The sequence below is a fragment of the Lactuca serriola genome, chromosome 5 (genome assembly GCF_051521515.1).
Source record: "Lactuca serriola cultivar US96UC23 chromosome 5, Lser_US96UC23_V15, whole genome shotgun sequence".
NCBI lineage: Eukaryota > Viridiplantae > Streptophyta > Magnoliopsida > Asterales > Asteraceae > Lactuca > Lactuca serriola.
In genome coordinates, this window is record NC_136412.1 from 277,955,270 (window position 1) to 278,027,358 (window position 72,089).

A 72,089-nucleotide genomic window follows, 5' to 3' on the forward strand; every position below is an offset into this window, starting at 1 on the left:
CTGTCACAGGATATAATGAACTAGGCTATAAGTCATGGGAATCATAGTTACAAAATTTATTATAATTTGATAGTTAAAAATTATAATAATTAATCAACTATTTTCGCCAAATTATTAATTTATAGAGTTATATTATTTTGACATATTTATGTGTAAATAAAGAAATAAATGATGATATTATATATAATGAAATATAAAACTGAACAAAAAAAGTAAAAAATAAAAAACTACCACAATCAATGATGTAAATGAAAATTGGTATATGGAAAATCAGTATACATAAACAGTCATGTTTTTTAAAGGTTATAGAAATTATACATAACAGTTATAGAGATTAAACATAACGGTTAATAAAACAATAAACTTCAAACACACAATATTAAAGAAGTACAATGAACCAAAAAAGTAAGTAGAATACTATGAATTAATCGTATTGAGAAGGTGTCAACAGAGGAGAACATAAACAATATGAATATATATATCCATACTAAATTATGGAGAAAGGATGAGAATTTGAACATAACAGTATCGAGAATTATTGGATTAAATAGGATGCAACTTAATTTTGGACTCATTTAAACACGAACATACAATTATTACAACATATGAATAAATAAGGAAAATTCCAACACTTAATTCAGCATAAAAAAGGGATCATAATTTAACAAAGTACGTGATAAATAATCACAAAAGTTTGTTCTTAATATCGTTTAAATTAATTATCTTGTATAGACGATAGAAAGCAAAACATAACATATAACACCATTTTTCATACTAACTTTAGCATAAGAGCATCTAAAAACTGGCATATGTGTAAGAAATTGTACTTAGAAGTTCATAAGCAACATGAACCACGTAAACAACCACTTTACTAAAGAACCAGATATTTGTACTTAACTTAGTAGACAACAAAGATTTGTAATAATAACCTTTGATCAGAAAGCAACTTAACTAAGGAAACGATAGAAATAAATGAACTAAACAGTTATTCTTAATCAAAAGTATTGGTGTATGAATGCAGAAAACACACAAACTCTTACATACATCCTTTTATGAATGCATAAAACACACAAACAGTTACACACATCATTAACTTAAGCTCCATTGGATTTGTAAACACCCACACAGTTTACAAAATCAAAAAATGAAAAGAGAGTTATCATATTTACATCAGTTTAGAAAAAAAACTTATGAATGTAGAAAATACACAAATCGTTTAATGAAAAACCATTGAATTACCTAATGTATTGAAGTTATCTGGAGAAGAACGAAGATATCCTACAACCCCAACTTAAAGAAAACGATATAATGATGGTTGAAAGGGTAAAATTTAAAACGTTGGTAAATACTTTAAATATATAGCTAATTTATTCTAAAATATTGTAAATTAACTTGCCAAACAAAATCCTGACTTTAGGGGATAAAGTTAGAAAATATTTGAAGTTATCAAATTTATCCAAATTAAATTTGCACAAAGATATAGGTTTTCTTATTATAAGGGATTAGAAATTTAAATTTCAAAAAGTTACCCATTTAAGAGAAGAATTAAATAGGATGGAGAGTATAGTCAACCAAGTTTAAAATTGAAAATGTTTGACCTCATATAATAACTAAGGCCCCATTTGATAGTTGTTGACTGAGAAAGTGCTGATTGAGAAAGGTCTGTCTGAGTAAGAAATATTGACTGAGTAACAAACCATGTTGTTTGATTGTACATCTAACTGCATGTGCTGACTGATGAAAAATGACCATTTTACCCAGCTGTTGTATATAATGATGGATGAAGTTGCTGAATAATTATAAAAACATACAGATTGTCATACAAAATGTGAATTAAACAAAAATCATTTAATATCCAAATAATAAATAATGAAATTTAAAATAACATAATAATTTAATGTAAAGTAGATAAAAGTAGTTGATTTGCAATCTGATCACGAAAAATACGCATATATTATATGACTTCTAGACCACATTCTATGCCTTGCAGTAATATTTATCTGCAAATAAGTGTGACACATATTATATAAAGAAGATAGATAATAAAATTTATATGAAGCTTAAAAACATTGTGGAGGAAATGGAAATTCAAAAGTCGAAATGAATGCAACTTCTTTCAAAGCTCTTAAATCATGTGTTATACCCTCTCATCCAACCTAAACAAAACAAAGGTGAAATCATATCAAAATCATAAATTCATATTACATTTTGAAAGCATTCTCCTTTTCTTCTTCCCCTATAACGAGTTTGTTGATCAACGGGTACAACCGCATGTACAAGAGTTCCATCTAATGCACCTATTGCTCTGGAAAAAAATCTTTTTTAACCGTCTATGTCATTTCGCGTTATGTCATGTTGGTATTATAATTTCTTTTGCAAAACACATCATTGCAGTTAGGATCTCGTGAAAACATTGGTGAATCGTTTGTGCGGAGTAATGAAATCTTCCCTTAACCATGCGGTAACGTTCATTATGTCCTATAACATGTAAGAACATAGCCATCTTCTCTTCAATCCTTATTGTCCTACTAGCTTGCAACCAATTTTTTTTGGGGTAAAATGGTTGTATAATGCAAATGCCTCTTGTGTAAGACGTATCATATCGTAACATTGTGTAGGGTCTCCGTACATCAAATCTTGCATATATGCATACCCGCTTGAATCGTTATCTCTAATTCTGTGAATTCTGATTATCCTGCACTGGTTTGAACTCAACCAATAAAACACAAGTAAAGAAAAGCTACAAATTCACCATCTATAACATCCCCCTCTGGCACGTATCACAATATTGTCCGCTTTGGGTCACTCTGCACGAGGACTTCCCAGGGGGTTAGCCATCCTGATACTACTCCCACCCGAGCACGCTTAACTGCAGAGTTCTTATGGGATCTGCTGCCCTCACGAATTTAAAGCGCGTTGTGATAGGGAAGGTATCCACACCCCTTATAAGGAATGTTTAGTTCTCATTCCCAGCCGATGTGGGATCAGATCTAACCCACTTTCACCCCCCCATTATAGGGTTTGACGTCCCCGTCGAACACATCGACCCGTGCCCTGGCTCTGATACAATTTGTAACATCCCCCTCTGGCACGTATCACAATATTGTCCGCTTTGGGCCACTCGGCACGAGAACTTCCCAGGGGGTCACCCATCCTGGTACTACTCCCGCCTGAGCACGCTTAACTGCAGAGTTCTTATGGAATCTGCTGCCCTCCCGACTTTAAAACGCGTTGTGATAGGGAAGGTATCCACACCCCTTATAAGGAATGCTTAGTTCTCCTTCCCGGCCGATGTGGGATCAGATCTAACCCACTTTTAACTGTGACATCCCCAGTTTCACGGCCAGAAAAGACCGATTTGTTTATGCTTTGTTTTAAAATCAGAGTTATCTTTTAAAGAAAACAGTTGCGGAATTTGTCCCAAAAACAAAATATGATAACCATTTATCAAAATATTTCTCAAAAAGAAGGTATTTTTATGAAATAATAAAACCTTGGGATGTCATGTTCCGATACAGATCAAAAGCATAAACAATATAAAATAGACCTTACAACAGTCATTTATAACCACTGATCTACAATCCAAAATCTCTCGTCAAGTTCACCAACTTATACTCTTGTGCCATTACCTGTAATGCAAAGAAAACTGAGTGGGTCAGGCTTGGGAGCCTGGTGAGCATATAGGGTTTTCAAACCACAATAATACATTTATTATATTCAATTATCAAACAATCAACCCAAATACCCATCCCCATTATCTTCTTTATTTCTTAAGGTTTTACCCTAAGAATCGATTATACTTTCTTCATTCATTCCTAAGGATTTACCTAAGGAACTGGCACACAGTCCATTTGCTACCACGGTTTATACAACAGGCACTACGTCGCATAGTCACTAGGGTTCATACAATTGGCACTACGTCTCATAGTCACAAATGTTTACATAATAGGCACTACGTCTCATAGTCACCTGGGTTTACACAAAAGGTACGAAGTCACATCGTCACCAAGGTTTATCAAATAGGCACGAAGTCACATCGTCACCAAGGTTTATCAAATAGGCACGAAGTCGCATTGTCACCATCTATTCCATCTACCCATGTTCTACCCAACATTTTTGTAGATATAAATACAAAAATAATTTAAATCATTTAACACCTGTATCAAAACATCAAATCCAAGTCCATCTCAAATAGACAATTAATATATAACACATATCACGTATTTCATAGCTAACTTTATATTAATGTGTTAGAAGAAAGTAACTATGCACTCATGCATATAAACAACAATATATATATATATATATATATATGTATATATATATATATATATATATATATATATATATATATATATATATGTATATACACATAACATGTATTTTATAAAATACTTCATATCTATGTGTAAGATGAAAGTGACTATACACTCACTTGATCAGAAGATGATCGGGCAGCACTACGACTTGCAGAAGTAGTGTTTCTCCGTAGATCTGGAAGATCTTCACAAAAACCGGGCTCCTTGCGGGCAAGGCTTCGGCTCGGAAATCTCACTTCTCAGGATCCTCGGGGCTTCGGATCTTCCTTTGGGGCTCGGGAATGATACCGGGGCTTCGGGATATGATTAGCACGCAAATCGAGCCAAAAACTAGAGAGAAGAAAGAGTTTGAACAAGAGAAAATGGCTGATCTCGGTTTCTATTTATAGGCTGTCGGGTCTGGGCTCGGCGTACTCAGTACGTTGGGAGTAAAATAATATTTACCAAAGCATTTCATCAAGAAATGTATTTTCATTATATAATCAAAACTCGGGATGTCATGTTCCGATACAGACCATAAAGCATAAACGATAACATTACAAGTCATTCAAAAAATATATACATATACAAACTTGTAAACAAAACAACTTGATGATTCATCCATCTTATGCGCTTGCGCCACTTCCTATAATACAATAAACTGAGTGGGTCAGGCTTGGGAGCCTAGTGAGCATATAGGGTTTTCAACCCACAATAAGTACTTAACTTTATATTCATCAACCAACAATAACCCAATTACCCATTCCCGTTATTCTCACTTTATGTCCCTAAAACAACTAACACAAGGGACCTAGTCTAAGAATATTTCATCGGGGCGACAACACATGCTTCGGGGGTTCCTCAGCAATATAAGTCAAATAAGGCAAGCATGAGGGGGATGGAGTATAGCGAATGAACACCCAAGTTCATTAACACCTACAGGTGGCGAGCCTACTAGTGTTCCACAAGACTGTCTAGAAAATTCTGTGGTCTTCATCTAAACACCGCTAGATGACTAAATCAAAACAACATCGAGGTATCTCATCTGTTTATACACACCAACTATCTACCCATGTTCCACCCAGCATATTAGTAGATAAAAATATACATTTTTATACATTGTTTAAAACATGTATAGCATTCTTTAATCAATACATATTCCACATAACAGATGAGACACACACACATAACACATATTTCATAGAGAATAAATCAGATCTATGAGATAAAAGAGAGTGGATATACATTCACACATATAACAACAAAATATATACACATAGCACGTATTTTATATAAAATACTTCAGAATAATGTGTTGGAAGAAAGTAACTACACACTCACTTGATCAAAAGATGATCGGACAGCACTACGACTTGCAGAAGTAGGGTTTCTCCGTAGTTTTGGAAGATCTTCACAAGAATCGAACTGCTCGCGGGCAGGGCTTCGGCTCAGAAACAACGCTCTTCGAGATCCTCGGGACTTCAAATCTTGCTTCGGGGCTCGGGAATGATACCGGGGCTTCAGGATATGATTGGCACGCAAATCGAGGCAAAAACTAGAGAGAAGAAAGAGTTTGAACAAGAGAAAATAGTTGATCTCGGTTTCTATTTATAAGCTGGGGGTCTGGGATTACACTGGGCGTAATTTCAATTTACGTTGGGCATACTCAGTACGCTGGGCGTAACTTGGTTACACTGGGCGTACTTTGACGTCACTGCATGCGTCAATCGGTGACACTCGAGTATTGGTCAGGCAACTTTCACCCTTCTGAGTACGCTGGGCATACTCAAATTACGCTCGGCGTAGTTTGACTCGTCAAACTTCTAAATTGCGTAACTTTCGCGTACGAGCTCCGTTTTCGACGTTCTTTATATCCACGCGTAGGTGAGACTACGGTCTGCAACTTTCGTTTAGACTCCGTCGGCTAATTTTGAATTTATTTTTATTATTTATTTTTAGTAGGCCCGGACAGGAAAACTTCGTTATAAATTCATAACTTCTTCGTCCGACGTCCGTTCTCGCCTAACTTTTCATCGTTTCGCTACTAACAACGAGATCTTCGATTATCGTTTAGATTGTTTCGGCTAAAAACCGCTCGATCTCAAATCGAGTATTCGGGCTGCACACCGCTAAGTCGAAACTTCAGAAAATCATAACTTCCTCATACGAAGTCAGATTTGGGCGTTCTATATATATTCGGAAACCTCGTTTCGGCCGCTACAACTTTATGCAAAGATATTGAATTTATTTTACACTTAAATTTTGACGCTTATTTTATTCTTAGTTTAAAATAACATAATTAAGAAATTAAGCACAAAACACATAATACACAAATAATATGCTCTTATTATTTCAAAACAGGTTACAAAGGTTAACCTAAACTATTACATCAACGAAGATGCCTTGCCTGGAAATGCGGACGTTACAATTCTCTCCCCCCTTAGGATCCTTCCGTCCCCGGAATCACACATCAACAAACAAATGCGGATAGCGACTCAACATGTCACTCTCCGTTTCCCAGGTGAGATTTGGCACATTCAAATGTTTCCAATGAACAAGCGCTAATTCGACCATCTTGCGTCGAAGCTTCTTAGTCTTTCGGTCAACAATTGTCTCTGGTTCTTCAACTAACCTCTTGTTTTCATCAATTCTCAATTCATAAATTGGAATTATATTGGGAACTTCTCCCGTGAACTTCCTCAAATAACACACATGAAAAGTGTTGTGAATTCCATTCAGTTCTTCGGGTAGTTCTAGCTTGTAAGCTTGGTTCCCAATCATATGAAGAACTTTAAACGGTCCAATAAACCTCGGAGTTAACTTTCCCCTTTTACCAAACCTTATAAGTCCCTTCCATGGCGAGATTTTAAGTAAAACCGAATCTCCAACTTCGAAGGTCATCGGCCTTCGCTTCTTGACAACATAGCTCTTTTGACGATCCTGAGCTGCTAACATTCTTTCTATAATTATTTTTAATTTTTTAACGGTTTGATGGACCATCTCGGGACCCATAAACTGCTTTTCCTCAGCCTCAAGCCAACAAGACGGCGTACGACACTTCTGTCCGTACAAAGCTTGATAAGGTGCCATCTTTATGCTCGAGTGGAAACTATTATTGTAGGAAAATTCTACCAAAGGTAAATGTTCATCCCAGTTACCTAGGAATTCTAGGGTACATGCTCTCAGCATATCTTCAAGTGTTTGTATCGTTCTTTCACTCTGACCATCAGTCTGTGGATGGTAGGTTGTACTTAAACACAACTTGGTACCCATTTCCTCTTGTAGACTTTTCTTGAGGTGAAACGGCTGTCACAATCTGACATAATCGTTAATGGGACACCGTGAAGCCTCACAATTTCTTTCACATAAGAATTCACAAGCTTATGCATAAACCATTTCTCCTTGGCTGCTAGGAAATGCGCACTCTTAGAGAATCGATCAACGACCACCCAAATCATGTCGTGACCACTTTTCGTTCTGGGTAGTTTAGTGACAAAATCCATAGCAATGTCTTCCCATTCACCTATAGGCACAGGTAAAGGCTCTAAACTCCCATATGGTTTCTGATGTTGTGTCTTGACTCTCGCACAAGTCATACACTCGGCCACATACTTTGTAACATCAAGCTTCATCGTTGGCCACCAGTAGTAGGGTTTCAGGTCCCTATACATTTTAGTGCTACCATGATGAATCGAGTACATGGTTTTGTGAGCTTCTTCGATCAGAAGATCTCTTATTCCTCCTGACTTAGGTACCCAAATACGATCTTGGAATACCTTCAGTCCATGACCGTTTGTACCAAACACGAACGTTTTGCCCAAACGTTCCTCCTTCCGGTCATTCTTTTTAGAAGCTTCTTCTTGAACTTTCTTTATACTCTCCACAATTGTCGAGACAACTTCTATTCTCAACGCTCTTGGCCTTTTTCTCTCAACATTGTCTTTCCGACTGAGAGCATAAGCAACAACATTAGCTTTACCGGGGTGGTAAAGTATCTCACAATCGTAGTCCTTGAGTAACTCTAGCCAGCGTCGTTGCCTCATATTTAACTCTTTCTGATTAAAGAGATATTGAAGACTCTTATGATCAGTGAAAAGTTTGCACTTTGTGCCATAGAGGTAATGCCTCCATATTTTCAGAGCAAAAACTACCGCTGCCAACTCCAAATCATGAGTTGGGTAATTCTTTTCATGCTCCTTCATCTGTCGAGATGCATATGCAGTCACCTTTTCTCTTTGGTTCAAAACACAACCCAATACAACACCAGACGCATCGCTATAAGCAGCGAAGTCTTTGACTCCGTCGGGTAAAGAAAGAATCGGTGCTTCATATAGCTTCTTCTTTAGCTTCTCGAATGCTTCCTTATGCTTCTCACTCCAAGTATAAGTAGCTCCTTTATGGGTCAAAGTTGTTAATGGAGTAGGAATCGAATAAAAGCCTTGGATAAACCTTCGGTAATATCCGGCAAATCCTAAAAAGCTTCGGATCTCCTTGGGACTTTTCGGTTGTTCCTACTTCATCACAGCTTCGATTTTTGCAGGATTAACCATTATCCCTTCTTGGTTGACCACGTGACCCAAGAATTGGACTTTCATTCGTAACCTTCAAGTTACAAAATAAATCCTTGTTGAGGACTCCTTCTTCTTCTTCTTAGGATACGTACTTTCACTTATCTATTGTAACAGATCAATGGGTCATGTTCTAATGACCTATCATCGTGTGATGCAACGTTTAGACTTAGGTCTCTTAGTGTCAAATTCCAGAATGGAATATACCTTCCTTCATATTCTAATGTGAAATAATCACACATTTTTTTGCATGTAGCATTTCTAGCTACAAGCTTCCTTAACAACAAGCGTGATGCTATCGATCGCATTGATTTCAATCTTCTGACTTAGGTCAGATGTTACATCGAACTTGGTTCTCTGAACCACTTAACAAACTCATCGTAGTCGTACTCAATTTGACATGACCACTAGGGTCGGAATAACAATAATCTCCTTAGTCATCACCGAAACAATGGTAACGACATACTTGAATAAAACGAGACCAATTACTAGCTTCTTGGTAACCTTGTGACTTTCCCTGATCCAAGCGTGTGTCCTGTTCTTCCAATAGTATAGATCTCTACTACCATTCACACCTACTCATACTCGTCCCAAGTATTGTCTCACAGTCCCCAAGTCCTAAAATCACAAAAAAAAAATTAACACATACTAATGTGTCCACTTAATCATAAAAATTCTCCCAGACTCTACTAGGATTTCTTCCATGCATATCTTCATTCATCAATTCTACTTCAACTCGGTTGGTGATGGAAATTCCAAACGATGGGACAACTTCAAGAGTTACACCCATCGTTCCATCATCCTGCCAATCGCAGGTGTACTTCAGACGTATCGTACTCCTCTAAACTTTCCGTTATTTTATCAGACATATTCTAAAGGCAAGATACCACTCTTACGTTATCCTTTGATAGGTTTCATTCAACACATCAGATAACAAAACCAGGGTTTATATTAATTCTTGAAACTATTACACAAAAGTTCAAGTTCACCCTATACTATGCCTTTAATAGGCTACACTTCCTGATACTAGCTATACCTTGATACGAAGTCTTTATTCTTGATTCCTCGCTTTGTCATCTGCTTCGTTAAGGATCATTTAAAATGCTTCTGCCTTTGGCTATGACAGTGCATTTGGTTTTGCTCCCTCATTCTTCTTCGGGCAATCCCTAGATAAATGCCCTTCTCCCCGACATTCATAGCACACCCTCTTTTTCGATACACACTTGTTGGCGTAATGCCATGTCTTTCCACATTTGTAACAAGTCACATCTTCGTCACATCTCTCATAGTTCTTTAGCGGTACACTTGGCTTTGTAACTCTCATAGGGCATTCTTTCTTGTAGCGTCCCTCTTTACTACACTTAAAGCAAACTTCTTCCTTGGTTGGGCATTCGTGGGCATAGTGACCAATCTTCCCGCATTTAAAGCAGGTCACTTCCTTAGGGCATCGTGCTTTCTTCCATACTTATCGCACCGTGTCGCTTCACCTACTCCTCCATACCTTGAGCACATGTTGTTATTGTCAGAACTTGAAGACCCCTCAAATTTCCTCTTCTTGCCAACTTCAACCTTGTTGGCGATACTACCGTTGATCACTTCTTTGACTGACTTAGCAACCCCGATAGTTATCTCAGGAGTAGGTGTCTGGCGTACTGGCATAGTAAGTCCGTCCATACTTTGTTGAAGTAAACACCTTGTTTCTTCCATATGATGATCCAACATCATTCGCACCATTGCATATACTCCCGCCATCGTGATTGGCTCATGTGCAGCTGTTAGTTCTAGTGCACTCCTAATCATTTGTGGCTCAGACTGTGGGTTGTCGTTTCCCAATCCACTTTTTGTGTTTTCCATTTCGATCTATACACAAAATTAGGTGAATTTAGATCTCTATTTCGATAGACGTTCAAATCATCCTTTTCACTCTGAAACGTTTACATGATAGTTCTAAATTCATAGACGTACGCTTAGAATCCTACACACATAAGGTTTCCAGATCCGGTCGGCAACAGACCATAGATCCGAACAAACAATATCATATATGGCAAACATATAACATTTAGCACATAAAAGCATTTTAGGCAATTTTCCTAAAATAAACTAATGCTCGTGTCTAAAATATAACAGACACACATCTCAAAATTTCACTTAGCGTTTTAGTTTTAAGTTTAAGCCTAGAAATCCTACAAATTCCTAGTTCGCTTAAACTAATGCTCTGATACCAACTGTGACACCCCTAAAATCTCGGACATAAACCGATTTTCATTTATGCTTTTAAAATAATTTCAGAGTAAATCCTTTTGATTTGAAAGAGTTGCGGAATTTGTTCCCAAAAACAAAGTATGATAAAATAATATTTACCAAAGCATTTCATCAAGAAATGTATTTTCATTATATAATCAAAACTCGGGATGTCATGTTCCGATACAGACCATAAAGCATAAACGATAACATTACAAGTTATTCAACAAATATATATATATATATATATATATATATATATATATATATATATATATATATATATATATATACAAACTTGTAAACAAAACAACTTGATGATTCATCCATCTTATGCCCTTGCGCCACTTCCTATAATACAAATAAACTGAGTGGGTTAGGCTTGGGAGCCTGGTGAGCATATAGAGTTTTCAACCCACAATAAGTAATTAAATTTATTTTCATCAACCAACAATAACCCAATTACCCATTCCCATTATTCTCACTTTATGTCCCTAAAACAACTAACACAAGGGACCTAGTCTAAGAATATTTCATCGGGGCGACAACACATGCTTCGGGGGTTCCTCAGCAATATAAGTCAAATAAGGCAACCATGAGGGGGATGGAGTACAGCGAATGAACACCCAAGTTCATTACCACCTACAGGTGGCGAGCCTGCTAGTGTTCCACAAGACTGTCTAGAAAATTCTGTGGTCTTCATCTAAACACCGCTAGATGACTAAATCAAAACAACATCGAGGCCTCTCATCTGTTTATTACACACCAACTATCTCCCCATGTTCTACCCAACATATTAGTAGATAAAAATATACATTTTTATACATAGTTTAAAACCTGTATAGCATGCTTAAATCAATACATATGCCACATAACAGATGAGGCACAGACACATAACACGTATTTCATAGAGAATAAATCAGATCTATGAGATAAAAGAGAGTGGATATACATTCACACATATAACAACAAAATATATACAAATAGCACGTATTTTATATAAAATACTTCATAATAATGTGTTAGAAGAAAGTAACTACACACTCACTTGATCAAAAGATGATCGGACAGCACTGCGACTTGCAGAAGTAGGGTTTCTCCGTAGCTATGGAAGATCTTCACAAGAATCGAACTCCTCGCGGGCAGGGCTTCAGCTCGGAAATAACGCTCTTCGGGATCCTCGGAACTTCGGATCTTGCTTCGGGGCTCGGGAATGATAACGGGGCTTCGGGATATGATTGGCACGCAAATCAAGGCAAAAACGAGAGAGAAGAAAGAGTTTGAACAAGAGAAAATAGATGATCTCAGTTTCTATTTATAAGCTGGGGGTCTGGGATTACACTGGGCGTAATTTCAATTTACGCTAGGCATACTTAGTACGCTGGGCATAACTTGGTTACACTGGGCGTACTTTGACGTCACTGCATGCGTCAATCGGTGGCACTCGAGTATTGGTCAGGCAACTTGCACCCTTCTGAGTACGCTGGGCATACTCAAATTACGCTCGGCGTAGTTTGACTCGTTAAACTTATAAATTGCGTAACTTTCGCGTACGAGCTCTGTTTTCGACGTTCTTTATATCCACGCGTAGGTGAGACTACGGTCTACAACTTTCGTTTAGACTCCGTCGGCTAATTTTGAATTTATTTTTATTATTTATTTTTAGTAGGCCCGGACAGGAAAACTTCGTTAGAAATTCATAACTTCTTCGTCCGACGTCCGTTATCGCCTAACTTTTCATCGTTTCGCTACTAACAACGAGATCTTCGATTCTCGTTTAGATTGTTTCGGCTAAAAACCGCTCGATCTCAAATCGAGTATTCGGGCTGCACACCGCTAAGTCGAAACTTCAGAAAATCATAACTTCCTCATACGAAGTCAGATTTGGGCGTTCTATATATATTCGGAAACCTCGTTTCGGCCACTACAATTTTATGCAAAAATATTGAATTTATTTTACACTTAAATTTTGACGCTTATTTTATTCTTAATTAATCAAATCACATAATTAAGCAATTAAGCACGAAACACATAATACACAAATAATACGCTCTTATTATTTCAAAACGGGTTATAAAAGTTAACCTAGACTATTACATCAACGAAAATGCCTAGCCTGGAAACGCGGGCGTTACACATCGTCACCAACTATTCCATCTACCCATGTTCTACCCAACATTTTTGTAGATATAAATACAAACATAATTAAAATCATTTAACACCTGTATAAAAACATCAAATCCAAGTCCATCTCAAAGAGACAATTAATATATAACACATATCACGTATTTCATAGCTAATACTTTATATTTATGTGTTAGAAGAAAGTAACTATGCACTCATGCATATAAACAACAATATATATATATATATATATATATATATATATATATATATATATATATATATATATATATATATAGGTTTAGGTTCTATGGAAAACAAAAAACCCTAAAAAATACCCTAAAAATCATAAAAATGCATAAAAAAAATACATAGAGATCACAAGACTTTTTTAATTTTTTTTTTTTTATAAAAATTCGCTGAAAAAAAAAATAAAAAATAATTTATTTATTTATTTTTTTTTATAAAAAAAAAAATTTTCAAATTTTTTTTCTGCGATTTTCTTTAAAAAGCTACGATATTTTCTTAAAAAATGTCAAAAAAAAGTTTTGTGATCTCTAGGTATATTTTTTTTATGCATTTTTATGATTTTTAGGGTTTTTTTGTTTTCCAAATAACCTTTCCCTATATATATATATATATATATATATATATATATATATATATATATATATATATATATATATATATATATATATATATATATACACATAACATGTATTTTATAAAATACTTCATATCTATGTGTAAGATGATCGGGCAGCACTACGGCTTGCAGAAGATGATTGGGCAGCACTACGACTTGCAGAAGTAGTGTTTCTCCGTAGATCTGGAAGATCTTCACAAAAACCGGGCTCCTCGCGGGCAGGGCTTCGGCTCGGAAATCTCACTTCTCGGGATCCTCGGGGCTTCGGATCTTTCTTCGGGGCTCGGGAATGATACCGGGGCTTCGGGATATGATTAGCACGCAAATCAAGGCAAAAACTAGAGAGAAGAAAGAGTTTGAACAAGAGAAAATGGCTGATCTCGGTTTCTATTTATAGGCTGCTGGGTCTGGGATTACGCTGGGCGTAATTTTAATTTACGCTGTGCGTAACTTCGTTACGCTGGGCGTACTTCGACGTCACTGCATGCGTCAATTGGTGGCACTCGTGTATGATGGGTTTTAGCCAAAAGACATCCTATGTGCTCATGCAAACCCTAAAGTTTGGATCTAGGTTTCTCTATTGTACATGCTTTTAATCCAAGACTTAAAGCCCTAGATCTAATCAATATAACATATAGATAAGGGTTTAGATCATACCTTGATTGTTATGTAGCAATAACAATCTCAAATCCTTCTTGTATTGACTTTAGAAAGCTTAGAGTCACAAATGTCACTCCTCTAATGGTTCACAAACACCAAGAGCAAGAGGATGAAGAGGAGAGGAGAAGGAGGCTGCCCAAAACGTGTGGAAACCCTAGAAGAAGTCTTGTCCACGTTTTTTTTTGGCATAAGGGTTCTTTAAATAGTGAGGCTATTAGGGTTATCTAACAAGGAAACCCTAATTTGGATGCTTAAGCCCTAAGCAACCCATGGGCTCCCTCCTTAAAGGCCTTTGGACGATTTCTAATGGGTTTCCCCATAGAATTCGTCCACCCCTTTAATATGGAGTCCTTAGCTCAATATTCAACTATCACACAATTGACAGTTCTAGTCCCTTAAGTTTAATTAATCTCTTTTAGTCACAAAACTAATTACCAATTAATTCTTGACTAATATTAATTAAACTATATGATTTCTCCTTTAATATATTATCCTCATAATATATTTATAAATCATATTTAATCCTTTCTCTCCATAACTCATCCTATCAAGTTGTTTTGGTGAAGGCAACCCAAAAGGACCATGCACCATCGGGTCAAGTACATACCAAAATAGTTATGGAATTAGACACTAATCCAACAGTCTCCCACTTGGATAAGTCTAATAACTATTCCGCGTATGACTTCAGATCCTAATCTGCAATCGTAGCTTTCCAAAGCCGCTGTCAACTCTGATCTTATCAGATACGTGTGTCCTTAAGATAAGGGATCTTATATTCCTCCATTCTAGATATCGTATAGACTAAGACATGGATCTAAATCATTCTCTCTGTCTATGTGTTGTTTCCCGAATTCAGATTTATGACGACTGACAACAGACTACAATTGAACACATCAATTTAGTCCCGGCTTGGCCAAGCGCTTAGGTGCCATCACTAAATCATCGAGGGGCCCACATATATCGCTTTTATCCTACTTTGGATAAAAGGAACGGATAAACATTAACTCAATGCTCGCTTGCACTTACTCACCAAATCACACACAACAATATGTTTTATAACACCAAGTTACTGGTGCGTTTACATATTATCAATGTGCAACCGACTCGCAAGATACAATTAACACATCTCGGTTTCAAGAATATAAGATATTATCTTCTCACCAATCACTCGTGATACAATCCATGAAGTGATCCAAGTGAGCGTGGGTTTATTCCAATGCTCAAATCATATTCATAAGCACTCATGAACGTTGCAACAAACATTTGCTTATGTCTAATACTCTTTAGACATTCCACACACCAATTCATGACAGTCTTTATTCATATCTACTTCCAACATATGAACAATTGTGGCCCGTTTGATTAATTTGACTGTTCTCAACCAATTAAATTATTCAGGAAGTCAAAACATGCAAAGTGAAACACAAGGATAATACTAATCCCATATGGCCTCAAACCTTTGAGTATAAATAAAACACCTTTTATTTATCACCATATCGATTACTCATTATTTGTCGTTCGGGTAATCAGCTTCTTACCAGAATTATAATTACACTTGTCCCATGCTCTTAGCATGCACACAATGTTTACATACGGTTCTTGCTTTGTGAAATAGATCAAATGAACACATTTCCAATCATACTCATTTCACAACTCCTAATCCTTTCCACAAGTGAAAGAATATTAAATTCTTGCCACTTATAGAATATGCTAGATTCTAACATTTTATGCAATGATCCTTTCGTAATGTCACTACACTAAAGTCACAATGACTATTGCCAATGATATTACAAAGTCCTCTATTGGAGATTGTTACAATACAATTCCTTAGATGTGATGTCTCTCACTCAAAGTACATTCCTTTGAACATCCTTTTTCATAAAAGTTTCTAATCTAGACATAGATTCTCAATATCTAACTCCCAATATGGAAATGTTTCCATATTTTCCATGTGACAACTCATTCTTAATAGAATATTATCTATTCATAATAATGTCGATATGCTCCATCCAATATCATACTTCCAACTACTCATAAGCGACCAATCCTTAGCAAGCTTTGGATCATCCTTTGATAGTTGTTTAATTATCTTAGTCAAAACGATTCTAGTCCTTTTTCCCCTCTAAATGCGCTAGACATTTGGAAAATTTTAGAATGCTCAAATATTATAGCATTTACAATCGATCCTATACCCGAAGCGTATGGGACACGATGCATAATGTCTTACATAAAGATTTGATACTTTATCAATCTTCTGTCATGATATTTTTATGTGCTACGTTCTCACAATTCGAAATATGAAGAGGAATGCCGTAATCATAATTGAAATTTAAGAACACACTATGTTTCGTTGACTAAATTTATTAACATTCCATGAGTAAATTTATTAACATTCCATAACCTAAGCCTTTAGATTTGAAATGAAGCATAATATTCTCTCCCTTAATTATAGCAAAACAACCATTGCGACAAAGTATAACTCTTGTTTTCTATAATTAATATTGCTAACTTGCAATACTTGCCTTAATAATCATGCAATCATAACATTTATGCTCCCACTATCACGATGATTATTATAAACATAACACTTATGCTCCTACTAGCTTTGACATGTATTCAGAAACAACTTAACTTTCAGAAAAACAATGCCTATTGAATTTCTTTAAGTTCATATTTCTAATACCCAATGCTTTGATTATCTTTTATCAATGCTTCTTAAACTTATACACCTTTGCCTTAGATAGTTCATATGTGTGTCTTAAACAATTCAGACTAGTTGCCATATCTCATAATTCGAATCATGGAAAGGGATACCGTAACCATAATCGAATTCGAGAATACAATTTTCACAATTACTATCTTCTTAAAATCTTTCTTAGTGAAAGCATTTCCTCATAATCATTTTCATGAAGGAGGGAATCTTATGACACTTAGATTTTAATGGTGTATGTGTTCCTATCCATGTGAATTTCTCAAAACCAAAGTTTACGACAAATTCAAACTCATATGGACCGAACTTTCTTAATCTTGATTTCTTGCCTTATGGTAACACAGCTGCCCACCATGTCTTCCAAGTAGTTAAGCAGCTCACCCCTTCCTATCAATGTACTTTCAATTGATCAAGGTCCTTGCCTTTTATGCATTCAAATGAGAACTCATAGGGCTCACATGCATAATTACACTTAATCTTATAAGCATAATCATATTTACTAATCCTTTAGTAAATCATGACGAATATCTTTGTTACCCTTGTGGTGGACTTGATCAACACACAACTTTTGTGTACTCGATCTAATAGTCTTTCACTTGACACTTTGTCAACGAATTTGTCTAATTTCCAAATATGAAAATTCTCATTCATCGTGCAACCAAGTTGCATGATTCCAAGTTTTTGTCCAACTGAAATTTAGGCGATGAGAAACTCTCCCTATTTGGTAAATTCTTTACATTTCCACTATTAACATAATTAAGAATCTTATCCATTCGTTGTAGAAATATGAAAACATTAATTTTTCATAAGGATTTCATTGTAAGGAAATAAATAAATAAATAAGTCAAATCAAAAATTTATTTTATTCATAAAGCAGCGGAAAACATTTGTCCTTACAATGCAAAAATCAACTGAAAATTATGTAGTCAAATATTCCTAACAATTCTATCATAACTTTCTAAGCTCAAAATCTAATCTTGAAATCCATGCGATTGAGATCCATTTCTTCGTGATTAGACTCATCTTGCTTTTCCATTAAGCTTCCTCTCTATTTCACTGATCCTGCAAAACATTCAAATGCAATCTTATCACATCATGTATTTAGAATCAACGAATAAGAACTTAATGGAGTTAGATAGTGAATTTTATCTGAAGCACAACCATACTCTTTGACTCTCCCATCTTCTGGACTCTTCAGGCTCTTAGGGCAGACTTGTATCCAACGCCCTTTCTCTTGACTGCAAACGCAGGTCGGTTCTCCTAGAACGTCCTCGAAAGCATGGTTGGTTGACTTTCCCAACAAATATGCTCCATTGCTTTGCCAAATCATTTCTGATTCAACAGCAATGAGCATGTAAGTTAGGTCAATGAGGTTTTCGTCATGATCCATCATATAATACTTTCTTTTGAACTCATTATATGATTCAGGAAGTGACTGTAAAACCCAGTTCACAACCAACTTTTCAGGGAATGAAGCACCCAACATTATCAACCTGTCGATGTGTGATTTCATTCCTAGAATGTGGGCACACACGGGTTTACCATCTTCATGTTTCATTTCCAATAGGGCTTTAGTGACATTGAACCTTTCAATTCTTCGATCTTGTGGGTTAGGGAGAATATTTGGAGGAGGAGGAAGTGATGCATGATCTCTTGTTCCTCGATCGAATCGTGGAATATCATCTTCGTGTGGAATGCTTGTTCCACGGGATTTAGGAAGACCATAGTTGTCGAACTTTGACATCTACAAAACGGGAGAAAAATAAATTCAAGTTAGTTGATTGATTGAGACCTTAATAAATCACCCAAATGAGATATTAAGGCTAGGACCTAACACAATACGCTACAACCTAGAAAAGGGATGCCGTAATCTAGTTGCAGAATATTTGAAGGTAAGTGAATGAAGATTCACTAATTTCCACCATGAAAAACGAAAAAGAAATTTAAGTTTTAAATCTACGAAAACTCCTAGATCCTTTGGGATTCATTGAACATTTCAACGGCATGTTTAAATCTCGATACGCCCCTCTAGTTTTTGACTGGGATGCCGAGGATCACAAAGCAGGTGTGAATAACCATGCAAATCACATGGTGCCCCCACATGTTACAGTCACCTATTCGATGTGCCGGTTAACCACACACGCTCCACCAAACTATGACAAACATTGAGTCACCCTTTGCTACCTTTGCTTAGAACCATTTAGTGTGCCGATTAACCACACACGCTCCACTAACGTGTTCGCAAGGGTGCAAAGTGTAATTTCATGGAATTGCATCAATTCACTTTTGCCTAAAGTAACTAAGATTGAGAATTTGTAAAACATTCAGTTACTTTTGTACTTCATTATATTTATAATGGAAAGTTCTGTCCTATCCTACCCGTTCGGCTAACGACCATCCACTAGTCAAGATTGCGGTGGGTAAGAGTGGATACCCATTCAATCGCCATTTTATAGGCAATTTCCTTAAACACCCCTTATAGACCAGCTTCGTGAATGAGGCCTACTAACGGTAAGACTAACTTTTACTCATACATATATATAATGTTAGACTTTTAATGTTATATATAGTATAGGGTGTATTTTACACTTTTAAAATACTAGGTGGTCAAATTTAACAATTATACTTTTAATTCAATTAATTTGTAAACCAAAACTTTTATGGATTTATTAAACCTCTTTTAATTATACACCTTAATTAATTAATAAAACCATACGGGTGTGATTTGAACTTTTCAAAACAATACTAGGGTTTTTGAATTTAACATTCCAAAATTAAACTTTTAAATTCCAAAATTTGAGGGCAAGTTTTGAAACATTTCAAAACATTAGGGTTTAGAATTTAAATATACATCAAAATTAAACTTTTAATCAAAATTTAAATTCCAAAACTTGAGGGCAAGTTTTGAAACCTTTTCAAAACATTAGATTTTCAACTATTTAAATTTCAAAAGAAAACTTTTAAGTTCAAATTTAAACTATAAAACCTAAAGGGGGAAAAATTAAAAATTTTTCACAAGATAATTCAAATCTAAATAACAAATAATCAAACTTTATCTAATAAAACAAGTGATTATCTAAATTTTGACAATTATCTTCTATTTAGGTAAGGATAATCACCAAATATTGATAAAATTCGGAATATATAACAAAAACATATTTAAGGTAATTATCCAAATCCAAAACGGGAAGAAAATTGTGAAAATTAGCTGTCAGACGTAAATTCACTTTTTAAGTCATTCAGCGTCATCCCGGTTCTGTCGCGAAACTTCGACAGGTCATAACTTCTTCGTTATAACTCGGATTTCGGCGTTCTTTATATGCACGAAAACCTTGTGACATATACTACAACTTATTTAAGATTATTTATTCTAAATAATCTTCTATCAAAAAGTTGATTTTTGACGCTTATCGTCTCTAAATTGACTAGCCCTAATCTACGGGCGTTACACCATCATAAAACCATACTTGACTTGTTACAAACATTTAGGTAACATGTTCACGTAAAAAGAATTTATGCACCAAAAAAACTAGTAAACATCATCCAAAGTAACAAAAGTCATATAACAAAAAACTAGTAAATAACAAAAGTCATATTCAATATCCAATAACATATCATCATCCAAAGTAAAAAAAGTCATATAACAAAAAACTAGTAAACATCATCCAATGTAACATCCAAAAAAGTCATCAAACATAGCATCCAAAAGTCATGCAAATAACAAAAAGTCATGCAACAAAATACTAGTAAACATCATGAAAGGTACCCACACTTCCTACCCGCACCCATCACCCACGTCTCACAACTAGTATGCGAAAGTCGTAACCAAACTTTCCGAACATCGACACTTTCACCAAATAGCAACGGTCTTGTGTCTTTCATCTTCTTATTCCCATTTCATTTTGTTCAATTTCTCCATACATGCCTCAACATCCTCATCCATTTCACTTTTTTCAATTCTTTTATTTTTTTCCACTAACGACCTTGCAAGCTTGACAATCTCCTCCTCAACTTCTAATGCCCTTGCATCTCTTTTTTTTCACCAATTATTTTCTTTCCACCAACTTCCTTATTTTTTGAACGCCCCAAAGATTCTTCATTTGCACGTACATGGAACATCATCATCAAAATCATGAACACTAAACTTTTCTACAGGACGAGGGAGTGTAGAAGATGGCCCCCAATTTTGAAAGTCGGTTCTTTCAAATAGTTGGGTGCAAAGACCAAGGAACAACAGGGGTGTAGTTTTCAATGAAAACACAAACTTGTTCAACTATTTATAGTTTTTATAAATATTAGTATTTGTTATAAAAATAATCATACTAGTATTTGTTATAAAAATATTACCTTCCCCTCTTCCTTCTATTGTTCACCGATCAGATTAAATTTAGTTTTTATAGGATCATATATATTGTCGATTTTGTTTTTTAATTTCACCCAAGCAACATATTCTGATTTGTAGTAATCAAAGTGGTTTCCCATCAGCTTCTGATCAACCTCTTTACCATGTTCGTTTATTAATTTTTCGCATATTGTCTTCCATTAACTTGCCTTAAGCCAGAAACCACACAACCATTAGTGGTTAGTTCATGGATACATGCATCAAAATGTTTTGTCCTCACTCTCGTTCCGAACCAACATCCTAAAATATTAATATGTAAAGTAATGTATTATAACTTTTATCAAGATCAAAAACAATTTTAAACATAAAACAACTTTCTACCAATGAAGTCAACATCATCCTAAATAATAACAACACAATTAAAGTAAAAAAAATCTGATTTGATAGCTTATACACAAACAAGATTGCTGATTTCATAGCATTTAAAAAAATAATTTCAAATTTCATAAAACATCAATATTCAAGTAATTCAAATCATGACAAAGGTATAAAGCAACATCCTAAAACGTAAAGAACTTGATTTCAGAATTCATGATATTAGAACAAAAAAGATATGAAATCAAATTTCAGATCTTATAAACAAAGAACTACAAAAAAAGAACAAAAAAGAACTTTCAATTCACATACAAATTCAGAATTCATAATATTAGAACAAAAAAGTATTTTGATTTCATATCTTATACACAAAGAAATTCAAATTTCATAACATCAAATCATAAATGGATTATGATTTTAACAGAAAAGTAGAAAAATAGCTTACCTGTTTGATGAATTTTTATCTGGAGGTTGGATATTGGGAAGGCGAAGGAGGTCCCACTGGCGAGATGGCGGTGAGATGGTGGCGACTACCCCTCCCACTTTATTCTTTCTTCCTTCATTAGTTCATTTCCATCATTGTCTAAATACACAACCGTATACCCAAAAAAACATTGCCTCATCGACACCAAACAGAGGTCGTCGGTCGCCACCATCTAGCCACCATCTTGCCAGTCGGACCTCCTCTGCCTTCCCAATATCCGATCTCCGTACAAAAATTCATCAAACAATTATGCTACTCTTCTACTTTTCTGTTAAAATTATATTCCATTTATGCTTTGATTTAATGAAATTTGAAGTTCTTTGTGTATAATATATGAAATCAAAATACTTTTTTGTTCTAATATTATGAATTCTGAAATTGTATGTGAATTGGAAGTTCTTTTTTGTTCTTTGTTTGTAGTTCTTTGTGTATACGATCTGAAACATGAAGTTCTTTGTGTGTAAGATATGAGATTTGAAGTTCTTTATTGTTTATAAGCTATAAAATCAAAAATTATGTTTGTTTTATTATGAAATCAAATTCCAAATGTTATGAAATTTTTTAGGTATATGTTGATATTTTTTACCTTAATTGTTAGCTTGTTATTTTTTGTGAACGGGAAACAATTTCAGTGTTTATCTTCATCTTGATAAAAGTTATGATAAACCAGTTTAAATATTTACGTTTTAAGATATTAGTTTATACATTTGTCATGATTTGAATTACTTGAATATTGATGTTTTATGAACTCTGAAATTATTTGTTTAAATGATATGAAATCAGAAATCTTATTTGTGTATAAGCTATCAAACCAGATTTTTTTTACTTTAACTGTGTTGTTATTATTTTGGATGATGTTGACTTCATTGTTAGAATGTTTTTTTATGTTTAAAATCATTCTTGATCTTGATAAAAGTTATGATAAATTACTTTAAATATTAATATTTTAGGATGTTGGTTTGGAACGAAAGTGAGCACAAAACATTTCTTGATGCATGTATCCATGAACTAACCACTAATGGTCGTGTGGGTTCTGGCTTAAGGCAAGTTCATGGAAGACAATACGTGAAAAATTGATAAACGAACACGATAAAGAGGATGATCAGAAGCAAATGAGAAACCATTTTGACTACTAGAAATAAGAATATGTTGCTAGGGTGAAACTGAAAAAACAAAACCGGCAATATATATGACCCTATAAAAAATAAATTTAATCTGACCGATGAACAATGGAAGGAAGAGGGGAATGTAATACTTTTTAGAACAAATACTAGTATGATTATTTTTATAACAAATACTAGTATTTATAAAAATTGTAAACAATTGAACAAGTTCGTGTTATCATAAAAACTAAACTCATGTTGTTCCTTGATCTTTGCACCCCACTATTTGAAGGCTCGACCTCAACCGACTTTCAAAGTTGGGGGGCCATCTTCTACACTCCCTTGTCCTGTAGAAGAGTTTAGTGCCTATGATTTTGATGATTATGTTCCAATGGAAACATCAACACAACACGTAGGTGCAAGTAAATAATCTTCGGGGCGTTCAAAAAATAAGGAAGTTGGTGGAAACAAAAGAGTTGGTGGAAAAAAAGAGATGCAAGGACATTATATGTTAAGGAGGAGTGTAACAACGCAAATTTTCAAACAAATTTTTCATTTCAAAATATAGTATTTCCATTCAAAACAAGGCATAAACATTTTAAGTGTCATGTCAAAATACAAATCGTCTAAATCCCAAGATCATAAAAACATCCTTCAGTGTGTACAGATCACGCTGGCGCCTTCCCACGGTCCTCGCTAGTACCTGAAACACATACATAACAACTGTAAGCATAAATGCTTAGTGAGTTCCCCAATATACAACTTACGCACGTACGCCTTTCCAGGCCCTGACCTTCCGGTCCATGTGTCTCAGGGGACTTCCGTCCCTGCTGGGTAAACCTTCCGGTCCTACCCACGCCGACCTTCCGGTCCATAACACACCGCCTTCCGGCCCAAAACATAATCGCCTTCCGGCCCATAACATAATGCCTTCTGGGCCATAATATAATCGCCTTCCGGCCCATAACATACTTAGCACGTATAACAAATAACTTACCACATATGGCACATACATCACATATCATATCTGACCTTCCGGTCACACAGTCAAACCCTTCCGGGTACAGTATAGTGAGAAGACTCACCGCGTGAATATCGAAAGCTAGCAAATCCCGAAATCACTCGTGCTCGATCCGCCGAGCTACAATCTCCCTATAACATCATATATCTCTTATTAACACTTTTATCTTCTAAGTTTGACTATCCCTAAGAAGTCAGGCATAGGTCAACTCTGGTCAACGGTCAACGGTCAACTTGACCGGACTCGGCGAGTGCTAGGGCGACTCGGCGAGTCTAGACGTCCTCACCAATTCTCTAAGATTCCCCTTCTACTCGTCGAGTATCCTCCTTGACTCGACGAGTTACTCCTGGAAGAATCGCGGGGCCACCCCGACTCAACTCGCCGAGTCTGAAGAACAACTCGACGAGTCCCAGTTAATCTTCAAGCTACTCGCCGAGTCTGTTCATCGGACTCGGCGAGTCCATGCCATGCAACCGCTCAAACTGCTTTCTAAGGTCAGAACTGCTCCGACCATTCATGGGTCTGGCCTTCCTAGACTGATCCATCACGTAAGGTCCTCATTTCGGTGCTCATAATACACCCCATGACTCATAATTTACATTTTGACCTAAGGCATAAGGATTCCAATCCAAAACCTCCATTAATTCCCGAAATGCTCAGGCATGGGACATTCTGGACCTCCAAAGGTCCCAATACAGGGTTCCAATCGTTTGGGGGACTAAGGTAACATTCATTCTAGCCACAAAAGGGTTCAATAAACCCTAAATCCATATACACATCAACATAGCAGAGTATAACTCGAATTCTTACCTGAATAATGTGCTCTCTGTGTCCCCAATCCTCAGAACGTGACTTCCCTTGTTGTTCCCTTAACCAAGCCTTCTCTTCCTTGCACAACAACTCTTCCAAAATCAACAATGGCCTTCAACCTTGCTCCAGATGCTCACAATCAATTTAGGGTTTCTCTCAGAAGGCTAGGGTGAACAATGACGGCCATAAAGTCCCTCATATACGTCCCAAACCTGAACGGTTAGGGTTTTCGCTAAACAGCGCAGACTCGCCGAGTCCATATCCGGACTCGTCGAGTCCAGTCGCGAACCCGCGACCAGATCTGCGATCATACTCGGCGAGTCTAGGCTCCAACTCGCCGAGTCCCCTCTTAAAACACCCAAAAACATAATTATAACGATACCTGAAATTCCGGCTGTTACAAGGAGATTGTCAAGCTTTAAAGGTCGTTAGTGGAAAAAAATGAAACAATTGAAAAAAGTGAAATGGATAAGGATGTTCATGCGTGTATGGAGAAATTGAACAAAATGGAATGAGGAGAAGAAGATGAAATACACAAGACCACTCTTTTGCTATTTGGTGAAAGCGCCATTGTTAGGAAAGTTTGGTTACGACTTTCGCATACTAGTTGTTAGTCGTGGGTGATAGGTGCGGGTAGGAAGTATGGTTACCTTTGATGATGTTTACTAGTTTTTTGTTGCATGACTTTTTGTTATTTGCATGAATTTTTTTGGATGTTACTTTGGATGATGTTTACTAGTTTTTTGTTATATGACTTTTGTTATGTTAGATGATATGATATTGGATATTGAATATGACTTCGAGGGCGAAGTCTGATTCTAGTGGGGGAGAATTGTAACATCCCAAGTCCAAGTATACCTTATAACCCGTGATATTTTGAGCACTTGTCCATTTTAGCCCTTTATTGAGAAAAGGTGGTGAATGAGTACACGGGGCGTAGATGAGTGTACGCTCAACGTACTCATATGCGTGCATTTGACGCGGAAGCCACCTAGTACGCTGGGCGTACTAGGCCCAGAGTGAAAACCCTAATTTAGGGTAAGGCCCCTATATAAAGGATATGATGGCCTCTTTTCTGGCCAGCATTCTCAGACAACAACCCTCCTAAACCCTAGTTTTCATTTTTAGAGCTTGTGACTGCATTTGAGAGCCTTGAGAGTATTCTTGTGTTTATTTGGAGTGAAGAGGGAGCCTTGAAGAAGAAGGAGTGAGATTCCAGGCCTTGGATCTGAGCTTATCTGAGTGTGGAGCTTCATTTTGAGGTATAATGCTTAAAGCTTTTCTCACTCTTTTGATTTGTGCATAATAGTAGAGTATTTTAGGGTTTTGTCCCAAAATTTGGAGACTTTATGAGATATTGTACTCCAGAGACTATGATCAACCCCATTTGAATGTATTTAGTGGTGTAGTGTCATAAAAATCCAATCTTGGATGTTGGAATCAAGCCATGCATGAGATATGGGCTTTTTGGCATAAGAGAGTGAGTGTTTTGTGTGTTTGTAACCATTCTAAACATGAAAAGGCTTAAAGTCACTGGCTTTATGGAGTAAGAGCTGTTAGGGAGTCCAAATCTATGATTTGAGCCAAGGTCTTAACTAATTATGACCAAATGAGTGAGAAGAGTGAAATTGGGGCGTACGTTGGGCGTAATCCAGTACACGCAGCGTAGGGGTCGCACGTCCCCGATGCCTGCATGGCAACTGAAAACGCCTAACGTAGAGAGCTGGTACGAGCAGCGTACTCTCTGTCGTTGACTTTTGGTTGACTTTTTGGGTTTGGTCAATTTGTGGACTATTAAGGCCATTGAGTGGTAAAATGGTCTTTTACCCCTTTGTGAGTTTGTAGAAGGGTTAGTTTGGCTTATTGATAGAGAGCCATGATTAATTAAGGATAATTGTTATATGTGTTAGGTGGAGGCTAGAACGGTGATTTGAGTTCGAGATTAGCCGATTTCTTGCGAGGTGAGTCTTCTCACTATACTTACCATGAGTGGTACCTTCGTGTGATTGAGATGTTTATTGTGCTTACCTATGTATCTTAATATTCTGCATTATGTCTTTGTGATTTATGCTGAGTATTGTTATTATGAGCTTACTGAGTTGGCACCGGAGGGTACCATTGAGACACATTGATCTGAGGGTCTTATTGAGTTATAGCCTAAAGTGGCTAATGAGTTGTGTGTGGTATTTTGGGGAACTGACTAAGCTTCGCTGTTAGGTCCAGAAGGTGTTGCATCTTGGGCTCGATATTTAGTCCATTTAATCTCCGGTATGGGCCTGTCCATCCGTGAGTTATTTTGTAGGGTTTTATATTTATAGATGCTTGCATGCATCCTAGAACGTAAGATTTGAGAGATAATTTAATAGCGTTCATTGTTCTTATCTTTTGTAACCCTAATATCCTCTACAGCGGAAGTTCTTCATCGAGCTCTGCTGAGGATTGAATCAATTTGAATCATTCGACACATTCAGGTTCATTCTTGTGTTTTACATTACTGTTTTTGCTTTCGTGATTTACTTGTTATAAGATCTAAACGATCTAAGAGTTTAATAAACTCATCAGACCTATCAAGCATATAAATGGGCCACTAAGGCCCAATAAACATATAAAGAGTATGCAAGGTCCGTCGAACATGTAAATGGGTCGACAAGGCCCAATAAACATATATAGAGTATACAAGACCTATCAAGCATATAAATGGGTCACTAAGGCCCAATAAAAGTGAGAATGACGTAATTAGCCCGTTTCTTATTATGTTGCTTGTTTTAGCTCAATTATTTACCAAAATGACATAAAAGGACCACTTTTTGTAAAAATGGCATTCTTGGCCCATTAAGCCGAAAATTTACAATTAAGGCACATTTTGTATAAAATGACACTTTGGCCCTATTAAGACCGGAATTTTACTTTTAATGGCTCATTTTGTATAAAATGACATTTTCAACCCACTTTTGATAACAACAACATTTTCGGCCCAATTTTTAATAGAAAATACATTTTCAGCCCATTTGACCGAAAATTTACATTTTTGGTCAATGTTTGTTTAAAATGACAATTTAATCCATCAAAAGTCAATAATTTCCTTTTTAGGCCCATAAAACTATGAGTTTCTATATAAGACCCATGTTTGTGAAAATTGACATATTTAGCCCATTAAAACCGTGAAGGCCCAATAGAAGCCCATTTGTGAATATTTACACTTTTGGCCCCTTAAAAACCATGAATATCATAAAGACCCATTTTTATTTAAAAAATGATTCTTTTAGTCCTCTTAAAACCGTGAGTTGACAAAAAGATCTTCACTTTTTGTTTACTTTGTCAATTTTTGGCCCTTTAAACGATTTTACTTTGCTTCAAACATCCTTCACATGTTTTAATCCTTTCATCTTGATAATAAGTTGCATTAAAGTGTTTTAGTTTACAAACATCACCGTATTTTAGTAGATCTCTCGAAAACTATGAAGTTCCAACACATAAGCAACATATAACATGTAAAAACACACCTAATCATGCTTAACACATAGATCTAAAAAAAGCAACTTGTATCGTCCCCCAAATCATAGTAAAACCGAAAAAATGAGGTATGAACTCACTTTGGTTGATGGATCGGTTTTTGGTGGGAAGATTGAAGGATATTTCGGCCTTAGAAAGCTCTTTTGAGAAGATCTTCAAACGCTTTAAGTTCTAAGAAGCATGGATCACAAAATGGTGTGTTTACGAGTGAAGGACTTATCATAAAATGAAGTTAAATACTTTGAATAGAAAGTATCTTACCATGAATGAACTTTGATGAAGTATCCTTGAACACACACACAAGCACACATGAAATTTGGAAAGGGAGAAAGGGGATTTTTTTCTTGGAGTTCTAGAGAGGATTTTTAGTGAGTTTGAGAGTGAAAATGAGTGTGGTGGTGGGGGTTCCTTTGGCCGAGAATAAGAAGAAGAAGAAAGGGAGAAAATTGAATTGGGTTATTACATGAAGGATTAAGATCATGCTTTGATGTATTTGAAATTAATAGCATGAAAATCCACCATACAATAATGAGGTGTCAACACTAACTAACCCCATATTATCTCTTTTTTTACATATATATATATATATATATATATATATATATATATATATATATATATATATATATCGCTCTAACTATCTATTGTGTCCATATGTTATTGATTGTGGACCACTCATTTCAGTTATTTTAATAAAGTAATTAATACATATTACTTGTTAACAACATAATGAGTATTAATTAAATCTTCAACATTTTATATGCATTAATTACTTTCTTAAAATAATTAAAATGATTGGTTTAGAATAAATCCTACATGCACACAATATATAGAAAAAACATTTGAACCTAACTCTCTCTCTCTCTCTCTATATATATATATATATATATATATATATATATATATATATATATAACCAAGAATGAGAGTGAGGAATAGATTTAGAATTGTTCTTGGATGTAAACCGAGAATTTGATGGCCCAAATGAGAATTTTTCGGCCCGTTGGGCCCATATGAGAGTTTACGCCCCAAAAATGATGAAGAAATGGGTTTACGGCCCACTAAGGTTCAAGAAAGTTTTTTACGGCCCAATAAGGCCCATGAAACCAAGTGAGACATTTTAGGTCCAATAAGGCCCATAAAAAGTCTTATGGCCCAAAATGTTATACTTTAATGAATGTGGGTCCAACTAGGGCCCATATAAGGATTCTTAACCCAAAATAATCAAGTTATGAGTTTATTGGCCCATTAGGCCCAATAAATGATTCTTAGCCCAATAGGGGTTTGAACTTGGAAGAATTTGGGTTACAACAAAAAGTTAAGTGTATGAAATGTATTGAATTTTATTTTTGGGTTTCACGAGTGACTTTTGATTCAAATAGTTGTTTTTGAATTGAATAACATGCATAACATCAAACTTTGAATTATAGGTACATCAAAATTTGACCATACCTAGATAGAATTTCTTAGCCAAAATTGCTAGTGGTGACATCATCCCCCATTAGAGGGAATTTTGCCCCGAAATTTCTCTTGAAAGATATACTTAGGAACTAGAGAAAAGGTGAGGGTACTTCTCCTTGATCTGGTCTTCGCATTCCCATGTGAATTTTGGTCCACGCTTAGCATTCCATCGAACCTTCACAATTAGGATGCGGCTTTGTTTTGTACGCTTCACTTCCCTGCCCATTATCTCAACTGTCTCTTCTACGAACAGGAGATTCTCGTTTACCTCGATCTCATTCAGAGGAACGACAAGGGTCTCATCTGATAAGAAGTTTTTTTAGTTTTGACACGTGGAATGTTGGGTATATGTTGTTAAGTTCTAAGGGTAGTAGTAGTCTGTAGGCCACTAGACCAATCCGGGAAAGAAACTCGAACAGTGTTTGAACCTAAAAGTGAACCTCTAGCAATCCTAAGTACTCATTCCGAAATGTGTATGTTCCGAAGTGGAGAGCAATCCGGAATCTGTCCGGACCAGTAGAGAATAAGATGTGAAGCTGAAGGCATTCTGGAACGACTCTCACATCCGGAATGAATGTTGATCCGGAGTTATAACATTTTGTCTTTGTGCATTTATTAAATTTGTCTTTGTATTGATGTAACGTCTCATAGGACTTAGTATTTTGTTATATTAGACAATCATAACGACAGAAACATTTCTATTGTCCAATCTTATGTAAGTTTTGTAGTTAATTCGCTGTAACCTTTACTCCTATTTATAGGAGCTTTCAATGCAAAGTCAATACGGATCTTTTACCTAACTTTTGGCATTTACTCTATTATTCAAGACTTCTTTCAAAACATTCTTCTTGTTCTTCATTTATTAGCTTTACCTTGATCATTTTTTCTCATACTTCATTTATGACTTGATCATTTGTTGAGTAGATTATCTAAGACTCGACTGGTCTTTCCAGTCTTGAATTGAACATACATTAGTAAGCAGACATTGATCTTAAGCATTCACTGAAGGTTTGAGTTTTCAAACCTTGTCCCTGCACATTAGATCTTTTTTGTTCTCTCAATTGGTATCAGAGCTTGATTGGTTGTCCTTTGAATCCATAAGATCATATTATAATTGGTTTGAGATTACCTTGGTATTTCAACCATTTCTGTGTTAAGCATAAAATTTCTTCTATATCCCACTTTAGCTTGAAGGTATTTTAACTTCAATGACTGCTTCTAATCCTCAGCAAATGATTTCAATGTAAATCGTAAATGGTGTGGGTGACCCTACATGTGCCCTATTGCTAGTGGTGGAAGAATATGATCACTAGAAAGTTAGAATGTAAAGATTTTTACTAGCCAAAGATAAAGGTGAAGAAATCTGGAGATCCGTCAAAGAAAGTACTCGTGTTCCTATGAGAATAGTTGTGAGAGATGTTGCTGCTCAGCTTATGGGTCAAGATGAAACTCGTCTAGCTCCTCTAGCTGCAGATGATATTGAGAAGCAGCATGCTGACCAAGTTGCTTTCTCAGAAATGGTATTTGGTGTTCCTCCCTCACTCTTTGAGCACATCAAACTATGTAAATTAGCCAAAGAAATTTGGGACACTCTTTAGGACCTGATTGAAGGTTCAAAAAATATGAAAGACAAGTGCCTCACCTCAGTTGTCAACGACTTCGATACCTTCACTACCACTCCTGGCGAATCAGTGGCCTCAGCCTCCAACCATTACCAAATCATGGTCAACAACATGATTGCTCATGGAATTGTCCGAACTCCATTTGAGTACAATCTCCAATTCATAAACAGTCTCGTCAAAGGATGGGGAAATGTAAAATCTTGTCGCCAAAGGAATGGTTCCTTGAAAAAATTGAAACTCTATAAACTTTTTGATGAGCTTCAAGGACATGAATCTAATGTTGCTCAAACCATAAGGGAACTCTACGGAGGTCCTCATTCCCTTGTTAGCTCTTTTGAACCAACCATTTCGAACTTGTCTACTTCGGATCCTTTTAAACCCATTGCTCTATCAGTTCAATCATCCACACCCATTTTACCCACACAAATCGATCGTACAGATGATTCCGAAACCATGGACTCTGAACTCCGTTTTCAACAGGAGTTTGCTCTTCTCTCAATGAAATACAAACGTCCTTTCAACCCTTCCTTCAAACCATACCAAAACGGATTCCAATCTCCTCACCATAACAATCCTCATCCATACTCAACTCCGGAGCATAAGCCATCTTCGGAAAATCCTCCAGCATACAAACCAAACCTCTCTAAGCCAAACTTTACTCCATAACCTTCTCAAAATTCCAAATTGGACAAACCTAAAATTATGTGTCACAAGTGTAGACATGCAAACCATTTTGCTAAGATTGTCTGGCTGATGTTCCTCTAAAACCAAAAATCAAGGATTCAGCCCACTACTTTCGAAAAGCTCAAGAGATGGCTGAAAGCGAAAAAAACATTTGTGACAACAGTCTCAAGAGATGTTGAAGGATATTGGTCATCCGAGGATGATGATGACATGGTCACTGGAAGGAATATGTGTCTAATGGCAAGACAAACGGTTGAATGTGATGAAGGTTATTGGTCTTCTGGGTCAGAAGATGAAGATGATGTTGTTGAACCTCACTACTGCTACATGGCCACAAATGATCCACCTGGTCGAAGCATCATTCAGCAGGTAAAGTCCATTATCTCTGATAATAATTTTGATTTGTTTCTCTGTGGAACTTATCTAACCTAGATTCTAACAGACATGAGCAGCATCTATAAAGCCTATGAATCAGCCATAAACACGAGTGAGAAGAAGGATTGTGAATTAAATCGTCTTAAGTTACGTTTTGAGGATAAAAAATTTAAAATCGAGTCTTTAGAGCATGAACTTGTAATGTCAAACGATGAATGTATCATTTTAAAAGATAAATGTGAAATCACCTATTTTGAACGAAATGTTTTGATTTATGATAACAAACGTCTTAATGCTAAGATAGATGTGTTGCATAATTCCATAGACATGCTTGAAGTTGACATTTGGATGACACATAATTTTCGTCATCCATGGTCTAAAGCACTTGGTCTCGGAAGCGAGTTTCCGAAACCAATTGTTAGTACTTTGAAGGAATTGCAAAATTTGACATTCATGGTAAAGGTTCCGAACATCAAACATTCGGACACTCCAGTTTCTCCCTTGTCACCTCTTCACGAAAACGAAGATTCTCTTGCCTCTTTAATTCTTAAGTTTCAACCAATTGTTGTCAAGTGTCCTGATTTCATGCCTCTTCCGCCTCTGACAAACCTAAACCTGAATTGGACCACGAAATATCATCAAAGTCTTTCAAACTGTGTTGATTATGTTCCAAGACATATTCCTCCTAACAATTGCGTGATTGAGGAAATCATTCCAATGACAACTGAAATTGTTGCTCATAAGTTTGTATGGGCATCCTTAGATGATAAAATTGAAAACTCAAGCTGTGTCTCCTATGATTATTGTGAATAAGAATCCTTAGTTACTTCAAAAACCAAGTTTGTTCCCATTGATCCAAAATTTAGTAATCCTACTGCTGGTCAAACTTCTAAATCCTCTTCTCAATCTAAAAAAACCAATGCTCAATAGGAAGGATATGGTAGATCCTAAAGTGGAAGCACGAAATGCTCACAAAAAGGAAGTTAAGTCTAGGAAAAATTATCGCTTCCTTGAGAACTCCAAAAGGAGTGTATCTTGGAACTCTAGTTCTTATGCACCTAGGAAAACCTCCTTTACTCCCACTAAGATACTCAAAAGACCCTCAAGTTCTCCCAGTCCTGCACAACGTAAGACGGTTGTCAATCCACTCTGCCTAAAACTCATGAAAATACCTCATCTGTCCAAAACTCTCATTCTCAGAATGTTTCTTCCGTTTTGATTGCCAAAACTGATGGCATGATTTTTAAATCAAATTCTTCAAAAACCAATGTGCCATCAAACAAACCAAAAGGCGCCATGAAAACAACCTTGTCAAAATATTCAAAACAGAATTTAGTATGGAAAGTTAAATCTAAATCTAAGAAAACTATGGTTCCAAAAGAATCAGTTGTTTCCACCTCTCCGGAAGCTCATGTTCCGAAGCGCACATCTTCGGAAATCCAAGTCATTGAATATGACTATTGTATTGATGAAAGAACATTAACTTTCTGTTTGTTTCCAAAAAAATTAGAAACAAACCTTCCAAATCTTTAGTTGCTCATAAATCACGTCCCAAGCCTAAGACTCATGCCTTTGTCCCAAAATCTAACTTGGAGCCTAAAAACTCCATTATTCACTAATTCTGTAGGCACTCTGTGCTTCAGAGCAAGAAACTGTATGATATATTGATAGTGCTTGCTCCATGCAAATGATAGGGTAGAAGGACTTTCTGCGAGATCTAAAGCGTGAACCAAATGTTGGATATGTAACATATGGCAACAACTCAAACTCTCAAATCTGAGGTTATGGCATCCTTACAAATGGAAATTTCTCAATCTCAAACGTGGCATATGTAGCTGACTTAAAGCACAACTTGATAAGTGTGGCTCAGCTCACTGATGCAAATCGACGAGTTGAATTCTGAAAAAAACACAGCTACATCATGAATGAAGACCGCAAAGAATGCTTAATCAACTCAAACCTCAATAAAAACATGTACCCCCTTGATATCAACATGATCATTGGCAAGCCACAACTATGCTTGCTCTCCAAAGCCATTCCTGACGTCAGTTGGTTGTGGCACCGAAGACTTGCGCACTTAAATTTTAGATACATGAATGATCTTGTTTCAGGCGAAATGGTTAGAGGTTTGCCACTACTTAAATTCGAGAATGATCATTTATGTGCTGCATGTGAGTGTGGTAAGCAGTCAAAGAAAGGTTATCCCGTCAACATTGAAAAATCAATCTCGGAACCTCAAGAACTTCTACACATTGATCTATATGGCCCATCAACAGTGGAAAGTTTACATCACAAAAAGTACATTCTTGTGATTGTGGATGATTTCACTAGATTCAATTGGGTTTTCTTCCTCAGGTTAAAGTCAGAAACAACCTCCGAACTCATAAATTTCATCAAAGGAATAGAAGTTCTCATCAAACTCCTAGTTAGACGCATCCGAAGTGAAAATGGTTCAGAATTCAAAAACTCCACCATTGAGAACTTTCTTACCGAGAAGGGAATTGACCACAGTTTTTCTGCTCCTTACACTCCTCAACAAAATGGTGTAGTTCAACGAAGGAACAGAAATTTAGTTGAAGCTGCTTAATCAATGCTCAATTTTGCAAATCTTCCACTCTATCTTTGGGTTGAAGCCGTTTCCACTACATGATTCACTCAGAATAGGAGTATCATCAATCGGCGCCTCAACAAAACACCGTATAAAGCCATGAATGGTCGGAAGCCAACTATCTCATTTTTGCATGTATTTGGATGCAAATGCTTCATCAAGAACAACCTTAATCAGCTTACCAAGTTCCAACCCAAAGATGGTGAAGCTATTTTTCTTGGATACTCCACAAAATCAAAGGCTTATTGAGTTCTCAATCGACGTACTCGAGTTATTGAAGAAAGTTTTGATGTTACCTTTGATGAAAACTTCGTTCGGATTTCTAATCCCACTCACGTCACCACCCACATTATGGAGTCAGATGCTCCACCTTTGGAATGTCTAAACATTCAAATAATTCATGAAGTAGACTTTGAATCTCTCTTTGGTCCTTACGAATTCGCTCTAGATTCAGAATCTCGAATAAGGCCTACTCCCATTTCAATTTCTCCTTCGAAAGCTCCTATCTCGCACAACATCTCCGGTATGATTCCGAGCCTCCCTCCATTTGATTCCGAACCATTTCAACCTTTTCATGTTGAAGGGAGAATGCTCATCCCTCTCTTGAAACAAATGTGGACAGCTTCCAAGATGCACCTACTGATTTCGATGACTCCAATCCTATCAACATTGATGACGATGAAAATTTCTTTGAGTTCCCTTCTGATGATGATGTCAATCTCTCTGGTTTATAAGTTCAGGGTGAGCATCATCCTCAAGTTCAAACCATTCAGGGGGAGCAACTCAATCCTATTGTTGATATCGGCTCATCTGCTGCTCAATAACTTCCAAGATTACATATCTGGACCAAAGATCATCCTCCGAACCAACTGACTAGAAACCCCAATGCTGGTGTACAGACTCGTTCTGCTACAAGTATCCAAAATGAATGTCATTTCTCAGCATTTATATCCATGGTTGAACCCAAATCCATTAAGGAAGCATTAGAGAAGCTGATTGGATTACAACCATGCAAGAAGAACTGGCAGAATTTGACCGAAATGAAGTTTGGACTCTTGTACATCCTCTTTCGGATCATCCCATTGTCGGCACAAGATGGGTATTTCACAACTAGCTTGATGATGCAGGAGTCATTACTCAGAATAAAGCAAGATTGGTGGCAAAAGGATTTACATAGGTTGAAGGAATCGACTATGATGAGACCTTTGCTCCGATTGCACGCCTTGAAGCCATCATAATCTTTCTTGCTTATGCTGCCCACAAAGGCTTCAAAGTTTACTAAATGGATGTTAAGAGTGCTTTTCTTAATGTTGAATTCAACACTAAAGTGTACCTTCAACAGCCTCCAGATTTTATTAATCTTTCCTTTCCGAACTACTATTACAAACTCCAGAAGGTAGTCTACGGATTCAAGCAGGCTCCTCGGGCATGGTACGAGACCCTCACCGAATTTCTCAAGCGCTCTGATTTCCAAATAGGAATTCTAGATCCTACCTTGTTCCGAAGATCAAATGGAAAACATCTCATACTGGTTTAAATTTACGTGGATGATATCATTTTTTTGATCTACGGATTTATCTATGGTTGCTGACTTTGCTAAACTAAGGATCAATCGATTCCAAATTAGCATGAATCGGGAGTTAAGATTCTTTCTTGGCCTCCAAATCAAACAAACTAATAGAGGAATCTTCATTCACCATGAGAAGTATATTTCAGAACTCCTCAAGAAATACTCAGTGGACACCAGTTCCTCAGCCAAGGTACCCATGGGCTTCGGTCACAAGATCTTTGCCGATCCCTCAGGTGTTTCGGTTGATGAAAAGAAGTACCGTGCAATGATTGGATCCCTGCTCTATCTCACAGCAAGTCGTTCGGATATCATGTTTTCTACATGTTTGTGTGCCATATTTCAATTTAACCCAAAAATGTCTCATCTCCTGGTTGTGAAACAAATTTTCCGATACCTTAAAGGTACAAAGAGTCTCGGAATCTGGTATCCAGCAAATGAGAGCTTCATACTCTAAGTCTACTCAGATTCAAACTTTGGTGGTCTTCAACTTGATAGGAAAAACACTTCAGGTGGCTGTCAATTCTTAGGTGGTCGTTTGGTCAGTTGGTCATCCAAGAAACAGAACTGCATTGCACTCTCTACAGCCGAAGCCGAATACATCGTTGCTGCCAGCTGTATATCTCAGGTTATGTGGATGAAATCTCGACTCTTAGATTTTGGTTACTGATTTCAATGCATTCCTATCGACTGTAACTCTCAAAGTGCTATTGCAATTTCACACAATCTAATTCAGCACTCCATGACGAAGCACATTGACATCAGGTACCATTTTATTAAAGATCATCTTTTAAATGGTAACATTGAACTTATTTTTGTTCCTTCTGACGATGAGATTGCTGATGTCTTTACTAAGGCATTAGACGAAACCAAATTCAATGGTTTTCGGAACAAAATGGGTATGATGATACCAGATCCTCGGTTCTTTCAAGATATCTGTTGTCTTTGATAGAAGTATTAGAAAGAAAATTAGTTCTGATCTCAAAATCTTTTCATCTCAGAACTACTTGCTCTCGGAATACATATGATCATTTTACTTGTCTTTATTTCTTACCATCACTTGAGTTTTAAGCTGTACAGTTCATCCTGATTGATTGTTATTCAAAAGTCCACATTGTCATTGTAATCAGATTTTCATCTCGAAATATACCTTATAATGGCATCCCGGAATTCTACTCCGGAAAGGTATTGCATTATGCACTTCAGAATTTCAAAATCTACTCCATAAGTTTTCTCGACTCTTGTTTTGGAATGTTTCATAATTTTTTTTGAAATCTCTTCAAAACCATTTTTTTAAATCATTATTATGGAATAATTCTCCAGAGTCACAATCAATCCTTTGCTCTGGATCCTAAAAGATTTTTACTCTGAAACCTAAAAGTTTTTCACTCCGGAATCTTCAGATCTTCAATAAAAATTTCACTTCGGACCTTCTACTCCAAACCTTCTCACTTGGGATTAATTCCTATTTGAATTTCTCTCAAAAGACTGTATTTCAGAACTCACCACTTTACCTTTCGGATCTTCATTTGTCCAGACTCACACATCCTGAATACCAATGGGTTATAAGATGAAACGTTAGCAATGTTTACTTTTTGAGGATACTTATCCTATCTACCTTGACTCTTGTGCCACGATTGCACATCTCCTAAAAGAAACCATCGAATCGTCGTTTAGGTTTTCCACTTCCAGCTACAATCCAGTCAACCTTTCCCTTCCCAAGTAACCTCAACCTTCAAAAGTGGTTATTCATTTAATGCAACCCGTGTTGCATTCGGACCCTCATCATTACCTTTTTTAACCCGACCCATTTCCCTAACCTATAAATATTCATTCAAAACCCCTTTTACCTCTTTACGCTCTCAAAATCCCCAAACTCACAAATTCTCTCACTGTTCTACGTATTCTTCAAGCCCTCATCTCCTGCAACAATGGTGTCTCCACAAAAACCCACACAAACTGCCTCAACCCCAAAGAAATCCATTGCAAGAAATAAATCTACCAAAGGTTCCAAGGGTTCACCATCATCTGTCGCTCCAGAACCGTTTCAAAGAGACACCACTCAACTCTTTTCCCTAAATCCCGTGGATTACGATGAATCCAGCAGGGTAATGATAGAGTTTATCACAAATCACCCCATCTCCATTCCCCTCACTAAAACCCCTGAACCTCCACAACCACTTCATAATCTTCATCGTGCCTTTACAAGTATCAAAATCGAAGACGGTGCACTAGAGACTACAATCATCGTTCACAGAACTGTTCCAATGTACAAATCGACCTTCCTTAAGGCGATCGGTGTGAAAGCAAACCCAAGGGGTTTCAAGGACCAAGAACTAACGACTGAAGAGTTTCAGACGTTTTTGACCTACATCGGGTATAATTAAAATTACAGGGCTAAAGACTTCAAGAAATCTGCCGTCTCCGGACTCTGGACCATGCTAATGCACTTCATCATTAGAGGGCTGTCCGGAAAACATGGAGGAACCAAAAAGCTAAGCAAAGACTGGCGCAACGTCGTCTACAACATCTACTCTGGATGCGACATTGCAGTGGATCTTCCGGAAGTTCTATGGCAAGATTTTTGCAAATTTGCCATCAAAAGAAAGGAGAACGAGATTTCTAGCCCTAGGTTTTGGGCACTAACACTCCAACAAATCTTCAAAGACCTTAATGAACCACTTCTGGTTAACACCGTTCCTCCGGAGGTATGTGTCACTTTTAAAGTTGTTAAGTCTTATCGCATTCTGGACCAATCTTCTTTTGGTCTGGTCAGACGACTTCCGGACCACATGTTGGCCCTTATTCCTTCTGATACCACATATTTAAAACTTCACATGGAGACTTAGGTTGTGTTTGACCCAACAAAACATGTGCCAGTCTCTGTTGAACCTATCTTGAAAGAGGCCAGTCCTTCTGAGTCTGAAGCCAAGGTGAAAAAGTCTGCCAAACGGAAGACTTCTCCCACAAAACCAATGCCTAAAAAGAAAGCCAAAGTCAATTCATCCTCTGAACAGGAAGGAACCCATGACATTTCGACTGATTCTAGCCGTCCGCACACCCCACCTACCTACTCATCCAAGATACCCATCGATGTTTCAAAATCACATTTACACTATCACGGGGAGTCTGCTCATAATCCACCCTCACCTTCCCAAAAATTTGATGCCGGTGTTGATCATAGTTCCTTGCCCCTTGAAACAAACCCACAGGTTTCTTATGATAATCCCATTATTTCTTCTACATGCACACACTCCGGAAACCCTGTTCTGGACCCCAAGCATTCTAAAGTTGGAGCTATCCCTCTGACTTCTGATGCCTCAACTGGTCTGATAAACGGAAGGTGTAAGGGATGACCATGTGCTAATGATCCCAAATGGGAAGAATTTGTTAATAGGGCCGCATCAAAACGTACGGATCTCACCAGAGCTCAAGTGGAGTTCACTCTTATCTCCATGAGGAACAGGGCCATCCAAAGCAATATGCCTTATGTTCCTCCCACTGACACCGATGCAGCCAACGAACTTACTTTTGAAATACCGCCTGTTACCACTCACCAAGACTTCTTCCAAACCAATCTGGATGAAGAGCTCTCCAAATAAGTCATGCTGGATGATGAAGCGAAAATTATTCCGCACACAAATTTCATGACTTCAATCTGATTTCAGTCAAAGGCATCTGTATCCAAGTCTGCTTATGACTTCGGATCCTCCTCCTCAACCACTCCGGTTGGTGGTTCAATCTCCAATATCAAAATCCAGGAAGATGATGCTGCAACAAATCCTGGTCCATCAATTGATCCCTCTTCTTATTAAGCAAAATCTCCTCACTCCAATTCTGACACCGGATCTTCCGCTGGTAATTACATCGATCCATTTGCTCTCCTTGAGATTTAAACCAATGTGTCAGATACCATGAAGAACGTTTCTTGAATTGAAAGCTCTATAACCGAGCTCAACAATAAAATGGATCAGAAGATTGCCAGTCTTGACTCCAAGCTCGATGTCATCCTTCAGTATATATCCCAACAGTCCGGACCATCTGTTGTGGAAAGAGAAGCCTAACTGGATCAATTAATTTCTCTCCGGCTCAAGCACTCAATGGAGGAAGTTAAAGCCAAGTATGATGCCTCCATCGAACACTACTTGGATACAATCACCATAATGCTAAAAGTCCATGATGACTTGGTGTCTGCTACAAACAAACTCATCAAGAAGACACATGTTCATCATGAAAAGAAAATTCAAAGGTTAGAGAAGGAGATAAAGAAGAAGGATGAATTGAATCTGATTATTCAACAAGTCCTCATCAAACTACTTCGATCCACAAAGAACCTTGTCGATGTTCTAAATCGGAAGTTTGATGAGATGTTAGCCGTCCTGGGGCATCTGTTTGATCACCTAGCTGCTCAAGCACCTACATCTGCGGCCTATGATAATCTCACCAAATAACTCAACACTGGAATCCAAAAAGTGTTTGAGAATTTTGATGATGTAAAGGAGTCTTTAAAGCTTGCATCGGTCTGGAGGTTTCCCGATGCAAGAGGGGGAGAAGGCCCAAGCCAACCTTGGAAACCCGCCTCGGAATTTACACTCTGAGATGAAGACCTATTTCCAAAGATGAAGTTCAAGTCGTCTCCGGAATGCTAGGAAACTCCTCTAAAGAAGGAGGTAAAGATGAAGACGAATATATTCCGGATAAATCTCCTAAGGGAGTTATTGGTCTTCAAGCTCCTATGCTGACCCTTTCGGAGGAAATGACAAAAGAGCAAAGGAGAATCTGGTCTACTGCTTCTTGGCCAGCCTTTATTCCTGATGCTCTTCGGATGGGCATTCAAATGGCTAAAGCAAAATCTCTTTTAACCGCTCAAGCCTTTCGAGCCACTCCTTCCATGAAGCCCCCCATTCTGAACCTAAAGATTGCTTCAATCGACCAGGGCTCTCCTTATCGGATCCCTGATGAAATTTCGGATGAACCTTTTCCAAATCCCACTACAGAATTGGTGATCGATGAACACATGCAGTTCGTTATATCTGCACTACAGAGAGACAAATGGAAGAAACCTAGGACTGCTGAGCAACAAGCCTTTCATTATAGACCTCCTCCAAAGCAAATTCATGGATGGTCTCAGGAACAAATCAACAACGCATTAGAGGATAACATTCAGATCCAAGCTCTAAAGGATAATCCTGATCCAATGCGTGGGATATCCCCTATTTTCCGTGAAGGCATCCTTCGTGATCATGAAATCATCCCTCTCATGTACTACGATGTTCCTACCAATGACTCCGAACAAATGGATCTTCCTCTCTCTCCCTACAACAAATTCTACACCAAATTTGCTCCTCTTCACCCATCTGACGATCCGGAGGTGATTATCCGGACTGAGCAAGAAAGACTTAAAACTTTCCACTGTAAGCACGCACAACCTCTCAAGGAAGTGTGGATGAGGAAGAGAATTACCAAAGTCGAGGGTTTCGGAAGATATTTTTGATGAAATTTGATCTCAACTGTCCACTATTTCGTTTTGACCTCCTCCGAAACAAGCCAACACCCCGGACGGTTAGTGATGCTCACTTTCCCTCCATGAATCCTAATGACATCCTCACTTTAGCTGCCTACTTCAGAGAAAATCAAAAGGATGACATTAGTATGGGAGTTTACTATGCTACTCTGAGCGTCCTGAAAGATTATGTTGTGGAATTTTGCCAACGCGATTATGAGCTTGCACGCCTATACGGAACTGAACAATTTGTTTCCAAAATCAACTTTGTTCTTCCAGAAGCTGAAATTCTTGTACATGGTCCTATTGAAGAACCGGTTCTAGGGTTTGTCTACACAACAATAAAGTCAAACTAGAAGGATTGTTTCCGAGTCCTTGACAAACATCTAGTTCCGACCAAAGCTCTGATGAAGTTCACATCCCGGGCGTCCAAGTCTGATGCTTCGGAACAGGTCAAGGGAAAGTTTGTAAGTCAGTTGGCGTGGTACCTTGCAGTCCAAGAATGGTTGTTCAGACCCTACACCTTCATCAAGGAAGAAACGATCTAAGTTAATGGATTGCTAAGTTCACTTAGGGGGAGATTCTTGGAACATGAAAGTGAACCTCTAGCAATCCTAAATACTCATTCTGAAGTGTGTATGTTTCGAAGTGGAGAGCAGTCCAGAGTCTGTCCGTACCAGTAGAAAAGAAGATGTGAAGCTGAAGGCATTCCGGAATGACTCTCATGTCCGGAATGAATGTTGATTCGGAGTCACAACATTTTGTCTTTGTGCATTTATTAAATTTGTCTTTGTATTGATGTAACGTCTAATAGGACTTAGTCTTTTGTTATATTAGACAATAAGAATGTCAGAAACATTTCTATTCTCCAGTCCTATGTAATTTTTTTAGTTAATTCGCTATAACCTACACTCCTATTTATAGGAGCTTTCAATGCAAAGTCAATACAGATCTTTTACTTAACTTTTGGTATTTACTCTGTTATTCAAGACTTCTTTCAAAACATTGTTCTTGTTCTTCATTTATTAGCTTTACCTTGATCATTTATTCTCATACTTCATTTATAACTTGATCATTTGTTGAGTAGATTATCTAAGACTTGACTGGTCTTTCTAGTCTTGACTTGAACATACATTAGTAATCATACATTGATCTTAAGAATTCACTCAAGGATTGAGTTTTCAAACCTTGTCCCTACGCATTAGATCTATATCGTTCTCTCAAACGGCCCGATGTATTGTGGGTTTAGCTTGCCCCGCTTTCCAACTCAGATCTTTCTTTTCTAGGGAGAAACCTTCAATAGCACCCGATTTTCAATTTGAAACTTCACAGGCTTTTGCCATTTATTAGCATAGCTCTTTTGTCGGTCTCGCGATGCTTGGGGTCATGCCTTGATTTGAACTGTTTTTCTTTGTCGTTTCCCGAATGATCTCAAGGTCTATAAGAGTGTTGTTCGGTGTTTTCCCTCTTGCTAGTTAGGTGTTGGTCATCTCATCCCAACAAAGAGGTATTATGCCTTCACATCCTATATTGGGAGGTGAATTAATGGTCATGGTTAATGAGGATCGTGTAGTTGACGCCCCAGAAGTAGTGCCTTTAAACCCTAAGGCGAAAACTATTATCGCTAGGGTTATGGTCACGTAATGTAGTCGACCTCATACTTTTTAGGTTGTCATTGGAGTTTCTTACTACAAGATTATGAACTTGTAGGATGTTGATCTTTGCTTGTTTCTGAGGCCAGGTTGAGTAAGTCTTCGGTTTAGGATAGGGGATATTGATCCTTAGGGATGGGTTTGTTTGATTATTAGTAGTCAATGGTCTTATGGACACTTAACCTTTCCTCTTTATGAGTTAGATAGGCATTCTTTGAGGTTCAAGTCTTGGTTTAATAATTCTCATACTTACTGATCATTCTGTTAATCGGATGCTTTTGGTGTTTTTGTTGGCACTAAACTATAAGTCTTTTTGAGTGCACAATCTCTCAGACTTCCTTTTATTCAATGCTTGAACAAAATTGAAGCACTTTTTAGTCTTCTGATTGAATATATGCTTTACTTGATGACACATCTGATATATTTCATATATATCCAAGATTTCTACAACTCAAGGTTATTTACTCCAGTATGATGTGAGACACATCAAAATCATCACAATAATACTTCCATCAAAGTATCATGATCAGACAGATTGGCTTGTAGAGGTTATTCAGTTATGGGATCTTTCAATATATATAATTTCTAGTTATCCTTAAGGTGGAACCTTAAGATATTATACTAGTATAGAAATTATGACCATCAAATGTTACTATCTCTTGAAACTCAACAAGAGAGAGGTTTTGCAAGGAGTAAGAGTATTAATAGTTATTAACAGAGTTTAACAAAGTGACGTTTAGTATTTTCAATATTTAATATTTAAAAATTAATACATTTTATTGTTTCTTAAAACATTAATTTATTAAAGTCTAGGATCCAAGTAACGAAAGAAGTAAATGGTTAGGTGACCTTTATCCCATAAACATAATCAAACTCGGTAGGTAATGACTACCAATTGCATAGAATATGTAACTCCTAGATTATGGGATCCTAAACAACTATTTCTTAACTTGGCATGTTTATCCCATCTATGCCTCAAACCTCTCATGCTTAGGTGACCTTTATCACACAAGATTCCGATCAAGTCATCCTACTTGAAACAACTTGTAGTATTGTAACTAACCAGCGACAAGGTGACCCTTTAGAAAGCAGAAACTACAAAACTACCCCGAACATCATAATCCAATCCTAATGACCAGGTGACCCTGTGACACTAAGACCATACTAATGATAAAAAGTGTTATTCAAAAGGACAACAATGACTTTCATTTTTAGAAAAGGTTTTATATATGTTTTACACTTATAGTTTATAGAAACATGGTCTCATGAATATTTGTTAGTCATCTGAAGACTCTATAGTTTCCATTTTTACCCCTATATTTACTTGATTGCTTGTGGGTTGTATTTGTAAATATTTCATGTATTTGAAGTTGCCTCTATGCCTCTTTTTGGGCATCAGGAGTTATTCTCTTATGGTATCATTTGCCTGATACGATCCTTCCCCTTATGATTGCCATCTTCTCTTCTCCCCCACTCTTTTTCCTTTTCTTTCTATCTCACGCTTTCAACCTTATGGCCTCCTCTTCCAATACTTCTGACTATGTTCTTTCATTGAATATTGTCATGCATCTAATCACCATCCGCCTCTCCTCCTCCAACTATCTACTATGGAAGAATCAACTCCTACCACTTCTAACATACCAAAATCTAGTGGGCCAAGTTGATGGCTCCACTCTCCTTCCTGCTGCTACAATCAACAAAGATGGAAAAACTGAATCAAATCCGGCCCTTGCGACTTGGCATGTCGTCGATCAACGTGTTGTGATTCTTATCTAAGCCTCTCTCACAGAGGAAGCTTTTTCTAAAATTGTTGGCCTTGGTACAACACGCCAGATCTGGGTTTCCCTTAAGCTGAATACAACAAATCCTCAGTGGAACGAATCCAGAAGGTGCATGATCAGCATAGACTCTTTTCTAAGGGTTTGACCACCGTCTCTGATTTTGGTTGCAAATTTAAGTCAATCTGTGATTAGTTAACTACCGTTGGGTAACTGGTTGATGAACCTGACTAAATTCACTGGTTTCTTTGTGGTCTTGTTTCAACATTTGAGACTGTCTCCACTGCCATTCATGCCTCCCGCTCACCTCACAATTTTCGGGATCTGATCACTCAAGATATGATACTTTACCAATCTTTTGCCATAATATTTTTATGTGTCATGTTCTCACAATTCGAACTATGAAGAGGGATGTCGTAATCATAATAGAAATTTGAGAACACACAATGTATCCTTTGACTGAAAATATTAAAATTTCTCAATCTAAGCTTTAGATATTGAAACGAAGTATAATACTCTCTCCCTTAATTATAGCAAAACAACTTTTCAACCCATACAACTTTGCAAATTGAATCTTTGTTTTTCTATAATTAATAATGCTAACTTGCAATACTTGCCATAATAATCATACAAGCATAACACTTATGTTCCCACTATCATGATGATTATTATCATATAAGCATAACACTTATGCTCCCACTAGCTTTTACATGTATTCAGAAAACAAATGAACTTCCAGAAAAACAATGCCTATTGAATTTCTGAAATTCATATTTTTAATACCAGATGCTTTGATAAGTCTTTATCTAAGCTTCTTAAACTTATACACATTAGCCTTAGATAGCTCATATGTGTGCTTAAACAATTTAGAACTTATGTTACTAAGTTCCAAATCTTCAAACTAATTGCCAAATCTCACAATTCGGACTATGGAAAGGGATGCCGTAACCATAATCGAATTTGAGAATACAATTTTCACAATCGCTATCTTCTTAAAACCTCTCTTAGTGAAAGCATTTCCTCACAGTCATTTTCATGAAGGAGGGAATCTTATGACACTTAGATTTTATGGTGTATGAGTTCCTATCCATGTGAATTTGCCAAAACCAAAGTTTGTGACAAATCCAAGCTCATATGGACTGAACTTTCTTAATCTTGATTTCTTTCCTTATGGTAACATGAGTGCCCACCATGTCTTCCAAGTAGATTAGTAACTTGTCCTTACATATCAATGTACTTTTCATCGACTAAGGCTCTAGTATGCATTCAAATGAGAACTCATAGAACTCACATACACAATTAACTCAATTGGAATGGCACAGAAACAAAATAATGTCAGCACGATAGGTTGTAAACCTCAAGTCGTGTGCTAGTGATGATCGATAAGGTTTATTCTTGATTTGTCCTTGAAGCCTTTCAAGACCATTAAGACTCCCACTAACTCCTTGACATATAAGATTCTCTTGTCAAGAAACATTTCTTGACAAACCAAATATTCAAGAGTTAGTGTAGTTCTTATCAAGACAAAACACTTCACACAATTGGTCCTAGTTGGTCTTTGTCTTATCCAAGACAGCACAACTTACCAATTTCAAATGTGCAAGAATAAGAAAACTTTTCCAAATTCCACATTTGATGAGTGTTATAAACCTACTTAAGACTTTTCACTCAATGTCACAATCTTGACTCTAAGACTTGATATTGGAACGAAGTATGATTGACTTATTGATTTAACCATTTCTACAATACTTGATACCTCTTCTTAGACATGCAATTGCACTAAGACTCACTTAGAGGATCTATTGAGACACGGTTCTTAATCTTTAAGACTTATCATAAAACACAATAAAAGGTACTCTCCCTTCTTCTTAGAAAAGAGAAACTTTTATCTTTTTGCCTACTTGATTCTTCTTTATTCGTTCTACTATTCATTGAAACTCTTTCAATCAACTTAGAATTACACTTAATCTTATAAGTATAATCATATTTACTAAACTTTAGTAAATCATGACGAATATCTTTGTTACTCTCGTGGTGGACTTGATCAACGCACAACCTAGTGTACTTGATCGCCTAGTACTTCAATTGACACTTTGCCAAAGAATTAGTCTAAGTTTCCCAAATGTGAAAGTTTTTTTGCATTCATCATACAATACACATTGCATCATTCCAAGTTTCTGTCCAATTGAAACTTGGGCGATGAGAAACTCTCCTTACTTGGTAAATTCTTGACACTTCCACAATTAACCTAATTAAGAATCAAATCCATTATTGCTAATAATAGAAACATTCAAACATCAATTTTTCATACATGTCATCGCAAGGATAAATAAATATGATAAAATCAAAATTAATTTTATTGCGGAAAAATTTGTCCCTATAATGCAATTCAATTGAAAAACTATGTTATTACATATTTGTTAACAATCTATTCTAATTCCAAGTAGCACCTCAAGAATCCATTCTTCAAGTAATGCGATCGAAATCCATTTCTTCACGATTAGATTCAGCTCACTTCTTCCCTCAAGTTTCCTCTCTTTTCTTTGATCCTACAAAACATCAAAATGTAATCTTATCACATCATGTATTAAGAATCTAGAATAGGAACTTAAAAGAGTTAGATAATGGATTTTACCTGAAGTAGAGCCATACGTCTTGACTCTCCCATCTCTTAGATCTCTCAGGTAGCTAGGGCAGCTTCGTCTCTAATGCCCCTTTTCTTGGCAATAAAAGCAAATGGACTCCTTTGGCACAACACATCGGACAATCACAGACTTAGTTCTTTCTGGACTTCCAATGTTGCCAGTGTCCATTGAAGTTTGGGAGTTTGATTCACCAGACAAATTTGCTTGACCAGCACGCCAAATCATGGCTGATTCAGCAGCTATAAGCAAATAGGTGAGATCAATTAGGGTCACGTCGTGGTCCATCATATAGTACTCTCTAACGAACTCACTATATGATTCAGGAAGTGACTGAAGAACCCAGTCAACAGCCAACTCACTTGAAATCTCGACACCCAACATCTTTAACCTATCAATGCGTGACTTCATCTCTAAGACGTGTGGACACACAGGTTTCCCATCTTCGTGTTTACTTGCCAAAAGGGCTTGAGTGAGCTTGAAATTTTCAAGCCTTTGAACTTGTGGGTCAAGGAGAATAATTGGAGGAGGTGGAGGAAGTGAAGCATGACTCTCATTTCCTTGATCGTATCTTAGAATGTCATCTTCATTTGGAAAGCTTGTTCCAAAGGATTTGGGAAGACCATTGTAAGATTCAGACATATAGTACTCTCTAACGAACTCACTATATGATTCAGGAAGTGACTGAAGAACCCAGTCAACAGCCAACTCACTTGAAATCTCGACACCCAACATCTTTAACCTATCAATGCGTGACTTCATCTCTAAGACGTGTGGACACACAGGTTTCCCATCTTCGTGTTTACTTGCCAAAAGGGCTTGAGTGAGCTTGAACTTTTCAAGCCTTTGAACTTGTGGGTCAGGGAGAATAATTGGAGGAGGTGGAGGAAGTGAAGCATGACTCTCATTTCCTTGATCGTATCTTAGAATGTCATCTTCATTTGGAAAGCTTGTTCCAAAGGATTTGGGAAGACCATTGTAAGATTCAGACATCTACAAAACGGGAGAAAATTCAAGTTATGTTGATTAGAATTCTTGATGTAACACCCAAATGAAACATCAAGCTAGGATCCAACACAATACTCTACAACCTAGAAGAGGGATGTCGTAATCTAGTTGCAGAATATCTGAAGGTAGGTAAATGATGATTTACCAACTTCCACCATGAAAAACGAAAAGGAAGTTTAAGTTTTAAATGAATTGAAACTCCTAGATCTTTTGAGATTCATTGAACTTTTCAATGGCATGCTTAATCTCGATTATGCCCTACTATTTGTGACTGGGATGCCGAGGATCACAAACAAGGTGTGAATAACCATACGAATCACGTGGTGCGCCAAATGCTACTATCACCTAATCAATGTGCCGGTTAGCCACACACGCTCCATTGATCTATGATAAGCGTCGAGCCACCCTTCGCCACCAATGTCATCCCCAAATTAGTGTGTCGGTTAACCACACACGCTCCACTAACGTTTGACAAGGGTACGAAGTGTAATTCCATGGGTTAGCATACAATTTCACATTTTGCCTAAAGTAACTATGATTTGGGAATTTGAAAAAGCATTTAGTTGCTTTGTACTTCATTATACTTATAATGGAAGGTTTCTGTCCTATCCTACCCGTTCGGCTAACGACCCTCTACTAGTCAAGAGTACGGTGGGTAAGAGTGGATACGCATTCAATCGCCATTTTATAGGCAATTTCCTTAAACACCCCTTATAGACCAGCTTCGTGAATGAGGCCTATTAACGGTAAGACTGACTGTTTACTCATACATATATAATATTAGACTTTTAATGTTATATATAGTATAGGGTGTATTTTACACTTTTAAAATACTAGGTGGTTCAATTTAGTAAATTATACTTCTAATTTAATTAAATGTAAACCAAAACTTTATGGGTTTATTAAATCTCTTTTAATTATACACTTTAATTAATTAATAAAACCATAAGGGTGTGATTTGAACTTTTCAAATTACTAGGGTTTTAGAATTTAACATTTCAAAATTAAACTTTTAATCAACTTTTAAATTCCAAAACTTGAGGGCAAGTTTTGAAACATTTCAAAACATTAGGGATCAAACAACAAATAATTCAAATTAAACAATTAATTTCATAATTATCTATATTTGACCTAATCCTATTTTAGTCATTAGATAATTACCAAAAAACTTTAAATAATCCATATTTATCACATAAACAACCAATATTTAAAAGATTTGAAATTATCTATTGTTTTGGCAAGGATAAACATTTATTTAAAGAAAAAAACAGATTTTAACTTCAAAAACGAATTAAGCATCAAATCCAAGTCAAAACAGCAGCTAAATCCCGAAATTCCCTCTATCTGACCCCTGGACTCGCCGAGTCAGGGACTGGACTCGCCGAGTCAAACAGAATCGCCGAGTTCATCCACTGACTCGCCGAGTCAGGTCGGGCAGAGGCCAAAAATCGTTTTTTTTACTAAATAATTCAACATAGCATCACATACAACAGAAACCAATCAAGGCTCTGATACCACTAATGGGTTTTATGCATAAGAATAATCCTATGTGCTCATACAAACCCTAATGCTTGGATCTAGGTTTCTCTATAGTACATGCTTTGAATCCAAGACTAATAAACTTAGATCTAACATATTATAAACTGAATTAGGGTTTATAGAATTACCTTTGATTGTTATATAGCAATAACAATCAATTCCTTGCTTGGATTGGCTTCAAAAGCTTAGTGCCTCAAGTGCTGCACCTCTAATGGAGTCACAAACACCTTATGCAACTTGGATGAAGAGGAGAAGAAGAGAGGCTGCCCAAAAACGACTAGAAACCCTAGAGAATCAGTTGTCCACGTTTTTGGAGCCTAAGGGGTCCTTTATATACTTGTGTGGGTTGCTAGGGTTTCAGTCAAAACCCTAATGGACAACTTAAACTCTAAGCAGCCCATGGAACCTTCTAGATAAGGCTATGGACGAAAATATGATGGGCTTCCATCATAATTTCGTTCACCCCTTACTCCTTTAGCATTTCATAGCCCAATAACTCAATTATCCAATAATTGCAGTCCAGTCCCCTGAATTTAATTAATCTCTTTTAGCCACAAAATTAATTATCAATTAATTCTTGACTAATATTAATTAAACAATATGATTTCTCCTTTAATATATTATTCTCATAATACATTAATAAATCATATTAAAACCTCTCTCTCCTTAATTCATCCTACATATTGCAATGGTGAAGGCAACCCAAAATGACCATGCTCATAATCGGGTCAAATACATACCAAAATAGTTATGGACTTAGACACTAATCCAACACCTGCTGCATTCTCTGCTATGACTGATCCATAATCCATCACTCCCAATCATGGTCATGGTGGTCGATCATCTCGTATCGGTCATTGTAGAGGCCGCCGTCCCCCTCACTGTAAGCTTTGTCGTACAAATGGGCATTATGCCAATCCTTGCCCCAACCCTGCCTTGTTTGCCAATCGCGCCCCTGGTATGGACTCTGATCTCGCTAAAGCCTTTGATTCCCAATGTCATTTCACCTCTGCCGAACCTGATTGGTATGTAGATTTCGATGCTTTCGACCACATGACGTCTTCATCAACGTGAATGACTCAACCTACTTCTTATTAACATCACAAAAAAGTCACCTTTGGTAATGTTGAGGCTCTTCCTATCTCTCATATTGGACACTCTTCCTTATCTAAGGACATATGGCTCCGGGTTATGTTGGTTGTTCCAAAGATCTCTAAAAACCTTTTGTCCGTTATATGAAATCCCCATTTTCACGGCCAGAAAATACCGATTTTGTTTATGCTTTGTTTCAAAATCAGAGTAACATTTTAAATAAAAGTGTTGCCGAATTTGTCCCAAAACAAAATATGATAAAGATTTATCAAAAGCATTTCCAAAGAAATGTATTTCATTAAAAGACTTGGGATGTCATGTTCGATACAGATCAAAAGCATAAACAGTAGAATATAAGCCTTACTACATTATTTCGTATCTACAGGCCTATATCCGTAATCCCTCATCCAAAACATCACATTTATGCTCGAGCGCTAGTACATGTAATACATGAAACTGAGAGGGCCAGGCTTGGGAGCCTGGTGAGCACATAGGGTTTTCAACCCACAATAAATAAATTATTTAATTTCATCAATCAACAATAAACCGATTACCCGTTCCTGTTATCCTCACTTTAAGTCCCTAAACACCTATCATAAAGGGCCTAGCCTGAGGATCATCATCGGGATGGACACTACTGCTAAGGGGGTTCCTCAGCAATAAATGTCCTAAAGGCAACCATGTGGGGGATAGAGTACATCAGTGAACACATTGTTCACAAACACCTACAGGTTGCGAGCCTGCTAGTGTTCCACTAGACTGTCTAGAAGAGTCCATGGTCGTCATCCATACTCCGCTAGATGACAGAATCAACAACATCAACATCGAGGCCTCTCATCATTTTATCACACATCACCTATTTCATCTATCCATGTATTACCCCAACATTTTCATAGATATAAAATACATATAAAGTTTAAATAATTGAAAACATGTATATATAAAAACGTTCATCCAACATAGATAGCAAGTATTCAGATAATATGCACACATAACACATAATTTATATAAAAAACTTCATATCTATGTGTAAGCTGAAAGTAACTATGCACTCACGTGAAAAAGGTGGTGATTCTGCCTTTGAACAATGCTTCGTTATCTCAAAACAATTATCCCTCGATAAAACCTAGTATCAATATCACTAGGGTTTAGTCTAACGTTAACCATGACTAATTAATAGTCTAGTTATTATTATTATTATTATTATTATTATTATTATTATTATTATTATTATTATTATATAAGCGTTAAACGATACTTATATAACTCATAATAATAGCCCAAATAATTATTTTAAGGACATAATAAAATTACTATAATTATTTGAAAGCTATATTAAAAATTGCGTAAGAATAGCTCACTTACAACGGATTTTAAAGAAAACCGGGCTTTGCTCGGAGCAGCGTTTCCGAAACCAAAAGACCCTTTTTCTCGGGACTCCGGGAGCTTCAGGGCTTCCTTTAGGTGCTAGGGATTTTTCCTAGGGCTTAGGGTGGTTTGGGGGGCTAGAGAGAGAAAGAAACTAGAGAGAGAATGAGATTTGGTGTGAAAATTCCGGAAACCCTCGCCCCCTATTATAGCGTGCGAGCTCTCTCGGAACGCTGGGCGTTCAGCAGCTACGCAATGCGTAGTCTCGGATAAGAAGACATGCTTTCTTGCACGTGGCCTGATCTCGGAGTGCATAAGAAACAAAGGTACGCTAGACGTACCAATCTCGGACGCGGCGCGTATGCGAGGCTTCGTGACGATCATCGGATGCGAGGTCGTGCTCAACAAGCAACGACTGAGATTTGGCCACATCACCACCTCCTTGCAGATATCGCAATTTTCCTTTCCGACTTCTAAAAATCATAACTTTCGCATACGAGCTCCGTTTTCTACGTTCTTTATATCCACGCGAAGGCGGGAACGTACTGTACAACTTTCGATTAGACTCCGTTGGCTAATTTTGAATTTATTTTAAAAGTTATATTATTAACAGGCCGTGACAGGATTGGTCCGTCAAATTCTCATAACTTCTTCCTCCGATGTCCGTTTTCGTCCATATTTTTCTCGTTATGCTACTATTAACGAGATCTTCGATTCTCGTTTAGGTTGTGTCGGCTAAAAACTGCTCGATCTAATATTCAAACTTCGGGCTGTACACTACTAAGCCGAAACTTCGAAAAATCATAACTTCGTCATACGAAGTCAGATTTGGGCGTTCTTTTTATGGACGCTCTTGGTTTAACGTATTCTATGACTTTTGTTTAGATCGCTAAGGCTAAAAATCGCTCTATCGTAAATTCACTATTTACGCTTCCTGGTATCGTGCCGGTTTCGTCGCGAAACTTCGACGAGTCATAACTTCTTCGTTATAACTCGGATTTCGGCGTTCTTTATATCTACGGAATCCTTGTTTCGACCACTACATCTTTATGTAAAGATATCGGGTTTATCTTACACTTTAATTTTGACGCTTATTTTTATCCTTTATTAATTATACATTTATAATTAAGTTATAAGCACACAAATACACACAATTCACATAGTATTCAAATATATATCATCTTTATTACTTCAAAAAGAGTTACAATAGTTGACCTAGACTATTAATTTGTCCAAAAATGCTTAGCCGCGAAACTCGGGCATTACACGTTAGCTGATTGATGACTAATAATAAATTGGATGTTTTATTTTCTCAACCATATTTCTACATTCAGGACTGCACGAAACAGAAGGTTCTAGCTTAGGGCACATGTGATTGCAACCTTTATGCTCTTTCTACCGCTCCACACACATGTTTTGCTTCCACCCAATCCTCATCCAATGCCTCCTTTGAGTCATGGCATTCCCGCTTTGTAGCACCTGGTTCCTTGTATGTATTTCATTCAAATGTTTTTCACAATTTGGACTAAGACTCGGCGAGTTGATGGACAACTCATCGAGTAGTAGTGACTTGGACCCGGGGGTTAAGTGGCGGACTCGTCGAGTCAGCAGCATGACTCGACGAGTAGACTCTGGCTAGACAAAACCTTAATCCAAGGGTTTGCACCCTATTTAAACGTCTTATTCAGCCTCCTTCATCCCTTATGCTCTCAGAACCCCCTCACATCAAAACCTAATTGTCCTTGGTGAAGATATAAGGCCTTTTTAGTGATTCTTAGTGGTTTGTGGTAGCAAGAATGAAGGAGAAGCTTGAGGAACCAAGAGATTGGCCATAGGAGTCAAACTTGTGCATCATCTACAGTCCTTGGAAGGTATAAAGTTGTCACCTTGCTCCTTCTTGTATTAGATCCCTTTTTGGGGAGATTTAGGGCTTTTATAAGCCATTCTTGGTGACCAACCATGATTGCAAGCATGGTAGCGGTTAAGGTTTCAGATCTAGGCTCATTAAAGGGTTAGAAGGCAGAAAGGGACTGCCCTTGCACCCATGGAAAGCCTAATGCAACTCAAGAGCTTCTTTTAGGGTCCTTTTAGCTCATAATCACATGCGTGCATGTAAAGTTCGTAACTTTACGTGCTAGATCGATCTTAGGATCCTAGATCTATCATTTGGACAAGTGTTGTACATCAGAAATCGAGAAATGAGACTTGGACAACCTCAGCTCGGCGAGTTGTTCTTGGGATTCGACAAGTCTGAGGCTTGACTTCCCTTTTTTTTGTTAGGGTTCAAAGGAACCCAGTGAGTGTTATAATGGCCTTAGAAGGGGTTGGGGGAGTGACTTGATGCATTGGACTTAACCATAGACCTGAGTTCATAGGACTCGACGAGTGCATGAGCAGACTCGGCGTGTCCAAGGTAATCTTCGAACTGTTGAAGATGAACTCGATGAGTTGTTCATACAACTTGGGGAGTCAAGGACAAGACTTGTTTGTAGGACGAGGATGAACTCGATGAGTTGTTCATACAACTCGGCGAGTCAGATGAAGGTTCATTCGAGGTTGTTTTAGAAGGAGAAATTGTCGAGTCATTGCTAAACTCGATGAGTAGAAGCGTAAAGAAGGACAAATGAAGGGTAGGGACTCGACGAGTTGGAGGCCCAACTCGACGAGTCAGGTCAACTGGAAGTTGACTTTGAATTGGTCAGGGGTAAAATAGTCATTTTACCCTAAGAACAGTTATCAGTGTCAGAATAAGTCTTTTATGGAAATTATAGCTAGAGGATCACCAGAGCAACAGTCAGACATCTGTCGATCAGCTTTTCAGCAGTCAGCCTTACGAGGTGAGTTACCTTCCTGTAGGGGTGGGTCTAAGGCACCAATGCCGACCCACCAATAGGTGATTATGGTGGAGATGGTTATCTTTGTGATAATTTTCTGGTTGCTATATATGTGATAAGAATGTGTTCAGTAGTAGTAAGGCACACTAGCCCTGGTTACTGGTTGAAAGATATCGAGGACGATTACCGGTTGAAAGATACCAAAGGGGTGGATAAAATCCATGCATGTATAGTAGTATGATTATGATATGTCATTATGTGACTTAGTATGCGTATGTATGTTATTATGAAACCAATATGTTATGACCTGTAATATGTGATAGGGATAGGGGTGAAATAGTCCCCATATACCGGTTGAAAGATACCGAAGGGGAGGTTAGTTCCCAGGTAGCGGTTGAAAGATACCGAAGGGGAGAGTAGCTCCTGGTTACCGGTTGAAAGATACCAAAAGGGAGGATAGTTCCTGGTTACCGGTTGAAAGATAGCGAAGGGGAGGGTAGTTCCCGGTTACCGGTTGAAAGATACTGAATGGGAGGGTAGCTCCCGATTACTGGTTGAAAGGTACCGAAGGGGAGGGTAGCTCCCAGTTACCGGTTGATAGATACCGATGATTATGTGCTATCGGTATTATGGGGGAACTCTAAGCTTTGTGCTTACAGTTTCAGTTTTGGTTTCAGGCACCTCTTCGTCGAAGGGGAAGGAGTCGGCAATGTAGCAGCGCATCACACACACACATGTTTTCCGCACGGAGCTTCCTAGGACTGTAATCTGATTTATTTTACTTTTGACAAATGGTTTTTATAGGGACATGTTTTGGATTATCGACACATTGGTTGTGACATGAAATATCATTATGAATGTTTTTATACTGATGGTTTTATGTTACAACTTATTTAAAAATGAAATTTTTGGCCTTGAATTTTGGGATGTTACATGCTTAGGAAACGTGTCTGTTAATACCATTTTACATTTAAATAAAAGGGCTACTTGTCGGTTACCTCTATATTACCTAAACATGTTCTGTGCAACTCTTGTCAACTTGCTAAAGCACATCGTTTTCCTTTTATGAGAAATGAAATACGTACTTCAAACATTCTTGATTTAGTTCATTGTGATTTATGGGGGCCGTCACCCGAATATTCAGTGGATGCTTACCATTATTACATTATGTTTGTGGATGACAATTCCAGGTTTACATGGTTTTATCCTCTGAATACCAAATTGGACTTTCCCACAATATTGGATGTGTTTCTCAAATTTGTTCAAACTCAGTTCTCATGCAATATTAAAGTCATTCAAAGTGATGGTGGCACTGAGTTTCTCAATTACAATGTTGAGTGACTTTTAACTGAAAATGGCTCATTTCATTGGGTCCCATGCCCGTATACTCCGCAAAAGAATGGACAGGCCAAACGCAAACACCGATATATTATCGAAACTGGTTTAACCATGATGTTTACCGGCCACCATTCCCCCCATCTTATTGGGTACAAGCATTCAGCTCTGCCGTCTACATCATTAACTGTCTTCCTACGCTGGTTCTGCAAAACAAGACACCATTTGAGCTTCTCTTCGGCCGATGCCTATCATATGGACATTTATGTCCCTTTGGTGTCGTGTTTATCCATATCTACGGAACTATACAACTCACAAACTCTCTCCGAGGAGCCTTCCATGCATTTTCCTTGGCTATTTCTCCCAATATAAAGGATATCAATTCCTTGATCCTACCACTTCCCGCATATTCATTACTCGGCATGCTAAATTCGATGAACAGTTGTTCACATTCAATGGTGCATTCTTTTAAACCATGGAGATGTTGCTCGTGTTATCTCGTTTCTCTGATGAAGACTATGGTTATGCTTCTCCAACACCACCCGTGACTACGTCCCTGGCCTCTCTAACCCCTTCACCTACATGTGGGCTCTGCGAAAAAGTTGCTCTAGTGGCTGCTTCAGCCGGTCCTCCACCTGGCATTCCAACAACACCACCAGCTCTTCCCATCAACACAGACTAACCTAGAGAAACAAGTCTTGCCTCTACCTCTACCTCGGATTCCACTATTCAACTTCCCGAGGTTCAACCTGTTACGCCTACTGTTCAGCCAACTAGTGGCGTTCAGCATACGCAAACGCGGGACAAATTGGGCATATTCAAGCCCAAACACCATGCCCACTTGGCCCACATAGCCGTCTCCTCCGCATTTTTTGCCGATACTGCTCCTAAAGGAGTTACAATTGTCGCCAAGCATCCTACATGGATGTCTACCATGCATAAGGAAATGGATTCTTTCCTCCATATCAACACATTGACTCTTGTTCTGCGTCCTCGTCATCACAAAGTTGCAGGTTGCAACTAGCTCTATTGCACTAAGTATCGTGTCGACAGCTCTATTGAATGCCACAAAGCCCGACTTGTTCCTCAAGGCTTCAACCAAATACCAGATCTTGATTTCTCTCATACCTTCATTCTGGAGGTCAAAGCCTCTACTGTTCGGGTTGTTCTCTCCTTGGCTATTCTTAACCAACGGTCGCTTCATCAACTTGACGTCAATAATGCGTTTCTCAATATGGATCTAAGTGAACTTTTTTCTATGGAGCCACCACTAGGTTTTCAAGATCCTAGTCGCTCCGATCATGTATGCCATGTAAAGAAAGTCATTTATGGTCTCAAGCAGGCTCCTCAGGCCTTGTTTCATCGCCTCAACACTTTTCTGGTCTCCAATGGCTTTGTGTGCAGTCGGGCTAACACATCGTTGTTTGTCTTCAAACAAGACTCATGTATTATCTACCTTCTTGTCTACGTTGTTGATTTAATTATAAATGGAAATGACGAGCATGTTCTTTGAGGGTTCATCGAAAAGTTGCATGCTAAGTTTTCCATCAAGGACCTTGATCGCCTAAGTTTTTTTCTTGGACTGGAAGTCACTTATACCGACACAGGCCTCTTCTTGATTTAGTCCAAGTATACTCACGATCTCTTAGAACAAGAACAATTACTTGATTCAAATCCAGTCACAACCCCTCTTGATGGCAACATTACCTTTACAACCATTGGTGACCCGTTCCATAATCCCACCCTCTATCGTTCCTTGGTCCAACAATTCATGTACCCTTTTGTAAAATATATATCACTTGTTATGAGGTTCTTTAGGTGTCAAATAAAATTTCATTTTATTTGCCATTAGTCGTGATCAATTATAAACTCAAATCCGTTGTTTTAAAGTTTAGTCATAGATCAGTTTTAAGAACCGGTAATAGTCTTAATAAAACTTCATTTTATATTTAATATTTGGAGTTTTGGATGAGTTATAAATCACTATTTTAAATCTCGTTTTAACAATCATAATATTATGACATCATGAATTTGTAAAATAAACTCATTTTATTTTATAAATTCAATTTTATGCATCTTATGATAAAAGTCATATTTTGATAAACCAAAACTTGGATCTTGATACTTATGTTTGAAATCTCATTTAGCATGCATAACATATAATATTGACATTTCGCGTTATGTTTAAAACCCCGATATCATATGTTAAGTTTTGACGCAAAAAATAATCACTAGTTTTATTATTTGTCGTTATAACGCTATTAACTGATTTTAGTCCTTTTAATAAAACTCTTAGTTATTATAAAGACATGGAGTTTATATAATGTTTAAACACATTTTAAACCATTTCAAATATTTTAAAGTTTGTTATTTATAAGTTTTACAATAAAACAATTTTCAACGAAAAATTAAGTTTTGACCGGTAAAACGTTTTTATAAATATCAATTTATAAACATCTTATGTTATATCTTTTAAATATTTTTTACTCAAACTCCAAGTAATATTATCTTATGAAAAAATGTTATCTGACATGTAAAAACCATTTTCATACATAAAACATAACATACATTTAACATAAAATAAACATGACAAACATGAATTATAATGTATATAAACCAAACCATGTCTAGTAATAATTTTTATGAGCCATCACAACAGTTATTAAGTCTTCCCTAAAGGACTTAAGGGACACTTCAAAGAGTCTTCAAACTCCCACTTGCCAAGTCAACTCTTGCTTGCAAAAGGAACATAAAATCTTCATGTTGTGAAAGTTGCAACACTTAAACCATTAAGACTATAATTAAGCCCAAAACCAAGAGTAGAAACTCATTGTTGGGATTTTGGTTTCAAGTGGTTAAGTCATCTTCAAAATGGTCATTTCTTCATCTTGTTACATTTAAAAAGAAATACAACTAGTCTAACTAATTTATTACAACAAATCAACAAATGAAAAAAAAATACATATTTATCTATTACATCTTATGAATAAATAAATATCAACCAAACACAACACAAATATCCAAATTGCTTGTTTATACAAAACAACATATCAAATATAATAACAAACAACTCTTTGTTTTTTGTAAGACAACTTTTATATAACCAAAATACATGAAAAGTGGTTATATATAAAAATAAACAATTTTAACCAAGAAGTTGTCAAAGAAGACAAGTATGGATTTTTTCTTAACCAAAAGAAATCCATGCTTGTTTTCCAAAAACTAAAAATTATCAAACATAGAAAAGTATTCTAACATATAAAACCTGGCTTTGATACCACTGATGGATTTTGATACAAAATAAAAGTTCGATTTTCATAAAACCGGCAACGGAAACTTTAAAAATAACAATATTATTTTCGAGTTTATAACAAAACCAAACCATCTAGGATTCATTTATAGAGGCTATAATGATACTAAAACAACCATATGATGTTTTAAAGATAACCTTTTGAAGCCTTTGAACCCACTTGGTTTTTGGGTGTTGATGAAGATGTAAAGATCAAAGAACATGATATTCTCTACAAGTATCCACCATCAATATTAAGGCATTTGGAATGCTAGTTCCTTAATTTATTATTGAGTGTCTTAAGTCTTTAAGTGGTTAACTCAAATAAGCACTAAATGAGACAACTCAAGAGGTCTTCTAATCACCAAACTAGTTGTGTGTGTGTGTGTGTGAGAGAGAGAGAGAGAGGTGGAGAGTAGAAGAGATTTTCAGCCATGAGAAGAAAATGGAAAGAGTCACTAGAAAAACTAGCTTCAAACTCATGCAAGACACCACTTTAAATACCCATACAAAAGTAAAAGCAACCCCATATTATAATCTAAAGTAATGACATTACTTTAGAGTCATGGGGGACAAGGGAGGAAGGTTGACAAGCAACCTCCCACACCATCATCAACTTTCGGCCATACCTAAATAAATAAGAATGATTTTTTGAGTTTTATAAACTCTAAGTTTATAAAATAAAAACTGTCTTTAGGTAAAAGACAAAAAGAATCCAACTAGTCCAAAAGGTTGTGCATGACATATTAATTCATATCATATGAAATAATAACTAGTAATACCCTCTTATAATTATTATTTTCACAAAACAATAATTATTCCCTAATTAATATACAAGAATTGATATTATTTATTAACAATTATATAAATAAGAAATATACAAAATATGTCAACTTGATAAAAGTGTGACTCTATAAGATCATATATTATTAGCAATATCACTGCATAATGATTCTTGAGCATATAGATTCAACAAAATTTTTAAACGAAACATGAAAGGCTTGTTTTAGACCATACAAAGCTTTCCGAAGCTGAAAAACCTCACTTGATCGGTGAATTACCTGAAGGAGGAGACATGTATACTTCCTCATGAAGATCACCGTTCAAAAATGCATCTTAACATCCATTTAGAATACCTTCCACTATCGAATGAAAGAAACAATGATTACACTGCAACCAATTGTCATTTTTGCAACTAGAACAAAAGTCTGCTCATAATCCATATCATGTTTCTCGGTTCACAAAATTGTTTTTCACTCCTTATTAAGAGCTTAAATAACATTGCAATTTTATGACATTTTTAAAGTGTCAATAAGAGAAAATTCTTATTGAACTAACAAGTTTCTAGAAATAAATGCATTACAAATAATGAATACCTAAAGTTGGATTTTACAACCGACTACTCTAGCCAAATTTACACTTTAAACTCCTATTAAATTAAAAAAAAAAAAAAAAAAAAAAAAAAAAAAAAAAAAAATACGATTATGTTACTATTTTGTAAAACATGACATCCTTTGTTTTTTTTTTCAATAAAAATCAATGATCATTATTACGACCACATCCAAACATATCCATTTTGCAATATAAATTCCCTGGTATTCTATCTAACAAAGCTAGTTAGAATTCGTATGAAACCCACGAACGAAGTGACTGAACAATTTGCTTTCATATAGAAATCACCACATGAAAATTAACAAATAAGTGATCACATGTTTTAATACTTGAATCACAATTTAGACAAATAAGAAGCTCGGAGTCCACACCTTTCTTGTCCAATTTAATTCTAATCGGTAAGCGATCTAAAGTATAATCTCTATACAAAACTATTTGTTAATGATCATATTTTCTGCTTTTTATTCTAAAACACTATGTTTTCATTTTTTCGATTTTGACAAGTTTGACATTGTATTTTCCATCTCAATATGGCAAACCGAGTACCAAGGGGTAGGGGTAGGGGTAGGGGGATATCGGTTAAATTATCAAAATTGAACAAAATTAAAAAAAAAATGACAAAAATAGTCATTTACACTAATTGCATTACAAAAATAGCCAAAAAAAATCGAAATTACAAAAATGGCCACCCATTTCGCAGATGAGAAGGTCCCATCTGCGAAATGGGCTTCTCATCTGCGAAAGTACAAGTACCTAAAGCACAGTTGTGCTTTAGGTACTTGTACTTTCGCAGATGAGATTTTTTTTTTTTAATATTTTTTCTGTATAAATAGGGTTAATTTCACAGATGGAATAGGTCCATCTGCGAAATCCTCTGAGCCTATCTGCGAAATGGTGTAATTTTTTTTTTTTTAAGTTTGACTATGAAATGAATTGGTTTGACTACGAAATCACGTTGCTATATAAAAACTTTTGTAGAAAAAATATCATTTTGGTTGTTATTTGTTTGTCTTGTAAAGAAATACTCTCTACAATTTGCTCAAAAAATGATTGAATATTTGGTTTGTCTTGTAACCGGTGGGAGATGGCAAGTTAATGGAACTAATCTGGAATACATATGTCCACAGGGAGGTATTTCTGAACTCGCTTTGATATTTTCTGAGTATATTAGTTATAGTGATTTTGTATCTTTGGTAAGAAGCAAAATTGGTTTGTTAGACAAATATAGAATTAGTCTTCGTTTCCACCATCCTGAATTAAATTATTATATAGCTATAGTTGAAGACGTGGATGTTAGAATGTTGATAAACGTAATCAAATGTAGTGGAGGAAGGGTTGTGAAAGTGTTTGTGGTGGTTGATGAAGTTGAGGAGGTTAATGGGGGTGGTGAAATTGGAAACCAACTTGTTGGTAATTTATGCAGTTATAAAGGGAGCAACGATCCGATAGGTACTTTCAATACTCCTAGTGTACCTCAGTTTCACAGTGTTGCTGAAAATGTTAATGTTAGTTATTACCTATTCACTATGTGGATCCCGAGAATTACAAGTCTGTTGGTGATGATGATGTTGGTACATATCTTAATCATGTGGGTGGTCGTTGTGATGATGTTGCCGAACAAGAAGTTAAACTTATGAATAGGCGTGTGGTAGATAAAACTAAAAAGAAAAAAAATTCAACTCAAAAAAATGAAAAAAATCATGTTTACGGGAATTATGTTGATGTTGGTGATGTATGTTTAGATATAACCGAGCTACAAAGTAATTCCGATAGAGATGAGTTGGGTGATGAAGTTAAAGCTAAGTATCCCGATAACATTTTTCACGGTATGCCCCCTGTACCAGCATGGCCAGTTGATATTAATGAAGATATCCCAACACAGATGGTAGACATTAATCTTCAAAAGATTCAATGTGAGAGTATATTTAAATTCAAAGAACTTTTAAAGCGGTGTATTGGTAAAAAAATGTCTTCGAGAAGGTTTCCAGACGAGGACAAGTAGATCCAACCAATCAAGGTATGAAGCTGTGTGTGTTTCGAAAAATTGTTCTTGGTTACTAAGAGCAAAAGCAATTAAAAATTCTGATGGACTTTTCCAAGTGAATAAATTTGTTGATGTACACACATGTTCTTCAACATTGTTGCAACCTAATCATCGACAAGCAAACAAATATGTTTTGGGTGAATATGTTGCTGATGTTTTGGCTGAAGACTATAGTAGAGTTTATCGGGGAAAAGAAATTGTTAATGATATGAATGCTCAATTGAATATCAATATCTCATACCATCAGGCATGGCGTGCGAAGCAATATGCATTGTTGTCGTTAAGGGGTACGAAAGAGGATTCTTTTACCAAACTTCCGGCGTATTGTCATAACTTGGCCAAACATAATCTGGGTATTGTCACACATATTAAAACAGATGCTGATGATCGCTTTGAGTTTTTGTACGTCGCACTCGGTTGCTCGGTTAGTATTATCATGTCCTAATTTTTTTTTAATATTTATTTTGGTGTATTTGAATAGATATACAATGTATTGTAGGTACGAGCTTTTGTCAATTTTTGTAAGCCGACCCTAGTAGTAGATGGAGCTCACCTAAAGGGCGAGTTCAAAGGTACCATGCTACTTGCAGTTACTAAGGATGGACAAAATCAAATATTACCGGTTGCATATGGTATATGCAAAAATGAGTGTACTGACTCTTGGACATGGTTTTTTCAAAAACTACGTGATTGCATAGGAAATATGCGGGAGCTTACAATTATATCTGATAGGTCTCCATCTATAGCAACATCCGTTGCCAACATTTTTCCTCACGCTCATCATGGAATATGTGGTGTCCATTTGTATTTCAACATAGTATCTAGATTCGGCAAGAGTAAGACGGTTAAAGGAATTTTTTGGGAGGCGTGTAGGGCGTACACAGTTGATGCTTTTGATGCTGCCATGGATGTTATGAAAAAGACAAAAGAACCAGTATGGGAGTACTTAAAAAGTATAAATCCAGAAACCTAGTCAAGGGCACATTTTAAAGGGAACCGATACAATCTTATGTCGTCCAACAGTGCGGAGTCTATAAATGCATTATCTAGACACGCACGTAAGGTGCCAATACTTATGTTGATTGATTTTTTTCGTGCTACAATGCAACAATGGTGGTTTCAAAGACGTAACTTTGCAGGTATTACGTGAATTTGTAATATTAATGTTTTATTAGTTTTGATGTTATTGATCTTAACTTCTTCATTTTGGCTGTTTTTTTAGCGGAAGCAACAACAACACTTACCCCTTGGGCGGATGAAGTTGTAAAAGAAAACAAGAAAACTTTTACGAAATGGGATGTTCGCATGTTCTCAAATACGAAATGCGAGGTCAAAAAGGGGGCACAAAATGTGATTGTTGATTTTCAACATATGACATGTACATGTAGGCATTGGCAACTTGATGGGATACCTTGTGGTCATGTCATAAGATGTTTAACAGTGAACAATTACCAAGACTGCTCGAGGTTTGCATTAAATGCTTACCTTACCGAAACACTGAGGAAAACATATGAGGAATCAATAAACCCTCTGCCGAAGCCATCCGAATGGGAGATCCCCGATGATTTGATGATTGTTAAGCCACCTATAATGGATAAACGTCAGCCAGGCAGGCCAAGAAACACAGACCGCATTCCATCCCAAGGCGAGGGTCCAATTATAAAAGAGTATTCTACATGTGGTCAACTAGGACACACGAGAAATAATTGTACTGGAAGGGCGTCTGGTAGCAGAGCAGGTCACATAATTTCTACTCCAGAAATGGCATATAATATTGGTGGTTCAGCGGGTTGCTCACAAACCCATAACGCTGATTTTAATATAAAACAACCTTGAAATTAAGAGTAATGACGAGTTGTTAGCTTATTATGTATTGTAATATTTTTATTAACTTTTACAAGACATTGCTATGCTTTCATATTTTAGTTAAGTTGTTGATTATAACAATGAATGAAGCCTTTATATTATAAAATATAGTTTGCAGATTTATTTTAACAGTTACAACATGTTATTTAAAAAAAAAACAACAAACGATCCTTTGGCAACCTAATCTGTTTCATGATAATATTACAACAACTTTATAACTAATTTTTAAACTCAGGGAACTGCAACGGGTACTTCTCTTTCTCCATTGTTATATAGTCCTCCCTAATTCTCATTTTGTCTTCGAAACGATCCTTTTTTACCATAATGTGTATCAACTGCTCATCCTTCTCAGCAAGCCGTTTTGCAGTCGTTTTGATTGCCTTCTTACTCATTTTTATCCAATCTTTATGCTCTTTGATTTTGTTTTTATTAAGGTCAATCCATTATTGAGCTTGTTTGCATTCCAAATCTATATCATTAGCAAGTTGAGTGAGAAGTCGGGATGACTCTTTGTCCTCTTCTTGTTGTGCTTCAGCCTTCTTTAATTCTTCAAAATTTTCATGTGACATATATGGCCCGGCTGAAGAGGGTGTAAAAAAAGGGTCTACCGAATCACAGTAGTAACAATCTACTTCGTTGCATGAGCAAATTTCGAATTTGTGTGAGGAACTCATAATAAAGTCGATATTGTATTAAACTGGAGCAATAAGTGGTATTTATACATACTAGACAGTAATGAGAAGTCCAACTTTGAAATGACTAGACAATAATGACAAGTCACTGTAGTAACCTGCACATCCCAGTGGGACCCTTAAGTGACAAGAGATAAATGACAGTTTGACATGACAAAACACTGCATAAAGCTGAAAATGGTAGTCCAAATATTACCATTTCATAGTCAAAGTATTAATTCGTAGTCAAAGTATTAATTCATAGTCTATTTATTTATATAAATAGATGTTTAAGATCTATAAACCAAACACCCAAATCACCTAAACGAAACGAATTCCCATTATTAGAAATGTCGTCAAATGCAGCAAGTTCTTCGAATGAAGTACCTGGTTCCAATTCTGAAAGGCCATGGACGACAAACGAGGTGTTACTTCTAACACGATGCTGGCTAAGTGTTAAGGATGGTGAACCGTTACTTGCTCCCCCGCATTGCCTAATTGGTGATGAATGGAGTCACCTCACATCTTTGTTTAACCATGAGATGGGAGAAGGACAAAAAAGAAAAAAATCAGATGTTGTTACTAAGTGGATGGATGTAAAGGAAGAAGTGACATGGTTCAATCGAGCATGTAGTTATGCGAAACGTAACAATGTTCGTTATCGTGACGAAGAAGAGTTCTTGGAAGTTGTTACAGAGTTTTACATCTGTGAGCATGACGGTAGAGACTTCGAATATGAGGAAGTTTGGAAGGTTGTTAGAGATAAACAGTATTTCAAGTAGACCGCTCTAATTTGTGTTAAGAATAACCCATGGACTTGTGTTTTATGTTAATGTTTTGTTCGTATTATGTCGTTGTTTTTCATGTAATTGTTGTGATGTTTTTAATGGTTCATGGAATCCTTGTTACTAATGTATTCTAATATATTGTGATAACTAATGCAATGGTCATTTATTAACTCAAGTTAATCATACGAGTTGCTCACATAATAAACTAAAATAGATTTTAAACAAACGAAATACATCAGAAATACATGAAAATAACCTAGTACATGAAAATAACCTAGTACTCAAATAATAAACTAAAATAGATTTAAACAAACGGGATATATTTCAAAATATTCCAAGGGGCTTCAAACTGGAATTCCAACCCGTTACTTAATGACTTGTATTCCTCCTTAGCAGCTTCCAAGATGACATCCTCAGTAGAATTTAAACGGGTGTCGTCAATTTTGGTATAAAGATCGTTGAATAATAGAACTTCGGTTTTCATTTCATACCATCTTGCTAAGATGTCTAGTTCGTCACGATCGTTTCTTGTAGCCATTCGGTTTTCAGCATTGAAAATATTTGTTAAACGGCTCCAAAACATTGGATCGTTCAACTTGCTTGTCTCGTACACATGAATATAAGCATGTGTAAGAACCAAGAACTCTTCATTGCTCCATGATATAGAAGTCATTTGGATTGAAACAAAGAGAGTAGAATCTAAAAAACAATATTTGAACAACTATATTGGTTAATTTAATAAAGTATTGCATGTAACTTAGGGTCAATTTATAGTAGTTTCTACACAAAATCGCAGTCCAATCTTCTAATATGTCTGCAATTCATAGTCAAAATTAACTGACGAATGCAGTGTATTATACTTATAACACAACAGATCACTGTTCGAGTTGACAATTCATCCCCGGTTGAATGACAACACAATACATTGCTGTTTGAGTTGACAAGTCATTGCACCAGGAAAGTAAGGAGCCGTTATAAATAGATTTCAATATCCGTTGTAATTGTATTCTATTACTTCCCTCCTTGCAATTATGGACTCACCACGTATATGGAGGAACGCAGAGGAGGCCGCTTTGGTTCAAGCTTGGATTACAACTGTAGAGGTGGATTTTCCACCGGGTCCCCCACAAGTTCGTGCTGGATCATTTTGGTCTCGTGTCTGTCATTTGTTTCACCATTTAATGAACCGCACTCAATATCGAAGAAGAAGAGATGTCAAAGCGAAGTTTCTGGATATGAAAATGAAGGTGAAACAATTTCAACGTATTTATAACGAGTTGAATAACGAACATGCAAATACGGATGAAGACATTCTACGGCAGGTGGCTTTGGAACTATACCGTTTTCAATACGATGGTAGCGAGTTTACCCACTTAGATGCATGGAATGTTTTAAAGAATGTCCCTTATTTTTAATATGCATGTTGGTTAAGTTAATTGTTTTTCGTTATTTAAGTTGCTTGTTGTTGTATGTGTCTAGTCGTTACTATTTAATAAACGTCCATTTCTTTTAATGTATGTTGTTTCCTCAATAGCCAATATTTAGAACGCAATAAAATATAAATGGGGTACATAAATAACTAACACATAATACGACATAAAAAAGTAAACTGGGTACATGGATAACTAATACGTAACACAGCACTAAAATAAAAACGGGATACATAAAAAACTAATACATAATACTACATAAAACATAAAGGTGCTACATGAATAACTACTACATTGAGGGAGGTAACAGGACCACCGTTTCATTTGGTATTTCCCAATGCTCATGTGATGGTATAGCATTCACCAACTCAGATCCATATGCAAGTCGATACACATAATTAGTGAACTTGTAATCAACCATTCTCTGAATGGACTCAGATGTACGGGTTCTTAGACATGCTATAGCGTGGCCACATGGTATACCGCTTTTTTGCCATTTACCACAACTACATACCCTTCGTTCAAGTTGTACGTTGCTAGTGGCAAAAGTGTCATCGACTTCAAATGTATCCCCATACAAACGTCTTGCATTACAATTATAAGACTTGTTGAGACTTTTTTGAACCTTACTCTCAACGTAAGGGGTCAACCCACCAGACAACCTCCCTGTAAAATTTGATATTTTAATAAAAATAGTAGCACAATAAAAAAAAAAAAAACAAAATATAACAATCTCCCTTACCAGCCAGTTCGGCCCGTTCAGCATACTTTGATTGTATCGACGTGGTGGTTAACTCAATTATCGTTGTTATAGGAAACTCACGTGAGGATATAATTTGCAAAATTTCAGGGATGTCAATCGATTTAACATTGTAACGTATTTTTGGGAAAAATGCTCTTGTCCATTTTGAAATCGGTATATCGTCAAGCCAGTAAATTGGACTCATAAGCAAGGTGCAGAAAGGTGGTTGCCTACATGTACTTTGCAACCTTTCCAAACACAAGTAAAAATCATCAACGCTATATGCATTGCATGACTTCCAAAACAACGATTCGACTTCCGTATTGTTATGTCCGACAGACTCACGTATCTTTCGAGCTATATCTTTAGGACAATATCCATGATAGGAATCCGGGTAGGCACTCTCAACACCAAAGTCTATGTTATCACACAGGTTGCTTATGAAACCAACCTCTATGTCCTCACCTAAACAATCTCTTAACCTCATCATGAACCATCTCCATGATTCTTCACATTGTAAGGTTCCCAAACCAAGTGCTAAGAGTAGTGGTTCATGATTTCCATCTAAAGCCACTGCGAAGTACATTGTTGTCAGAAAACTCCCAAGAAGGGGTAAATAACCCACATATATCAGCGGTATCATGCACCTAAGGAAGGTACGAATCTACATAAAAACGAACACATATTAGTGATAAGTAACAACTAATCGACATACATTACCATGAAATATTGTATAACTCAATAAAAGAAGTATGTTATACCACGCAACCTAAAGCCACAAAACAGAATTGAAAGCGGTTGGTATCGGTTTTCTTAATGGCTATGAAGGTATTAGGATTTGTTCTTTGAAGGTTATGCAAGAAAATTGGTAGTTGAGAAAAGGTTCTTTTGCTGTAACTACTCATTTTCAATACCGATAATTGTGCTCTACAATGATCACACAAATGCAATTATAAATAGAAAATATTGTATCTCTACTGATCAAAATTCATAGTTTAACCTTTTAAATTCATAGTTGAACATTTTGAATTCATAGTCAAACCAGTTCATTTCATAGTCAAATTTCACTGACCGACATGACAATACTACGGAATGTACTTGTCTGCATTTCATAGTTGAACTTTTTAAATTCATAGTCAAACCAGTTCATTTCATAGTCAAATTGCACTGACCGACATGACAATACTACAGAATGTACTTGTTTGCATTTCATAGTTGAACTTTTTTAATACATAGTCAAACTAGTTCATTTCATAGTCAAATTTCACTGACCGACATGACAATACTACAAAATGTACTTGTCTGCATTTCATAGTTGAACTTTTTGAATTCATAGTCAAACCAGTTCATTTCATAGTCAAAAAGAATTGTCCGTAATATGATTTATTCTATAAATGGGTGTCACTCATTATGAAAAAATTTAACTGAGAAAGTAACTCCGATTTAAAAGAATAAGAAGGCTAATGGCATACTGCAATTGCGGAGGAGAACGTATTGTTAGGATTTCGGGTACAGCTAAAAACCCAGGAAGATTGTTTTACGCTTGCCCGTATTTGGTATCATGTTCTTACCGTCATTCAAATTTAAACCCTCGTGTTTACATCACACAAATTTATTTTCTTACTGTGAATATTAAATTTAACAGGGACCAAAATGCGGGTTTATCAGTTGGGTTGATGAAGAGAAGGACCAATCTTCTATGGTAATAGCTAAAGTAGCTAACTCTAATAAGCTCTTTCAATCAGAAAATAAGAAGTTAAAGATAGCGTTGGTTTGTAGTTGGGTGTTGTTCTTGGCAGTTCTTGTTTACAAGTTGTAAGCTTTTCAATATTGTTTTTATGGTTTTGAAGTTGTTAGGTCAATAAATTGTTGTATTTGTAACGTTAAAACAAATGTTGTAGTCG